Genomic DNA, 72,089 nt, shown 5'->3' on the forward strand with positions numbered 1-72,089 from the left:
TCGGGACACATTGTAGGGTAGAAGGAGTTTATTGTACGGTAACTATTCACTGAATAGGTTCTTGGTATTCTAAGCAGTGAATTCATATTATCCGGATAGTCGCGATATGCTGAGAAGTATCCCTCACGATGTAGAATAAATGTGATTAATTAATTAATCATATTTAATAAATTAGAGAATTTATATAAATAATGATAAAATAGTTTTATTATTATTTATTTCTACTACCGACTTAATATTGAACCTACAGGGTCACACCATAAAAGAGAATGATTTAATGGTGGAGAAATTAATTAATAATGGCTGATAATTATTTATTTATGAAATAAATAATTAATTGGCAAATTTAATAATTGATTAAATGAGATTTAATTGATTATAAATTAATTAAGAAAAGTTCTTAATATTATTAATTAAGGATTTAATTTTTGGAAATTAAATCAAGAGAGAGAATTATTTCTAAAGTGTTTAGAAAAAGGATTAATAATTAAAAGGTGTTTTAATTATTAATGAGAATAATAAATGGGATAATAATAATAATATTTATGGGAAAATTTCAGCTGAAAATTTTGCCTATAAATATACTATTATAGACCCTATTTTTATTTGAACCCCAAAACCCAAAAAGTTTGGAAAACTCAATTCTCTCCACCTCCTTCCTCCTCCTTAACATCGTTTTCTTGGTGGATACCGGTGGAGTGCTTCACACTTGAGGAGCAACTGCTAAGGATCTCTGATCATTGTCTCCGAATTATTTTAAAGGTTAGATTCGATCCCTCGAATTTTTATTCACGATTTATATGCTTTTTATTTGGATTTAGTATGTGTAAAAGTGTTTTACCATGCCTCCGCTGCGATTAAAATCCAACAGAAACATGGTGGATAAATCAAAATTCAAATGTTTCAAATGTGGCTTAGCAGGGCACTTCGCCAGTGAGTGTAGAAAGTCAGATTCCAACAAAAAGAATTTTGAGCCTGTGGATTATAAACAAAAATACTTTGAGTTGCTCAAACAAAAGGAAAGGGCTTTCATTACACAAGAAAATGACTGGGCAGCAGATGATCTGGATGAGGATGAGGATGTCAGCTATGTCAATCTATCCCTCATGGCCAAGTCTGATGAAACAGAGACAAGTTCTTCAAGTAATCAGGTAATCACCACTAACCTTGCATATTTATCTAAAGTTGAGTGTAATGATGCAATAAATGACATGTCTACAGAATTATATCATTTGCGTGTTACACTAAAGTCTCTTACTAAGGAAAATGCTAAAATCAAATAAAACAATTTGTTTTTAAGTGAGAGGAATAATGTGCTAGAGTCTCAATTCTTTGAATTTGAAAAATTAAGAATTGAGTGTAAAATTGCTAAGGATGAATTAATTGAGTTCTTGAAGAAATAAGAGATCTTGAAGAAGCAGCTTGAACGAGACTATTAGGTGATTAAGGCATGGAAAACATCTAGAGATGTTCATGCTCAAATCACCAAAGTTCAAGGTATTAAGTCCTTTTATGATGCAGCCTGGAAGAAATATAAGGAGAAGCTGGAATCCAATTTGGTTGAAGGATTGCTAACAGATGTAGACTCGACGGATGATGAGGGTCATCCATCGGATAACAAAAAGGGTTATCCGTCGAGTGATATAAATCCTCATCCGTCGAATGTGAGCAAACATGTGAGTTAAGCCAAACTTACCAAGTTAAATGAGAAATATGGATCAGTTTCCAAGAATTTTGTTCCAGGAGAATCCAGTCAAGTGAAGAAGGAGAAAAAGGCTAATGTTGGTCATATGACTGTCAAGCAATTGAGTGACATACTGGAAAAGATTGAGGTTAAATCAGAGGCTAAAAAGAAAAATAATAGAAATGGTAAAGTAGGAATTAATAAGCATAACAACTACACACCTGATAAATATGCTCCTAGAAAAATCTATGTCAAGTGTGGTAGTGTAAATCATTTGTCTGTTAATTGCAAAAATGCCATGCCTACTTCCATATCTGTGCCACCTCATTTTCCCAACATAAATGTCATGCCTTCTATGCCTATGAATGCTAAGTCTACATAGAATATAAATGCACAGTTTGCTAATATGTCATTTGCACCTAATCCTTATTATACTGCATTTAGTATGCCACAAATGCCATTTAGCATGCCTTACTGGAATAACATGGTTACTAATAGCATGACATTTCCTGTTAATCAAAATATGCATGATAATTCTGCTATAATGAATGGTTTCAAAGGTCCAACTCAAATGACTAAGGATGAATCTGATATCCCCAAGTCAAATGAGATCAAACCTAAGAAACAGAAAAAGAAAGCTAACAAGGCAGGACCCAAGGAAACTTGGGTACCAAAATTAACTTGATTTGATTTTAATGTGTGCAGGGAAACAGAAAGAATCTATGGTACTTGGATAGTGGTTGTTCAAGACACATGACTGGTGATTCTACCTTGCTCACAGAGTTCAAGGAGAGAGTTGGCCCAAGTATTACTTTTGGAGATGACAGCAAGGGTTATACTGTGGGATATGGCTTGATTTCAAAAGACAATGTCATCATTAAGGAGGTTGCCTTAGTGGATGGTCTCAAGCACAATTTGTTGAGTATCAGGCAGCTTTGTGATAAAGGCAATTCAGTAACCTTCAACTCAGAAGCCTGTGTTGTGACAAACAAGAAAAGCAACAAAGTGGTTCTCACTGGTGTGAGAAAAGGAAATGTGTACCTAGCTGACTTCAACTCATCAAATGCAGAATTTGTTACTTGTCTTCTCAGCAAAGCAAGTCAGGATGAAAGTTGGTTATGGCACAAGAAGCTATCCCATTTAAACTTTAAGACCATGAATGAACTTGTAAAGAAAGAACTGGTTAGAGGTATTCCTCAAGTGGAGTTTTCTAAGGATGGATTGTGTGGTGCTGCCAAAAAGGGAAGCAGATCAAAGTATCATTCAGAAAGAAGCTTGATTCAATAATTGAAGAACCTTTGCAACTGCTACACATGGATTTGTTTGGACCAGTCAATGTGTTGTCCATCTCAAGGAAAAGATTTTGCCTAGTAATTGTAGATGATTTCTCAAAGTTCTCTTAAACATATTTCCTAAAGTCTAAAGATGAGGCTAGTGAAATCATCATCAATCATATAAGGCAAGATAATAATCATCCTGATTTCAAAGTTAGAAGAATCAGGAGTGACAATGGAACTGAGTTAAAGAATTCTATCATGAGAGCATTTTGTGAAGAAAATGGGATTTTGTATGAGTTTTCAGCAGCAAGAACTCCACAACAAAATGAAGTAATAGAAAGGAAGAACATATCACTTATTGAAGCTGCAAGGATAATGCTTGAAATGTCTAAGTTACCAACATATTTCTGGGCTGAAGCTGTAAATACTGCATGCTACACTCAGAATATTTCTCTGGTTAATCAAGCAAAATGCATGACTCCCTATCAATTGTTCAAGAACAAGAAGCCAACTCTAAATTTTCTTCATGTCTTTGGCTGCAAATGTTATATCTTGAGAAATCAAACTGATCAGAATGGGAAGTTTGATGCTAAAGAAGATGAAGGAATTTTTGTTGGATATGTTGTTGGTAAAGCATATAGAGTCTAAAATCTAAGAACCAACATTGTTGTGGAATCAATACATGTTGTATTTGGTGATAAAAAGATTGAAGGACTGCAAGATGGAGATTACCATGAGAGCCTCAAATTTGACAATGTGGCGAAAGGTTAGTGATAACAGTGATGATGAAAGTGATCAAGAAATAATATCAAAGGATAATGCAGAAAAATCAATTACCAATGAAGCACAAAATTCAACATCTGTCGAGTTGCATAATGCTTCATCCGTCGGGAGACAATCTGCTTTATTCGTCAGGAGATAACCAGCTTCATCCGTCGATACTCAAAATTCACAATCTGTTGGGTCATCAAAAGAAGCTGGAGGTCAGAATAGATCACTTACAGAAAGTTCCCATTTCTCAAATCAAAGTTCCATTAACTCAGGGGGAGTTTCTGATAATCTAAACTCAATCACACATCAAGACAACAATGAAGCCTCTTCATCTAGAGCTAATCTACCTCAACAAACGAAATGGACAAAGGATCATCCCTTTGAACTCATCATTGGTAATGTATCCTCTAAAGTTCAAACAAGGAGAGCAACTCAAGAAGAATGTCTATACAACAGCTTTCTTTCTAAGGAAAAACCAAAGAAGGTAGAAGAAGCTTTGTTGGATCATGATTGGATTTTAGCTATGCAGGAGGAGCTAAACCAATTTGAGAGGAATAAGGTATGGAAGCTGGTGTCCAAGCCTAAAGGAAAGAATTTAATAGACACCAAATGGGTATTCAGAAACAAGATGGATGAAAAATAGCATAATAGTCAGGAAAAAAGCTAGATTGGTTGCTAAGGGCTATTGTAAACAAGAAGGAATAGATTTTGATGAAACATTTGCTCCTGTTGCAAGACTTGAAGCCATCATAATCTTCTTAGCCTATGCAGCCCATGCCAATTTCAAATCTATCAAATGGATGTCAAAAGTGCCTTTCTGAATGGAGATTTGGAGGAGGAAGTCTATGTCAGTCAGCCTCCTGGTTTTGAAGATCCAAATTTTCCAGAATATGTTTACTATCTTTTGAAAGCACTTTATGCACTGAAGCAAGCTCCTAGAGCCTGTTATGACACTTTGTCAAAGTTTCATTTAGAGAATCACTTCACTAGAGGTACTGTAGACAAAACTCTTTTCTTTAGAAATGTTAATGGCTCTAGTATACTTGTTCAAATTTATGTAGATGACGTTATTTTTGGCTCTATAGATGAAAAACTTTGCAAAAAGTTTGCCAAATTGATGCAAAGTAAGTATGAAATGAGTATGATGGGAGAACTAACTTACTTTCTTGGTTTGCAAGTTAAGCAAGTTAGTGATGGAATATTCATTAGTCAAACTAAATACATTTATGATCTTTTGAAGAAGTTTGATCTAATGGATTACACATCTGCAAAAACTCCCATGGCCACTGCAACTAATCTTGATTTAAACACTACTAAAAAGTCTGTGGATATTTCAAGTTATAGGGGCATGGTTGCCTCACTTCTGTACTTAACAGCTAGTAGGCCAGATATAATTTTTGCTACATATTTGTGTGCTAGATTTCAGGCTGATCCTAGAGAATCTAACTTAGTAGTTATTAAGAGAATTTTCAGATGTCTCAAGGGAACACCAAAACTTGGCATTTGGTACCCTAGAGATTTTAGTTTTGATCTAACTGGTTATTCAGATACAGATTATGCAGGTTGTAGAATTGATAGAAAAAGTACAACAGGAACCTGTCAATTTCTAGGAAACAAGCTTGTGTCCGGGTTCAGTAAAAAGTAAAATTCAGTTTCTCCTTCTACAGCTGAAGCTGAATATATTGCTGCTGGCAGTTGCTGTGCACATATATTGTGGATGAAAAATCAATTGCTAGACTATGGTATGCAAGTTGAAAGGATTCCTATTTTCTGTGATAACACAAGTGCAATTGCCATCACTGAAAATCCAGTACAGCATTCAAGGATAAAGCACATAGACATCAAGTACCACTTCATAAGGGAACATGTAATTAATGGTAATATGGAACTACATTTTGTTCCAAGTGAAAAGCAGCTTGCAGATATATTTACCAAGCCACTGGATGAATCCACCTTTTCAAGGTTGGTAAGTGAGTTAGGTATGCTAAATTACTCTTGAATCTTTATAGATTTTTTGCAAGTTGTAATGCAGCCAGAAATTTAATTGATTTTTAGGTCATGGATGAAATTTTGGCTAAGTCAAAATTTACATCTCGACGAATAATCACTATCTATCGAATTTGATCATCCATCGGTATACATTTTGTTAATAAAATCAATTATTTTTCTGTAATATTTTATGACTCGACGGATAACTGATTTATCCTCATACGTCGAATTGTCTGAATCCTAGCCGTTAATTCCCTGAACATTATCCATCGAGTATACTTACAGTTTGCAAGTATAACACGACAGATAATTGAAGGAATTTTTACAGTATATTTTTAAATGGCTATTTTGGGCAATTCTTATTGGTTACTTTATTTTACTTTATTATTTTTGACAATTATTTTTGAGATAGAATAAAAGCATAATTCATTTTCATTGCTTTTCTTTTATCATTCTCAAATCATCTGCTCTAAATTCTCTCTTTCTCAAAAGCAATTATCATCTCTATCTCTGCAATTTCCACTCTCTAACAATGACACCAGTCGTCAAGATCATGTCACAAACTGAATTTATCTATGAGAAGAACAACTTCACGGCTCTAGTAAACAAGGGGATTCAACAATCTGTTGACTACCACAAAATGATGGATTTTGTGAAGAACTGCAAACTCAACTATGCCATGCTAGAATCACCCACCATCTTCTGTGAGGTTGTTGAAGAAATGTGGTCAACTGCTGTGTACAACTCAACTGATAAGATCATCACACTCACTATTAAAGGTAAGGAATTCTGTATTAATAGTGATGTTGTTAAAGCATATTTCAAAATTCCTGATAATACTGTAACTTCACCACACACAGACACTGACATTGTTAATATGCTTAACTCCATGAACTATGCACTCTCTACTTCTAAGTTAAGTGAAATTAGGAGGTTGGGTCTTAGAAAGGAATGGAGTTATCTATGTGATGTAGTTACTAAGGTATTCTCTGGTAAAATCAGTAATTTTGATTCTGCCAATATCTCTATGCTTTACATGCTAGATACTGATAAGTACTTTAATTTTAGTGATCTTGTTTTGTTTGAGTTGGGGTTTAAGTTAGGGGAGTTAAATAAAAGGGGTAAAAATGTTTATTATGCTAGATTTTTCATGATGCTTGCTAACCACTTCTCTGAGGAAATTGTGCTTGAGAACCCAACCAACAAATTAGATTGTTGGGTTCAAGAAAGAAGAATTATTGCAGATTTGAACAGGGAAAACCATCACAAAGAGGTGCCACTCTTCTATTTCCCTGTAATGGAAGCACCTCAGGTAAGTGAGGTAATTTCATCTGCCTCTACTCTTCCAACCTCCCAAATTTCTTTGCATTCTAGTGTAACTATGGCAACTGTGTCAATGACCCAACAGTTGCCTACCCAAGCTACTAAACCATACAAAATTTCTAAATCCAAGTCAAAGAAAGCGCCCTCTGGTATCTTTCAAAAGATGCTAGTTATAAAATCCACCAAATCTAAAGAGGGGAGTGTGAAGGTGGGTAAGGTAGGTTAGGGACAGGGTGAACATAAAAAAAACCTAAGGATAAGGTTGGAGAGGTGAGTGTTTCCCAGCCTAGTCACACTGCAGTTTCCCAACAGACTTCAGTGCTTAATAAGGAAATAAGCTCATTGCTAAATGCATCCTCCCAAAAGGATGTGACTATTGAACAAAGCTCTCAGCCAAGAGCACAGGCCAAAAGGGTAAGGGACACAAGCTCACCCCAAACCTATACTAGAAAGAAGAAACCAAAAACCCTTGGGGATGCACAGGGTTCACACACTGTGCAAACTACTGGTAAAGACACAGACACTGCACCTTTTCAAAGTCAGTTTGATGTGGCTCCATTAAATGTGGAGTCACAGCCAAAATCTTTAGTTATAGAAGCACCTCAAACACCAAATTCTTCAAGATTGGTAAAAGAGAGTGTGAGGAGTCCCACCTTAGATGGTGAAGGTGAGGGTGTGAGGGTGAGGAGCCAAGGTGAGACCTTAATGCAATAAAAGAGAGATAATGAGAGAAATGCAGGTACAGGAGATATAAGGGTGGATGTCATTGCAAGTGAGTTAATGAATGTCCAGAATGCAGACAGGGAGGGACTATCTCAGCAACCTCAAGCTGTTATAGATTCTACCTCCCTTGATGCTGAGACATTTAATCACCCTATTCCAGCATATCAACTTCTAGCTGAACAGGGTAATGATAATACAGAAAGGATGCTCAACTTGGTGCACACAACACAGTCAATGCTAAGAGCTAAGGATGTCATCACAGCTTTGCCCTCTACAGCTGGTCATGTTGATTATGAGACTGGTGGTTCAGAAGAATTCTTTGGAGGTGAAGGTGGAGATAGTGAAGAAGAGCCATTGGACATAGGGGGAGAAGTAGGCTCTAGTTCAAGATCAAGCATGCCATCTTGGGCATTTTTCAAAGCACTGTGATGAACACTACTTCAAGACAACCCTGATTCAACTCATAGATCAGACAAATTTTGCTCTCCAAACCACCACAAAAGCTAACACCAAAAAGCTCCTTCAAGCACATCTTGCTTCTATGAAACTACAACAAATCCAAGGCTTTCAACATGCTCGAGATGTCAACACTATCAAAGATGATATTGATGAGATGAAAAAGGCCATTTCTGACAAGATGGACATTAAACTTCCAGAAGCTACAATGCTTGACATTAAGAGACAACTCAGGAAAAATTCTGATCTTACCATAAAGATAGATGCCTTGGATACAAGAATGACAGCAATGGAAGCATCTCTTACAGCAATTCATCTACATCAAGTTTAACAGACAGACTTGCTTCAGAAATTGGTGGATGCACAAACCTCCTCCCCCACTCAGCTTGATGATAACAAAAAAAGGGGAGATAGAGAGTTCTAGGAGTAAGGGGGAGCAAAGAGTGCTCAACATTCAAGTTAGCAAAGTAATTGTGCCTACAATTACTATCTCAAAGCCACCAGCTAAGGACAATATTGATCTGATAAATGAAGCAGCAGCCAATATAAGAGCAGCTGAAAAGGAGCAGTTGAAGCCAATCAACTGGGAGAAAATTGATGAGGATATTCAAAAGAAGTTTGGGCTAGCAAAGAAGCCAGAAAAGTCAGCCATTCATCACTCTCAAGTCAGGCAAATCTCTATGAATGAAATGAGCATGAACTATCTAGAAAGAGGATAACCATCCTGTATTAAATCTCCAAAGGCTGAAGTACTTTTGAAGCTAAGGGTGAACTGTCCAAAATCATCACTAAAGAACCCTTTGGATACAGTGTATGAGACACCAAATCCTGATGAGAAGAAACTGTTGTCAAGATCCATTGTAATCTACAAGGATCCAGCTGATTCAACTTTAAAAAGGAGAATTGCTAAAGTTTTCAGGAATGCTAAAGAAATTTGTGTGGTGGCTGGACATCCTCAATTTGCTGAAGCAAAGAGAGAAGAAAAGGCAAGATTGAAGCAAGAAAAGAAGCAAGCTACTCTAGATGCTAAAAAGGCTAAACAAAAGAAAGAGCAAGCTGCTATCTTGGTCAAGCTACAAGCTGTGAAACCAACACAACAAATTCCTGCTCAGCCATCTGAAATCACTGAATCTCAAGATCCAAAGAAGCAAGTTGAACCACAACAAAAGAAATCTCAAAGATACAAGGAATTGGACAAAAGAACCAAAAGGAAATTAAACTTTGTTGGTAAGGAATTGGAGGATCAGTTTCCCAAGGAATCCACTCCAACTACAATTCAAGCATCAAAACCCTCAGTGGTATTTGAATACATTAAGGTGGTGGATCCTTACAGGAACATTCATGGTGAACCTATTGTGCCTAAGGATGAACTTATAGACTGGGAAAGTCTACCAATTCCTGACTTCAATTTTCCAATCCTTAACAAGCCAAAGAGAACAAAGTCAAGAGCAGTAAAAAAAGTGAAGCTATCACCTCTCAAATCCAAATCTCTCAAATCCAAAGCTCAATCCAAAGTCAACAAGGGAGATTACATGTACTTATGTGACATCAAGGAATTCTCTGATCTAAACCTCTATCTAGATGAACTGGAAGAAGTTAGAGGGATTGATGCCTACAGGACTCTACGTGAAAGGTTAGTTTTCAAGTACAAGGGAGGAAAGGAGATTCAATGGCCACTTCACAGGATCCTTCAAGAAAGCCAATCTGTGCTGATAAAGGTTTATTCATCATTCAAGAATAGCTTTAGATTCAATTTAACTGCAAGAAGACTTGTTCTAATGAAGATTGAAGAACTGAGGAGTATTAGAGCTAAAGATGCACTCCCAAATACTCTAACCATTCCTTACACAGGGAGTAGAGTGCATTTAATGCCCTACTTGCTGATGGAGCTCATGGGTGACAAAGAAGTTAGAAGATTTTTCAGATTAGAAGATCAATTGAGCATCTCTAGCAATGAAACTCTTTTGGAAATGCAAGAAAAGCTAAATCTCTCAGAATCTGATGAACATGAATTCTACAGACAACTCCAAAATCAGATAGAAGAAAACAACCGAAAGCTTGGAAAGAGATCCAGATCTTCAAGGAATTAGATTAATCTGCTCAGGCTAGAGGAGCACCTTGAAAATGACTGTGAGCTAATCTTTGTGCATTTTGTTATTTGAAGCACTTTACAGTTTTATCTACTTACTTTTAAAGTTGTAATTTTAGGGTGTTTTGTTATCATCAAGTTTCTCTTAATTTATGGCTACAATTCCAGAAGACATAAATTGGGGGAGATTGTTGTGGATATGTTGTGAACTTGATGATTTCATTAACAAAACACCTTAGTAGATTTTACTTAGTGAAAAATGTAGCACTCGACGGATAAGGAATATAGTCCCGACGGATGACTCAATATAGTCCCGACGGATGATGATTAATTATCCATCGAGTGAATAGCTTGTGTAATAATGAGTCTGTAGCACATTTCTACATAAACCTTATTTAGATTATGTAGTTGTTAGAGCGGAAAACATGTGCTAATAATACACGCAAGTATACGCGTTCGCAAGTAATATAGAATACTTTCTAGTTCGTTCCCACAGAGACTCAGACTAATTATGTTCAATTAATACTTACTCACCAATGTATGATTACTTCTCAATGTTAAGACAATAACACATAGAAATGATTAACTAATTATTAACTAGAATTAACTACGAGAATTAAACACTTAACAGACACTTGAATTAACAATATTAAACACACATGAGATCATAACTTCATTACTACTTCCTTCAATAGTTACTGTTATTACCCTTAGCATGTAACGGTGATGATATTAATCGAACAACACTAAACTGATAAAACTCAACTTTCATTGTACTAATACCATTCTACCAAGCACCCACAATTAAGATAGAAGTTGAATACTCATCAATTATGTTGAGACCCTATATGTCTACAGAATTTGACAACATAACGATTTAAGCACAAGTTGTTCCTTATGATTACACAGGGCAAGTAAAACGGTTAGAGTTACCCACTAATCATGCATACACATACATGAACCTATGCTAGCATGGCAAGTTCTAAATATCAAGTTCCACCGTCACTTCACAAGAGATTAACACCCTATCTTATATGTTCGTGACGCAAATAAGACTAATAAGCACAACCAATACTAGATATCATACAATCAGCACACACTAAGGTATTAAACAACTAACTAAAGAATTCCATAGCAAATCCGTTACAACTAATAAAAGAATCACAAGAAACTATGCTTCCTCTTCGTTGTGATGTGCTAAAATGGTCTTCTTCCTTATCTCATTGCTCCAAGATTAATAACACAATTCAACACACGTGAAACGTCTCTGAAAACTACTTATATAGAAGCCCCACAAAACCCAGCCATCTAAGCGGCCGCCCAGCAATCCTGAGCGGGCGCCCAGCTTCCTGAGCGGCCGCCCGGCCAGGCTGAGCGGGCGCCCAGCACCTTACTGGAAAATGATCTGTTTTGCTCCCGTTCTCTGCTGTATTCAGCTCCTATCTTCCCACTTGCAATGCCAAACACATACTAAGGCTTATTCTTGATGAAATCTCCCCACAAACACAAGGAACACCCTGGAAAGCACAAACACTACAAAAATGCATCAAATACACAAAATACTTGATTTCAAGACATCAATTCAAGCCATTATAAGACGTTCTAAGTGGTATAAAATGCCACTTATCACACCCCCAAACTTAAATCGATGCTTGTCCTCAAGCGTCACAGACTCAAAAACAAAACAAAAACATGCTTGAATGCAATCTATATGAAATGCAGCGATCCCCCTCACTACGACCAAACCAACCAACTTATGATATCTCAACAAATGCAATTAGGCGAATAAAGATCTATAAAATCATGCAAACTAACATACAACCAGAATCGTGGTGTGTGCTGATGCTTAACAGATATGCTTCGAAACTAGATCAATTATCATAACTCGACTATCCTCAAGGTAATCACATGATTATACGAAGAATAAATTCTAGGCACAAAATGACTTAAACACTTCAAGATTACTGGAGCTTATTGTGGAATCATGCTTTTTATTCAACATAACAACAATGCTTATTTGACCGTGCAATGAGTGAGGTCCACAAAAGACTTATACAATGGCATCCATTTAGCGAGCGTTAGGTTAGCGGATCCCAGACTATAAAAGCCTTAGGTCACTAGGCACAAAGTCCTCTAAGAACTTAATAACTCGAATACCAAAGAGGCCACTCGTGATCAATTATGCATTAACTTTTTAAATTTTTTTTTCTTTTTTTTTCTTTCTTTTTTTCTAATTTTTTCTCTCTTCTTTTTTTTTTAAATTTCTGAGCAAGTGCGTTTCGCTCCATCTTGCTCAACCCTAGACTACTCGCATAAAAATACGAGCCGGCTACTAGCCATTTGACGCCTAGCCATAATTAGCAATGAATTCCAATTTTTACTCCAATATTTTCTTTTCATGCCTTTTATCATTAAGAACCTATTATAAATTCTAAGCATAATCAATAGATTAACCTCATAAACCATCAAACCATGACAACAATCTAGTCCTTAAGCATACTCTAAGACTTAGTGAAATTATAAGTGTTTCTAGCATGCATGTCATCCTACAAGACTCAACATCACTCTAACGCTATCACTACACTCGCATCAATATCACAAATCAATTGGTAAAGCAATGCAAAAGGGATCATGGTAAATGCATGAGCTAAATGACATGATAACTAAAGCTATAAAATAAAAAAACAAAAAAACTATATGGCAAAAATATGCAATTATATAAACTAAACTATCATGAATATGCAACTATATGACACACACACAAAAATATTCCTTAACTACCACCCCCAAACTTAAAATCTTCACTGTCCCCAGTGAAAGTAGTAGAAAGGAACACATGGTATACCTACTCGGAGAAATCATCATCATCACCCTCAGAGGGTGGAGTATCAAGAGGCGGATAAGCAGAGTCCTCACCAAAAACGGGCCACTGGATGTCAGCTCCAAGGCCTCTAAAAGCAGTCCCAAGTGCAAGGGTGAGCTCCTGAGCAAACCTACTATGCGTCTCGTACATATCGTCCATCCTCCTCGACAGCCTCCAATACTGGGCATCAGCCATCCCAACACCCTCCTGAGCTCTAGAAGATCCACCACCAAAATAAAGAGCCTTGAATACTAGAAGAAAAGCACCTATACCTAACAAGCATATTGCTTCGAATATAGGAGTTGCCTCATCACGGCCTAGCCATGGTAGCACCAGCTGCTGGACGTCCTCCTGGAAGATGATAACCCAGCCCATGCTCCTCGGGCTCTCCACCCGTTCACTCATGCATCGCATTCAGAGTCCCTGAATCAATGGGAGCGACCAGCATCTACAACTGCTCGTGAGAAGGCCAATGAACTACCACTGCTCGGCATAGCTTCGTGACATTAGATGCATAAGGGATGTTCATGTGCTTCGCTCCCCTCAAAAACTTCAGAATTCCTTGGTAGATGAACTCACCAAGGTCCACATAATACTCCTCATTCAAAATACCCCATAACAACCTTGCTCCCTCAACTGTAACCTCATGTGCATGTGAAGTAGGCAGAATATTAGCAAAAATAAAGGCATTCCATGCACGGGCATACCTATTCATCGCAATCGCCGAAAAAGAACGATACTCATTAGTCCCAGTCTTGAACTTCCAAACCATGCCCGGTTGACAGAGAGTAGCATAAATCAAATCCAAATCAAACTCCTCGGAGGGCTTCTCATTCCAATTCTCCTCCGTGGGCTTCCTCTGTTGCTGCCCAATCACACGACGAATCGCCTCAGGATGATAATCCACCGTAAGCCCATGAACAACAGTAAACCCATTCTTTTCAGCCTTTGCGTTCGCATAAAACTCGCGAACCACGCTCATCGGAACCACCTCCGGCGACTCACAAAAAGAAATCCAACCCTTTTCAGCAATCATCGGCAACAACTCACCATCCCTCCCCGATGGTAAGAATCCCCTCTCCTTCAAAATTGGCTTTCCCAGAAGCCTAGTATACTCCTCCTCAGCAGCCCTATCAAACAAATGAGGTCTCGCAGCAGTACCCCTCGAAGAATCAGCAATAGGAACAGTGCTGCTACTATCAATAGTCCTGGATCTCTTGGGTACCATTGAAACTGAGAAAAAGTGTTTAAGATTTGTCTTTTTGAATATGGGATAGAGTTTTAAGGTTGAAAGTGTATGGGGGAGTATATGGAATAGTTGTATGTATATATAGGGTAGAGATTAGGGTTAAAATTTGGTTAGGAGTGGGGTTGAGGGTTAAAAACGTGGGTTTATGGGAAAAGGATTCGTGGGTAGTGGGTTGTGTTTTTATTTTTTTTGTGTTTTCTGATTTTTTTGGATTTTTATTAGGCTTAAAAAAAATTCAGGCAGACGGGTCCTGAGCGGCCGCCCAGCTGAGCTGAGTGGGCGCCCAGCATCCTGAGCAGCCGCCCAGCAAGGCTGAGCGGGCGCTCAGGTGGTCTCTGGAAAAATATTTTTTTCTTGCCCTTTTTTCTGATATTTTTTTATGTTTTTTGGATAGGTTACTGACCTTTAAGGGTTCCTATAACAACAAATCTCGGGTTGCCTCCTAAGAAGCGCTTCTTAGGAGGCATTAACTTGACGTAATGTACCTTGCTCAAGTTGACAATACAATGGCACTAACCACTTCCCGGTTTGCCGTGTCCCCATAGTAATGCTTCAAACGCTAACTATTAACCTTGAATACTTGGCCCGGATCATTCTCAAAAATCTCCACCGCTCCATTTGGAAACACAGTTTTGACAATAAAAGGTCTAGACCACCTTGATTTCAACTTTCCAGGAAAAAGTCGGAGACGAGAGTTGAATAAAAGAACTTGCTGCCCCGGCATAAATGACTTATGATATAGCTTCCTGACCTTTTCACTTTTTCCTTGTACATTTTGTTGTTCTCGTACGCTTGGAGTCAAAATTCATCAAGTTCATTTAACTGAAGCATTCGCTTCTTCCCAGCTGCATCTAGATCAAGGTTCAACTTCTTCAATACCCAATAAGCCTTATGTTCAAGCTCCACAGGTAAATGACATCACTTACCATAAATAAGTTGAAACGGGGACATCCCAAGTGGAGTCTTGTATGCTGTTCTATAAGCCCAAACAGCTTCATCGAGCTTTAAAGACCAATCCTTCATTTATGGACAAATAACTTTCTATAGAATGCGCTTGATCTCTCTATTAGACACTTCCACTTGACCATTCGTTTGTGGATGATAGGCAGCAGCAACACGATGATTCACATTGTAGCGCTGCATCATAGAAGTGAACTTACGATTGCAAAAATGCGACCCCTCATCACTTATGACTACTCGTGGCGTTCCAAACCTTGTGAAAATCTGCTTATGAAGAAAATTCAACACTACCTTTACATCATTCATCGGTAGAGCCTTGACTTCTACCCATTTTGAGACATAATCGACTGCCAGCAAGATGTACTAATTATTACAGGATGAGACAAATGGTCCCATGAAATCGATTCCCCAAACATCAAAGACCTCGACTTCAAGCATCACATTTAACGGCATCTCATCCTTCCTCGTAAGATTCCCCACTCTTTGGCAACGATCATACCTTAAAACAAATTGATGTGCATCCTTAAACAAAGTAGGCCAGAAAAAACCTGCTTGCAGAATACGAGCTGTTGTCTTTTCACCACCATAATGTCCACCATAAACTGTGGAGTGGAAGTCTCGTAATATCCCCCCCAGTCTCACATAATGGGATACATCTCCTGATGATCTGGTCAGCTCCTTGTCTAAACAAATACGGTTCATCCCACATGTACCACTTCACTTCATGCGGAAACTTCTTCTTTTGAGCTGTATTCATATTATGAGGCATTATATTGCTGACAAGATAGTTCACAATATCTGCGAACCATGGCTCTTCCTCCTGAACTGCGAATAACTGCTCATCCGGAAAAGATTCGTTGATCAATGTCTTATCATGTGAAGTAGAATCGGTATTCTCCAATCTAGAGAGATGGTCAGCTACTTGATTCTCAGTACCTTTTCGATCCTTGATCTCTAAATCAAATTCTTGTAGCAAGAGCACCTAACGAATAAGTCTAGGCTTCGAATCCTTCTTAGAAACCAAATAGTGAATGGCCGCATGATCAGTGAATACTGTCACCTTTGTCCCAAGCAGATAAGATCGAAATTTTTCGAAACCAAAGACTATAGCAAAGAGCTCCTTCTCAGTAGTGGTGTAGTTCATTTGAGCTCCATTTAGAGTCTTACTAGCATAGTAGAATACATGAAAAAGATTATTCTTGCGCTGCCCAAGAACTGCTCCCACTGCATAATCACTCGCATCACACATTATCTCAAAAGGCTCTGTCCAATCAGGTGCCGTAATAACCGGTGCTGTTATCAAACTCTTCTTGAGAGTCTCGAATGCTGCCAAGCATTCATCATCAAATTTGAAAGGCACATACTTCTCGAGCAAGTTGCACAACGGCTTAGATATTTTCGAGAAGTCCTTAATGAAATGCCGATAAAAACCCGCATGACCAAGAAAACTACGGATTCCTTTCACAGAAATAGGTGGTGGAAGATTTTCAATGACTCCCATCTTGGCTTTGTCCACCTCAAGACCCTTGCTAGAGACCTTATGCCCAAGAATAATGCCTTCATGCACCATAAAGTGACATTTTTCCCAATTGAGCACCAAATTAGTTTCCACACACCTTTTGAGCACCGCACGAAGATTATTCAAACATTCATACGAATGTCCAAAGACGGAGAAGTCGTCCATGAACACTTCGACATTATTTCCAATCATATCAGAGAATATAGTCATCATACATCTCTGAAAAGTGGCAGGTGCGCCACATAAGCCAAATGAAACTCTGCGAAAAGCGAACGTGCCAAATGGACAAGTGAAGGTAGTCTTTTCTTGATCCTCTGGTGCAATGTAAATCTGATTATACCCCGAATAGCCATCCAGAAGACAATAATACTCATGACCGGCCAACCTATCAAGCATCTGATCAATAAATGGAAGAGACAAGTGATCCTTTCTCGTGGCCTTGTTCAATTTTCTGTAATCCATGCATACCCTCCATCCTGTGACTGTTCGAGTGGGGATGAGCTCGTTCTTCTCATTTGCTACCACAGTAATACCTCCTTTCTTAGGTACACATTGCACGAGGCTCACCCAAGAACTGTCAGAAATAGGATATATGATTCCTGCATCCAGCCACTTCAGAATTTCTTTCTTCACCACTTCTTTAATGATAGGATTAAGTCGTCGTTGTTGCTCAACAGTTGGCTTACTACCTTCTTCTAGCAGAATTTTATGCATGCAGTATGAAGGGCTGATGCCTTTGATATCTGCTATAGTCCATCCAATAGCCGATTTAAATTCTCTCAAAATCCTCAAGAGCTTGTCCTCCTCACTACCTGAAAGGTCAGATGCAATAATAACAGGTAAAGTAGATGCATCACCTAAAAAGGCATACCTCAAGTGTTCAGGCAATGGTTTAAGCTCTAAAGTAGGTGCTTCCTCAATAGATGGTTTGAGCTTTCCTTCAGCATTCTTGAGATTAGAAGTACCAAGAGATTCAAATGGCATGTCTAGCTTTCGCCTCCAAGGAGAAGCATTTAGATATTGTAGTTCCTCATTGTCATCCTCATCATCACTGTCAAACTCCCCCACTAAGGCTTTCTCTAATGCGTCAGACATTAGCATATGATCAAGTTCTGAAGTTACCGCAGAATCAATCAAATCCACCTTTAAGCACTCCTCGTCTTCTGTAGGGAATTTCATTGCTTTGAATACATTGAATGTCACATCCTGATCATGCACCCTCATAGTAAGTTCTCCTTTCTGCACATCTATCAAGGTACGGCCTGTAGCCAAGAAAGGTCTTCCCAAGATTATGGGGATCTTCTTATCTTCCTCGAAATCCAAAATGACAAAGTCTGCAGGGAAGAAGAGCTTATCTACCTTTACTAACATGTCCTCCACTATGCCTTGTGGATATGTAATAGAACGATCAGCCAATTGTAGAGACATGTAGGTGGGCTTTGGATCAGGCAAATTCAACTTTTTGAAGATAGACAGCGGAATCAGATTGATGCTTACTCCCAAATCGCACAAGCATTTATCAAAAGATAACTTGCCAATGGTGCAAGGAATGGTGAAGCTACACTACACCATATATGGCCTCTCCCAACACTTTTTTTGGTGTTACAAGCAAAAATGTTACCATACATCCCCCAAAATTGATCTAAGCTAACATATTTTTTTAACGTTGCAGTAGAGATTAGAAAGTGTTACCATAGGCAGGAGGAAATTGCTATTGTAACATAAAAAAAATGTTAGCATTGATATCAAAAAATGTGTTACCATAGAACTGAAATTTTAGGCGGTTCTTTTTTTTCTCTATGGACAACATTTAGGCGGTTCTTTTTTGGACCAATTTTTTGGGCGGCCCAAATTTAACTAATATCCCGCTCATTTGTTCTGTCCTAAATATCAGAAACACATCTCAAAAACATACACAAACACTCTCTTCAAACAGTTGGTTCAGAGCTATTGCAGAAGATGAATTAGGGAATCAGAGTCTTCTCAGTTGGGTTATAGTTGTTAGGTTTGAGCTGGGCTTGAGGTGAATTAGGGTTCAAAAATTGGGGCTTTTCTCAGTCCGATATAGGGTTTGAGTAATTAGGGCTTTCTTTTCAATCGAGCTTTTCTCAATCAGGTTTAGGGTTTGAGTAATTGGGGTTTTCAATCGTGACTGAATCGCCGAATTTTTCTCATTCTGATGTAGGTTCCTCTCTCTCTCTCTCTCTCTCTCTCTCTCCCTCTCCGTCTCTCAATTTTCATGGCTCTTACTGAAGCTGTTGCTTCCCAAATTAAAATGCCCACAAAATTAAGAGTTAATGTTGTTGGGACTGACAATTGGGGGAATGTGGCTGCTAAACTTATTGTTTCCCACACTTTAAAGTTCGATTCTTTTCATGGTTTGTTGCTTTATTAATTTATCTAACTTTCCAAAGTTTGTATTTATTTGCTATAATTGTTTGATTTTATATCTATTATTGTGTTTAATGCATGATTTTTGTGATGTAACTATTTTTTAATATGATTATAAGAATACCTTTTTAGAATCTTATGTTGATTTAGCCAAAATGTTCTTGCAGTTCCAGACCTTGAAAATGTAGGTACTGATTTGGTACTATGATTGAAATATATCTTTAATTGTGAGCGTATATGTTTAAGTAGATAATAAGACTGTTGGTAAACTAGTTTTGGGGTAATTATGCGGTGAAAGATGCAACCATGTTGGTATGTGTTACCCTACATTAGTTTATGGAGGATTAGCTGTTACGTGTTTATGGGGGCCAATATTGCTGATAAAGTAATGTGAACCGTTTTTTGTTACAGATGTTCTGTTTGAGTATTTAGACGAAGCTGTTGAAAATGTAGATTAATTAACTATGGAATGTTGGCTATGCAGATTGCTATCGAGAAATTTAGAGAAGCAACAGTTGGGTATAGAGACAATAAAGAGATTGCGGAGAAATGAGTTCAACATTTCAACACTAAATACTTCATGGTCTCAGCTGAGTACAATAAACTTGAGCCAATATTGTAAGAACTTATAATCTCACATTATAACCTATTCTTATGGCAATTGATAATCTACTTAATGTGCTTAAAAGTTTCGTGGTAACTACTTGGGTTTTGTACTAATCACATTACATGATTTTCTTCTTTATATAACTCAGTCTCACTTTTATAGATATCTATACCCCTTTTCCAAAGAATGGGGTATGTCATCAAGGCAAGTTGGAATACGCCACTGGCTATAGAAAACTAGGCACAATATGTGTTGAATATGGAGATATCAATGAAACTGCTAAGAAACTTGTGCTTAAGTAATATGTGATTACTATTTTTCTCATCTGATGAATGATATGAATTGAAACTTTTTTGCATTTTTAGTTTCTCATATGTTACTGTTACATAACTTAATATCAGTTGGGACCGGTGGAAGCTCATGTATGCAAGGCATATGCACAAAATCTATGTTATGGGACTTGTAGTTGTTGGTAGAATATGGGCAGTGCCAGAAATTAAAGGAATATCAAGGTCAACTAGGTCCGAAGATGAAAAGCTAAAGTTAGCTGTAGGGAATTACGATTCAAGAATGGTAAGTGCCTTAAAATTACAAAGAAGAACTCTATACATACTAAAAAATATGATGCACATTGAATATCGGGATAATCTCTTCTTCATTTTGCTTTGTCTGTTCAGTTGATCAATCAGAATTTCCTCAGCTACTTCAGTCACGATATAATCCTTCTACTTGGATCAGGATAAGGCAAAGTACTGAAATTTTTCGCCCAAACACACACACGTATATGTTTCAAATCATACCAAATATGCATCTCGTATAGAATATGTCATCAGTGCTACACCATGTGGTATTCTCGATAGAGCTATCGAAGTAGAGGAGAAAAAACAAGGAGATTTCTTGAGGCTGGTATGCTCTTCTCTTCCTATATATTTTCTCATATTTCTATTTTTTTCACATGAAAAAGGATCAGTTCCACACCCTTATCTCCTTTGTCGATGCATGAATCACTTGGGATAAAGATGACTAATATTTTTTTTTTAATTAAATCTGAGCAGGATGAATTTTTTAGTTCGCTGGTATATGGTCTTGCATGCTGCAGATGATGAATTATAGAATAGCTTAGAGAAATTGAAAGTGATGGAGCATTATGGTTTAAATACTTAACCACAAAATATTAAAGAAATTGCATAAGTTTGAAGTTTTAGAACAGATTTAGTACCTAAGAATGTCGTGTATTGAATAGTAGACATATGTTTAGACTATAAACCAGTTATTAATTATCTACAGCTTCTTTTTACAATCTTATCAACTTGTACCTCACAATTTTGTATAAAAATTGTTATTAATTGTTTCAGCAGAAATTTTTTGTAACAAAATTCTACTTTTTCGAGCTCTAAAAGTGTTAGCACATATGCTTTTCTCTTGTTATTTTTTAACATTTTATGTATTATGTATAAATATTATATAGGAACAGATGATGGAGCTAGAACAAGGGAGGGGAAAGCTGATATTTGAAAACCTTTAAATGTCCGGGTGAAAGTTACAAATAGGAGTAAATTCTCAAAGTCTACTTCTCAAGAAGAACCTGCATCAAAAGCTGTTTTATTTTTGTTGAGTTGGAACTTTGTATTTGTTGAATTTGAACTTTGAATAACGATATTAAGTTAAATATGTATTTAAGATTTTAAGTTTTCAAAGTGTCATTTAATGAAATTTTTATGTTGGAAAAACAATAAAAAATATTATAATATATACAAGAGTGTTACACTAGAGACAAGACTAGAGTGTTTATAAAAAAAGGTGTTACAATAAACGATAAATATGTAACCAAAAAAATTTAATTATTTTATAGTATTGTGTTACAATAGCAAAAATAATATTGTAAAAGAGTTTATTGTAACATGTTTTTTGGTGTTACTAAAGGTTTAAGGGTGTTGTAATAGAATTATGGTTACACCTGTTTGGTGTTACCATAGTTACTCAAAGTGTAACCATAGGGGGTCTTTGGTTACACTTTTATCTATGTTATTAAAGGTTCTAAAAGTGTTACTATAGACCCCTATTGTAGCACGAGCAAATCCAACACCATCAAATTTTCAAAAAAGTGTAACCATAGCCCAATTTTTTGCTTTAGGTAACACTTTTTGGCCATTTTTACACTTTTTTTTGGGTGTTGCTAGAGGCCATATATGGTGTAGTGCTACCTGGATCTTTAAGCTTTGGAGGTAATTTCTGTTGCAGCACATCACTGCACTCTTCCGTTAGAGCAACGGTCTCAAGGTCATCCAGTTTCACCTTCCTTGAAAGAATACTCTTCATGAATTTCGCATAACTAGGCATTTGCTCCAGAGCCTCAGCGAAAGGTATGTTGATGTGAAGTTTCTTGAACACCTCCAGAAACTTACCGAACTGCTTATCCAATTTTTGTTGTTGCAATCTCTTAGGGAAAAGTGGTGGAGGATAGAGCTGTTTCTCCCCTGTATTACCCTCAGGAAGACTGTGTTTAACAATAGTCTTTCTTGGTTCCGCCGCTTTCTCCTTTTGCTTCTCTTCTTCATCACCAACTTCAGCTTCTCTGTCTTTTGCTTTTTTAGCATCAGCAATTTTTCCAGACCTTAAGGTAATAGCCTTGACTTGCTCTTTATCTTCCTTCCTGCCTGGAACTTCAGTATCACTGGGAAGCGTGCCAGGTTGACGATTGAGCACTGCATTGGCTATCTGACCGATTTGATTTTCCAAGGTTTTGATAGAAACAGCCTGACTTTTGCACAACAGCTTGAGTTCCTCGAAATCAGCACTAGAAGGTGGAGTAGCACCTTCTTGTTGAGGATATGATTGCCTTTGAGCATACTGTTGTGGGTGCTGGAATCCAGGTGGATTAAACTGTTTACTTACGCCTTGCTGATATGGTTGCTGAATAGCATTCTGAGTATTACTCCAACTGAAATTGGGATGATTTCTGTTGTTAGGATGATAAGTAGCTGGCACAGGCTACTGCAGTCCCTGATAATTGTTCAAATACTGAACATATTCATTAACAAGAGAACACTGATCCGTAGCATGAGAACCTGCACAAAGCTCACAGACCATAGCTATCTGATTGACTCCATAGGTGGCTAAAGAATCGACCTTCATAGACAGCACTTGGAGCTGCGCTGCAATAGCTGTAGCTGCATCAACTTCCAGAATACCTGCTACCATCCCAGACATCATCCTTTGAGTTGGGTTTTGATGCTCATTTGCAGCCATAGTTTCAATAAGATTATAAGCCTCAGTATAGCTTTTGTCCCACAAGGCGCCTCCAGCTGCTGCATCGAGCAAGGGTCGAGATTGGGCCCCCAAACCATTATAGAAACCAGTGATCACCATCCAGTCAGGCATACCATGATGTGGACACTTTCTCAACATCTCCTTGTAGCGCTCCCAAGCTTCGCACATAGATTCTTTTGGTTGCTGCGCAAACTGAGTAAGAGCACTCCTCATAGCTGCAGTCTTCGCCATTGGATAGAACTTTACCAGAAACTTTTGCGCAAGATCTTGCCAAGTAGTGATGGACCCAGCTGGTTCATAATGTAACCAGTCCTTAGCTTTATCCCTCAGAGAGAATGGGAAGAGCCTCAGATTGATAGCCTCATCAGTCACACCATTATATTTGAAAGTACTACAGATCTCGAAAAAATTCATGATGTGCATGTTGGGGTCTTCAGTTGCAGCACCTCCGAAAGAAACAGAATTCTGCACCATCTGAATAGTTCCCGGCTTGATTTCAAAAGTGTTAGCCTGAATAGCCGGATGAAGGATGCTTGACTGAATGTCATCAATTTTAGGCCGAGAAAAGTCCATAAGAGCTGGATCTGCCGGAACTATACGATCACCCATGAGTACTGGTTCTTTCTGCTCACTCTTTTTATCCGAATCTTCAAAATCTATCTTCTCCGAAATATCAAGAACTGAGTCTGTCTCCTCATCCGTATCTAAAGTCCTCTTGCGAATACGAGAATGTGTTTGCATAAACGCTCGCTAAAGTACCTGAAACATAACTAGAAACGATAAGTAACACGTCTTAATCAATGAGTCCTAATGACCACTGATGGTAAGTACATAAACTAAACAAATACGCCGAGTCCCCGGCAGCGACGCCAAAAACTTGTTAGGGTGGAAAACACGCGCTAATAATACACATAAGTATACGTGTTCGTAAGTAATATAGAATACTTTCTAGTTCGTTCCCACAGAGACTCGGACTAATTATGTTCAATTAACACTTACTCACCAATATATGATTACTTCTCAATATTAAGACAATAACACATAGAAATGATTAACTAATTATTAACTAGAATTAACTACGAGAATTAAACACTTAACAGATACTTGAATTAACAATATTAAACACACATGAGATCATAACTTCATTTTTACTTCCTTCAATAGTTATTGTTATTACCCTTAGCATGTAACGGTGATGATATTAATCGAACAACACTAAACTGATAAAACTCAACTTTCGTTGTACTAATACCATTCTACCAAGCACCCACAATTAAGATAGAAGTTGAATACTCATCAATTATGTTGAGACCCTATATGTCTACAGAATTTGACATCATAACGATTTAAGCACAAGTTGTTCCTTATGATTACACAGGGCAAGTAAAACGGTTAGAGTTACCCACTAATCATGCATACACATACATGAACCTATGCTAGCATGACAAGTTCTAAATATCAAGTTCCACCGTCACTTCACAAGAGATTAACACCCTATCTTATATGTTCGCGACGCAAATAAGACTAATAAGCACAACCAATACTAGATATCATACAATCAGCACACACTAAGGTATTAAACAACTAACTAAAGAATTCCATAGCAAATCCGTTACGACCCCATGATCACGATTAGCCCATGATTGAACTCATCGTCACCATGGGTTCATATGAAAACATGATAATAACACACAAGAATAATTAATAAAACTACTTATATTAAACCAGAGTACGTCACAAGAGTAAATAGGTTCAAGGTAAAGAAAACTAGCATCCACTGTTACAACGAATAAAAGAATCACAAGAAACTATGCTTCCTCTTCGTTGCGATGTGCTAAAACGGTCTTCTTCCTTATCTCCTTGCTCCTCGATTAATACCACGATTTAACACACGTGAAACGTCTCTGAAAACTACTTATATAGAAGCCCCACAAAACCCAACCATCTAAGAAGTCAGAAGTCCAGCAGAACAAGAACTCTAAAAATCAGATTTTTAATTCGCGCCCTTATTCGCGCCCTTGAGCGGCCGCCCAGCCAGGCTGAGCGGGCGCCCAGCACCTTACTGGAAAATACTCTGTTCTGCTCCCGTTTTCTGCTGCATTCTGCTCCTATATTCCCACTTGCAATGCCAAACACATACTAAGACTTATTCTTGATAAAATCTCCCCACAAACACAAGGAACACCCTGGAATGCACAAACACTAGAAAAACGCATCAAATATACAAGATACTTGATTTCAGGACATCAATTCAAGCCATTATAAGACGTTCGAAGTGGTATAAAATACCACTTATCAGTAGTAGCACTCAAGTCATGTTGACTTTGATTAGATATGCAGAATAACTTGATTAATTGTACATAGATGATGTCTTGTAATCCTGCATAAATGAAATGATTCAAGTGCCAGATAGCTACCCGACGGATAAACAACAATGCCAATCGACGGATGATCAACAAGGCAACCCGACGGATGATCATGTACCCGATGAATAATCAATTCAAACATCTGTTGACAGTGACAACACAGTCACATGCATCGAGTGTATGCAAAAAGAATGTGGAAGCCTATTTAACTGAGTTTTAGAGAACAAAGAAGCATTGTCATTTTCATGTTATTATGAAGATATTCAAAAATGCTGGAATAGAGTAATGAAGCAGCATAGTATTAGACTTGATAGGTTTTGTTTTATTATCTTGTCTTATTACTTTGTAATCTTGGTGATATATAAACCAAGAAGTAGCAAATAGAACAACAAGAACACCAAGCAAGAACATTATCTCAGAGAAACAATTGTAAGCTGCATCCTTAGCATTTCTCTGTAAACTTAGTTGTTCATATTTGTAAGCAGCTGTGAGCTAATCTTGCTACACAGAGTTCTCTTGATATAATATATATCTCTGATGGATACATTCAAATCTACTAGAAAGTTTTGAAAGACTTGTGTTTTTAATTACTTGTGTTTTGATTTTACTAATTTCTTATTCCGCACTTTGCAAATCAAACACTTATATATTATTAAGATAGAACATTTTATAATTTGTGAAAAAGGTTCAAGAATTCCATTCAACCCCCCTTCTGTAATTCTTGTTGCATTGTTAGGGACTAACAAAGATCATATATTGGTGAGAGGACATTGGTAATAACCTCTTGTTCACAATCTTTTTTCTCCCCGATCTAAGCCTCACACAGAAAGTTTCAACACTTTCATGATTTGTGCTACATCCCTTGAAATCTTTTATTCGACAATGGATTCTTGTTCAGAGTTTGATTATCTTCTTATTTTCTTTTCTCTGAATGCTTCCTGATGATGTCTCTAAGTCATCATCCTTGATCATGATAGACAGTTCTAGAACATCCATATCTAAAACCGGAAACTGGGCTTCTACCTCATTGTTCATCATAGTTGATCGAGTACTTTCAAGATCTTTAAACCTTCTGTATGTTGAAAGTTTGCTCTGATATCAATTGTTATTCAATACCAATCAACTATGTTAATTTGTATAAGGGGGGATACAAATTAAAAATTTCAAGTTAATTTGTTCATGGAAAGGAAATATGAACACATATGTTTATAATTTCAGGTGGGTTGTTTAAGTTGTAAAAAATACATTCGGTTATATATTATTTGCTGATTGTATAATGTGTCCAAGGTTTATAATAAATTAATGATCTCTGTAAAATTTAAGTATAAAAAAGTATAACATACAATATTATTTTTATGTATCGTCATGTTATTTATATGACAACGACTATATTATTTCATTTTATAATCACCGATTATTGTTTTCACAAATTAGATTATGATCATATTGCAAATTTCAAGTTAGTGAGTAAAACACCAATTCAATTAATTGTACATGTCACGATGGATTTATCCAAGTCAAATCATCAAATTTAATCTGATTTTCGTCAAATTTTTAACGAAATGTAATGAATAGTGACCTAAATGAAATTTTATAATAATATAATGATGTGACTGAAAGTTTTTTTATTCAATAAATTAATGAGTTTTTTTCAAAAATACATTTTTTTATTTTTTTACAAAAATAAGATTTTACAATTTTTTTTTGCAAAAATACGATTTTGCAACTTGCAGCAACCGAATGCAATCCGATAAAACCTTAATTGCAACAAAAAAATCCAGTACTTTTTCAGTTCAATTGCATATTTGGTTTCTTTTTTATTGCAAACCGTATTTTTTACAATTTTTTAAAAAGATCGTATTTTTACAAAAAAAAAACTTACCAAAAATAGTTTGGTAATTTTTCTAAAGTAATTACAATTTTTCTGTTAATTGAGTAATCAAAACGTCATATAAACCGTTAAAATGAAAAAATAAAGCAGGAATTAGTTGGAACTGAAAGAGGGTGCCACGTAGATCGAGGGGAAGGAGAGAAAGGGTCGACGGAAGCAGAGAGAAAGTAGGACGAGGTTTTCGTATTAGCAATCAATTTTTCTGTTAATTTGTTGTGTATTTTCATCATTATCATTATTATTATTAGTTTTACAGGAACACAACACAAGCCCTAGCACAAGGAGTGGTAATTATACTAAATACATATGGGCAACTATTTTGTTAAAGAACCACCACCACCCATGGTTTTGGTGCCGCCTCTCTTCGATTTCCCTCCTCTCGCTGCTCGTACCAGGTTAGAATTTGTATGCTGTCTTTGGAGGATTTTATAATTTTAAGTTACAAGCGCCATATTTGCAACTAATAATATGTTACAAGCACAGTAAATATGTCGCAACAATCATCCCGAGTTTTGATAATATGTTACGAGCGCTGTAAATATGTTGCAACAATGGTCTGCCTAAACGGGGAAACTGGTGCATTGCTGCCTAATTCAACATACAAGTGAACATTGTATCTGTCTAATAAATTATGATTTTTTTTATTACTCTGGGACCACGCAGTTAGTAGGATACCAAGTTGTTGGTTTTAATTAATGTGTTGAACTAATGAGATACCCTTGGTGCTCATGCAGGATGTTGGAGCCGTCATATAATTTGTTGTTTGGGAAGCTTGCTCTAAGATGTCTTTTCGATGATTACTTTGATGAAGCTAGGCACTTTAGCTCAAGAATCATGCTTAAACCGATCGATGATCCTCATGTGGATATGGTTGCCACTGTATCCTCCTCTATTCGCTACTACTATTACTACTTCATTACTTGATTTTATTGATGCTTACCTTACTATACACATAATTAATTGTTTTGAATCTACTAGAAGAAAAACTATTTAATTTTGTAATGCTATATTTAACCAATTATGTACTTATTTGCTAATTTTAGTTTTTATTATAGCTTTATCGGAGAGCTTTAATGTTTATTTGGTGTTTATACTTGACTAAACCCCATTACCAGACATATTGGCTAAGAAGTAAATTAAATTACCCTCTTTTCTTAAGAAAATCCATTGCTTTTTATGTACTACACAACAAAGTTGAACTTTTTTTTTTGTGTCTTGGATATACACAGAGATTCTAAATTCTAAATACTTCAAACTGTTGATGATATCACATATGAAAATAAATTTTAAATAGCGGTAAGTTACCATATCATATGTGAAAGTTCTCTAAAAATTCTTTCTGAATTGATCCTAACTATCACAAATTTAGACTACTTCATTCTACTTCGAAAAGCATAGATTTGAATAATAATGAGGTCATACATAAGGAATATATATGTGTATATATATACATATCTCTGGGCGGTAGTATGACTTAATTCATAAAATCTTGTGCTTGATTTGGTTTGGCTTTGAGTGATTGCCACAATAAAAAAGTAGGGAATGCTTTCCTTAGCCAACTTAGGTTTCAGGTCCTCTTGACCAGAAGCCTGATGACAATATTGTTGGAAATGCAGAGTTCCGCTGGCAAAGGTATTCTAGGATTTCTCATATTGGCCCCATTCGTTGTCTTCTGCTGTTGGAAGTTTTTAATTATTCAGCTAAATGCCAAATGGTATTTGTACCTTCTTTTGCAGTGATGTTGATGATCCTCATACATTTATGGACCTTTTTGTATCAAACTCTGATCCGTAAGGACCTTCGTCACCACGAAATTTACAATTGCTTTTGATTTTTTTAAAATATCCTTATCCCGCATGCTTATAATATTTCATGTTCAAGGATTTTACGAATGAGGTCATGTACTTACTACCCTAAATATGGATTTGGAGCATTTGGCATCTTCCCATTGCTTCTAAAGAGCAGGTGCATTTCTTATAGAAAAATATGTTCAGTTCACAGGTTAGTTGTTTAAAACTTATATATGGGACATCACTTTACAAAAGCCTAGAATATTTTGCAGAGAATCTTCTAAAAATGAGGGTCTGATGGGATTGCGATATGGGTCGACAAATCTTTCATTTGGAACTACATTCATGCCTTCGCTTTGTATGTCCCAGCATCTCAATTTCATTGTTGAAAGCTGTCTATGTATTAATTTGGGAACCGTCCTTTGTGCTTTATATTTGTTGTCATTGCCTTCTATCAATGTAATAATGTTAAGGTTCAAACTTTTAACTGCACTTTAATCTTTATCTCGCAAATGCCTTGTGTTATATGCAATGCGAAATGATTTCATATGTTCCAATTATCAACCATATATTCCTAGACATGTACTGTCCGCCAATATATTTGTAAGGTTCATTATGGATATATTTAATATTATTTGATTGCGCAAAATATCAACTAAGTTTGATTTGTACATATGATTGTCTTCTTCCTTCTGTTCATATAGTACGAGATGATATACCCAAAAGTGCATGGTTGGTAAGCAAAATTGGAAGATTAACAGCTGGACTGCAGTATGAGCCACTGAGTAAGTTCTTCGCACTCTTATTAATCTGGTAATAAATATTTGATATGAACGAACTAAATGCTAATTAATATTGCCTTTGATTGAAAATCAGTTCTTAAATTGATCTAGACCGCTTCTTGTCATCATCTTGTATTCCTGTGATTTATATTGGAGTTCCTAGAGTTCTTATAATACTTGGTTTTCCACTAAATTCTACTCAATTTATATCCTTATTAATAAAGTTTCTTCTTTTGCATGTTGGTGTTTTTGTGTAGTGTTAAATCTTGTTTCAATAATTAGTATTATTACTTTTATTATAAGTAATGAGCGCGATTCATATGAAGGACATATACTTTCTTAAAGAGTAGATGAAACATATTTTTTTAGCTACATTTTATAGTTTGTTGTTGGAGGGGTTTTTACAAAAGTCCTTTTGTTCCACGTGTTTAATTCAAAAAGTTTTCTCGTTAATTGTTTGAACTTCACAGTGATACTTTTTTTTGCCTTTTTAATAGATTGTGTTGAGGGTAATTATATTACCAAGGTGTTGAAGATAACTCGATCATGTATGACACCTCCCAGAAGTTTGCGACTGTAAATTATTCTAATATCTCTGTTGATGCTGATTGCGCAGTTGGAACAAAGGATGGAGCAAAATTTTATAATTTAAATAATTGGAGTTGTGCTGTTGGCTATGGAGTTGGATCAGGCAGCCCCTTGAGCCCATCGTTTAATTTTTGCCTTGAATTGGCTAAGAATTCTGAGGTTTGTAGTAGTCTACAGTTTACAAAGTGGCTGTGAATGAGTTTTGACGTTGCTTGCTTTGTGGTCACACTATTGTTTTTACTATGCATTTTCAGATACTAGATCAAATATGATATTTCGACGACAAGATTGAATAGATTTGTAGCATACCTTAAACAATTACTTTTCCACCTTTGTTTTATGCAGGCATGACATCACTAAAATCTACCTTTTTTAACGTATCTATAGAAGCAATTTTTCAAATTTTTATCATTTCAGTACATGCGTGTTCCACATATAATCATCTAAGTCATTTTGACTATAAAAGGAATCTTTTGAAGTGTACTCTTCCACATCCATAATATGCAAGCATGTCATCACTTAAATGTACCTTGTCAATTGCTTCAGCCCTCGATAATTAAACGGAATTTGAACTAAGCTCAAAAAGTATCAAATATCAACCATTGAGGGTTCCAAATGCTGTAGTTTTGGCTTAATGTTTATAATGAGTGAAATGCCTTGAATTTATTATCTATGTAACCTTTGAGCTAGATAATCTATTTAACAATTGAGGTCTCCAAGTTTTATACTTTTCTCTTAACATATATAATCTTTTAGTTAAATAAATTGCATAGATTGCACTAATTAACTTATGTAAAGTCTGACTTCTGTAATTAAAAGTATTATATATGCACCGGAAGACTTAGAGTATTGAACTTTGTATTGCAGTTTATTGCTTCATTTTATCAGCATGTGGTTGTCCAAAGACGGGTACGCCCCTTATTTTTCTCTTCCCACATATATCAAGTGATAATTGACAAACCCTGTTGATATTTTAACATTACCATCTTTATCTTTATTTGTAAAAGCTTAAGGCTTGCTATGTTGCAATATATGTATAGGGTTGAGTTATATGGAGACCAAAGGCCATATATGTTCTGCTTGCTAAACAGATGTAGTCTCCAATTAAAAAGTGGTCTCCATATAACATTTCGTTGTTCATATATAAATGTCATGGTATACGTTGTCCCATGTATTAGAAAGACAACAAAAGAAAGGTATATATCAAAATCACAAAGCATATCTTCCAAAGATGTGTTAAAAATTTCAGACAACTAAGTAACTACTATCTTAGTAAGAAACAAGAATGAGGAACCATTTAAAATATCTCTTTATTAATAGTGAGAGGGAATATTGAATTATGATGTCAATTTTGTAATCCTGTGAACCCTGGTCATTGTTTCACCTTGGTATTTTCTTTAGTGACGGGTAAAGTAAGTGAATATGTGGAGCTAATAGTTTATAAATTATGTAGGTTATTATAAATAAGCCCAATTTAAGTATGTTCAGTTTCAACACCATGGTGTGAGAGTTTTTGCCGTTAACTAACTTAAAGGGGAATATTATATTCAGGAGTTTTGCTGGTAACTAACTTAGAGAGAAATACTATATTCATTAATTAATCGTGTAACCCAAAAACTAAATAACTGACATCAGAGATACATCTGATGTGTTAGATATTGCAGACACTCAAATTTAGTTAAATGAACCGTGAAATTGTTATATGGAAAAGATGACAAATGTCTTCTCATAGTATGTGGTGCTTTCCCTCGCGTTGTTTCTTGTCACGGGCCGTCGGGCAGACTTGTTTTTGTGACAAGTTCATATGTTGCTAACACGTATATCTTATAGATTTTTTTTTGGGGCATATATCTTATGGAATTTCAAAGGTCAAGAATCCCATGGAAGAAAGTGAAGTAGTTGGAATCACTAATTATATTGACGTCGGTTTTGAGCTGAAAACAAGGTACCTTTCACTGATCCTTGTGAAAACTATCTTATTAGGAATTATACGTGAGAAATGTATTGTTTGTACAGAGTTGACAATGACAGAGCTAAGAGCAGTATGCATGATTCAACCTTTCAAGTTGCTGCATCTTGGCAAGCCAATAAAAACTTTCTACTAAAGGTGGTACTTCAAATTTATATTTTTTTTTTATTATATCTGGATCATGCTTGGTTCGGTCGTGATTCATACATTATGTTGTGCAGGGAAAGGTGGGGCCTGTCGGCTCTTCTTTGGCTTTAGCATTCAAATCGTGGTGGAAGCCTGCCTTCACTTTTAGCTTGTCAGGTATTATCTATTCTGTTCAAGGTTCTCCTCCAAGTGTATGGAAATCCTTTATTATAACACAAACTGATTATATTGTTATATATCATTCCGGTAAGTTTTTTTAAAAAAAAATATTAGGAACACTGGCAATCATATTCTATTCTCTGTTTATGTGGAGTTCTACTTCAAGAATTTATAGTTTGCGTAATAAAATTCTAGCAATATGAAGGAAAAAATAATTTTACTATATTCTCTACTCTATATTCCGTGCTTTCCAACATCGCAGTTGATTTATACCTGTGAATCACATGTAGACTAGGCATAATGGTAAAAGTATTATTAATGTTGTTTTTCTGGCAGCAAGTAGTATATTATTATTAGAAAGTAGAACCAGTAAAATTTTTGGAAAGCATGAAATTTGTGTAATTTCACAGGGACGTAGTGTTTCATCAAGGACCGTAAAACTATGAATATGGCTGAATATATTTTACAAGTGGAGTAAATATAGTCAAGGATGATAGAAAACATGATCAACATGACGAATACAGCAAAGACTATTGAGATCCTTTTTATATATAATAATCACCAAAAAAAGAAGCCTTCAAAGTGGGTGGGAAGGTAGCATCTCCACGACAGCATAAATTTTGACCAAGCTTGGTTAATATTTGCATGTCTCTCTCTTCCTCAATGGATTGTAGACCTATGTTGATTAGGTTAACAGTTATTACAAGTTTGTATACCTTAGTGATGGTTGAACCGGAGCTGCAACTAACTCGCTTGATGATTAGCTTTTTGTCATTTACAAAACTTTATCAGACTGAAAAGAATTCACTAATTCAGTAAGTTCCTTAGACGTAAAATAAAAACAACTAACAAATTTTTTTTGTTGATTTACAGCTAACAGGGATCGCTCTGATGGGAAAGCTGCCTTTGGATTTGGTTTCCGTGTCGACAATGTTAGAGAAGCTAGGTTTGTGATTCTTTACCCATGTCCTCTTTCCTCGAGGCCAGATATCCTGGTAATGCAAATAAAACCGGAGGATTGACCTAGTTATTGTTTTCCGTGTATGCAGTTACCAGAGGGCTGATCCAAATTTTGTAATGCTGACGCCAAACAAGGAGCATCTAGCTGAGGGCATCCAGTGGAAAATGGGGGAAAGACCAATGTTCGAATCGGATGTCAGTTCTGGGAATTTTGCTGGCATACCAAGAGAATTAAGACCCTTGGCTAAAATCTTGTAATCTGGTCTGATTCTACTTATGGTTTGTAGGCTGTAGAATTGGACTCTTAGAAATGTTGGATTTTTATAGCCCATTGTCTCTTTCTCACTTGGTTGATAACTATGACCTATATTTCTTAGTGTGATGGTATGATGCAGGTATAACTTCTATAATGATCTTGTGCAATCCATAAACTTGAATATGGGACACTGGAGGGGGTATTTCAATCCCCTTGGCATGAGAGTGTATGAACAATTTTTGAGGAAAAGATGGCACATCAGAAAGTACCCAATCATATTATTTGCTAGTAAGTTGTTTATTTAATACATTGTTTTTAAGATGGAGAGTCCGAGGCAAAAAAGAGTCACCCGAGTGCTGACAACTGAATAGAAATATTGAGTTTTACATTGACAGAGATAAAAATAGAAGTTAAACAAGCAATTTTCATAGATGCTGGTTATTGTTTAGCATGACCCAGGTTTCTTCTCAACTTCATACGTGAACCAATTGCTATGCTTTCCCTTGGGGTCCCTATTTTTTTTCATCCACCACCTTTTTACATGAGTGTCCAAAATATATGAATCTATGATCAAGCTTTATATATCGAATTTGCTCTATATTTGTTCTTGGATTTTTCTTCGTCTTTTTCTAGTGAATGTGACTCTGGTGGAAGCGATAGCGAACACAGAAGCCTGCTACATAGATTGCTTCTCCATTGACGGATAAATTGTAACTTTTTTTCGTAAATAGCTTGCTAAAGGACTTAAACATGTGGTCGAATTTCCACAATTGAGGTTACCCCTGGAGAAATTGTAGCCAATGCCCCAAGGATTAAGGACTGGCGTACTGGCTTTTTAATTTTATTGAAGAAAATCTGGCAGTAAAACAAATTAATTTTTTGAAAAGAAAAAGGCCTTGACTAGATTGATCTTACCATGCAGGTGAATTTGGAAGTGCTAGGAGTTGATCTCATCTAGAAAATGATTGCGGTTATCTATAAACCAAAGAGATGTGAAGTGTAACAGCGTTTTTTTAGAATTGTACATATTATCATAGGGTATACAAGTTTTTTAGCATTACTATCCGAGCAATGTAAGAACGCTGGGGGAGAGAAAATACTCCCTTCTTCCCTCTTTAAATTATATTATATCCTATATATAATTAGAACAAATGAGTTTTGATGATAATGTATGTGGATAAATAAATAATTTACTTAGAAAAAAAATAAATGTGTGAGTGAATCATGACAGCAGTTGGGAGAGGAGTATACGTCAGACACTCTGCATACCTACATCAGTAAAAATGGTTGGTAAAATTAAGTATGATAAAATATGTAAAGTAATACAAATATAATATCTATATATTTCTAGACATTAAATTTATTTAGAAATAAGTAATAATTATTAAAAGTATTCTTTAAAAATATTAATTTGAAAATCACTTTGAAAAACAAAAATAATACAATATTCAAAAATTTCATAAAAAATTAAAAATTGGTGTAAAAGATTTACTATGGTATAATTTGATTTTCCTTTTAAAAGTATAATTAAATATTATTCCTTATAATTGTATTAAAAAGTGATAGGGGATAAAAATAATCTTGACCGCATAATAAATGAGCACATTTATTAGGCCCGATTCGGTCCACATACGAAACCCGCTTATTAAGGCCCAGTGATTAATATGTCATTAATTGGGCTCAAGCGACCCACAGACCAAAGATTTATTATTAAATTCGTAGGCCATAAATCAGAAAGCAAATCCCTACATTCCAGGACTCCAAACTTTATTCCAAATCTGAGACTTTCCCACCAAATCTCCTAACTCTAATCCAATTCAAGACATCCTATACTTATATAAAGGGCCTATCCCCACAATTCAGAACTACGTTTTTTGACTTGATCATTGGCACAAAGTAAGGTACGTAGGCATCTTGTGAAAGCAGATTGAGTCACAAAATACGAGAGCAGTCAAATAGAGTCTTGGAGCTCACGAACCGTAGCATTAAATACGCCATAATTTTTTACCCATAACATTTGGCGCCGTATGTGGGAAGACAACAACAACCATAATACTCACACGAAACAGAAACAACATTCCTGAAAGGACACCGGCTGAGACTACCCAGACAATTTCATCTGCCGGTGAGATTCTCCATCACTTAACTTACTCCCAAGGGACAGCATATCCTTTGATTCCCCGATCTGAATCCCACCCACCCCCAGCCTTAGGGGCGAATCCTCAAAATTTAAATCTGAATGCTCCTTTGGGGACATAATTCGCGGGTTTCGAGATGTCAACCATAGTGAATCACATGCTCATAAATCCCACTTATCGGATGCCCATCTACTCGGAGGCTGGAGGGAGTAGGCCACCCCTACCACCTCGATCCCAGCCTTGGGACGACCCTAATTACCTTAGAGGTCTGCAATCAATCAACAATGAAAGAGATGTATCAGAACCCTATACAAATGAGGAGAGTGGAGAGTCAACTGATAAATACGCCATCACAGGGGAGATGAAGGGACAAAGAGCCCGTTGGAGGTAGGCTCCTTGAGCCTGTTGGAAGTAGGCAACCCGAATTTTAAGAAGTTCGAGGAGTGGCATCCCAGAATTTCAAAGACTGGATCCGTGCTCATGAGGCAAAAATCCTAAAGCTAAGGAGGGATATGGAAAAAAGTCAAGCTAGACAGCCAAAAAAGGGCAACCGAGCTAGAGGAACTACCCAAATCATCGATTTGGAGGAAACTCTTGGCAGAAAATGAATAGATGTCCCTCGGGGAAACCCGTTTGAGTTGCTCCCCCTTGGAGACCCAGACGATCCAACCCCGCCTTTCATGGAGAAAATCATGAACACCCATCTCACAAGAAAGTTCAAGATGCCGACAATAAAGGCCTATGATGAAATGGGATATCCAGCTAATCATGTCAGGACCTTCTCCAATGCACTGTTGTTGTAACCCGTGAATGATGCGATCAAATGTCGGGCATTTCCTCAAACCCTATCAGGCATGGCTCAAAGGTGGTACATCCGCTTGCCACCAAATTCAATTGAATCTTTTAGAGATTTAAGCCAAACTTTCATCAAGCAGTTTATCAGCGGAAGGTGCATGAGTAAAGCTTTGCTTCTCTCATGAGTATAGTGCAAGGGGCAAATGAGTTTCTTAGGGACTACTTGAATCGATTCACAAAGGAGGCATTTTAAGTCCCTAATCTTGATGATAAGGTAGCTATGATAGCTCTACAGCAAGGAACCAATGATGAGTTCTTCAAAATATCATTAGCCAAGCGGCCACTAGAAAATATGTTGCAACTCCAAAGTAGAGCATGAAAGTATATCCAAGTTAGAGAAAGTATGAAGAAAACAATGATGAACAACGAGCCACTGGTGGTAAGAAGCGGAAAACAGACCAAGAATACAACGCAAGGGACAAATATCCTAGGGTTGGAAAATAAGCTGATTCACCACTCAAGAAAGGAAGACCTGGACAAAAGTTTACCGAGTATGGTAGACTGAATGCTCATAGGAGTTAGATCTTGATGGAAATCGTGAGAGATAGAGATGTTCGCTGGCCAAAACCCCTGAAGGCTGATCCTTCCAAGCTAGATAAAATCAAATACTGCCGATTTCATAAGGATGCTGGTCACGACACGAATAAGTGCCGACAACTGAAAGACAAAATTGAATTCTTTATTCGAAAAGGAAACTTGAGTAAATATACTAGAGATGGAGAGAGAGGAGAAAGAAACAATACTGGAAGAAGGAACTTTGATGATCATATAATGGATCAGGATGATCAAGGGAGAAATCCCCAACCCCGAGGACCAGTGATAAATATAATTTTTGGAGGACCGGCTACAACTGGCTAGTCTAAAAACTCAAGAAAATCTTATGCTAGAGAAGTCATGCACACAGTTGGAGAAGCTCCGAAGAGGGCCAAGACAGAAGTAACAATGGCATTCGATGACTTTGACTTGGAAGGGATCAAGTTTCCCCATGACGATCCCCTAGTCATAACACCTATCATAAGAAACAGTCCGGTAAAGAGAGTCCTTGTAGACAATGAATCATCAGTAGACATCTTACTCCATGATACCTTCACAAGGATGGGATACAACAATTCTCAACTAACCCCAACTGATATGCCGATATACGGGTTCGCTAAAGTCGAATGCCCCGTTGAAGGGATAATTAAGCTACCTTTAACTATGGGTTAGGAGCCAAAACATGCCACACAAATGCTGAACTTTATGGTGGTTAAGGCTTGATCAACATATAATGCGATCATGGGAAGGACATGCATATATGCCTTTAAGGCAGTCCCCTCATACTACCATTCAGTGATCAAGTTCTCAACCAGAGACAAAATAGGAGAAGAAAGAGGAGACCAGAAGATGGCCAGAAGCTGTTATGTAGCCTCGCTAAGGGCAGATGAAGTTGGGGGAAGGTCTTGCCTATTGAGGATAAGGATATTCGTGAGAATGATGAAAAACAAGGAAAATCGGTTGAGGATTTGATCCCGATTCCTTTGATTCTCGAAGATCCTGAGAAAGTAAATTTTGTTGGAGCATCACTAGAGGAGCCCCTTAGAGGGAAATTAATAAGGTTCTTGCAGGAGAATAATGATGTGTTTGCATGGTCGGCTGCAGATATGCCCGAAATTGACCCTAAACTGATCACCCACAAACTAAACGTAGATCATAATCGGAAGATTGTAAAGAAAAATAAAAGAATCTTCGCCCATGAAAGGCAGAAAGCCATCAAATAAGAAGTAGAAAATCTCTTGGAGGCTGGTTTTATTGAGGAAATACAGTTTCTCGAGTGGTTGGAAAATCTTGTGATGGTAAAGAAGGCTAACGGAAAATGGAGAATGTGTGTTGACTTTACTGATCTAAACGATGCATGCCCAAATGGATTGTTTTCCGCTGCCAAGGATAGATACTCTGATAGACGCAACTGCGGGTCATGAGATGCTAAACTTTATGGAAGGGTTCAGCGGTTACAATCAGATCAAGATGCATAAAGATGACATTCCAAAGGTATCATTCATCACTGAATTTGGAGTTTTTTGTTATCTTGTTATGGCATTTGGTCTCAAGAATGCAGGAGCTACCTATCAAAGGTTGGTAAATAATATCTTTAAAGATTTTATTGGGAAAACTATGAAATTCTATGTAGATGATATGTTAGTCAAGAGTCTTGTAAAGAGTGATCATATATCCCATTTGAGGGAAGCTTTTGAAGTCCTGAGATATTACAAAATGATGTTGAATCCTGCCAAGTGTGCTTTTAGAGTTGGATCTGGAAAGTTTTTAGGATTGATGGTCTTCAAGAGTGAAATTGAGTCCAATCCATACAAGATAAGGGCCATCTTAGACATGGAACCTCCACGTTCCGTAAAGGATGTATAAAAACTTACCGGAAGGGTTGCAGCTTTGAGACGTTTCATCTCTAAGTTCGTGGACAAGTGCTTACCATTCTTCAAATCTTTGAGGAAAGTAAAAGACTTTGCATGGACTGATGAAAGTCAGATAACGTTCGAGAAATTGAAGAAATACATGGATCAAGCCCCTCTATTGGCTAAGCTAGTCTTTGATGAAACCCCCTACTTATATTTGGCCATTTCTGAAAATGCCCCGAGTGCCGTGTTGGTAAAGGAGGAACTTAAATTCCAGAAACCTATATATTATATCAGCAAGATTCTACATAGGGCTGAGTTAAACTATTCAACTATAGAAAAGATCGCTTTAGCATTGGTTATGGCCTCAAGGAAGTTGCGTCCCTACTTCCAAGCTCATAAGGTTGAGGTATTAACAAACCAGCATTTGAGAAACATCATTCACAGTCCTAAAGCTAGTGGAAGGCTGATCAAATGGGCCATAGAGCTGGGGGAATTTGATATTAAGTACAAACCCCAAACTACGATCAAATCCTAGACCTTGGATGACTTCGCGGATGAATGTACCATCGCCAACCAAAAAATCGGGGGGCAAATATGTGATATCCCATATTTTTCAGAAGTATTATTATTATTATTTGAATATGTTTAGGTGATTTTCTGATTATGAAGGAATAAAATTGTGGATATTTTATTCTTATTTGACGAGTTGGTGTTATTAAATGGTAATGTGCTAATTGTTAAAAGCGGGTATAAATTTCGTTTCAAAAATTGTCCTAAAATTTCGAAATTTATGTTTTATTAAAATTCGGGATATTTATAACATTTTAAAAATTATTTTGGGATCATTCCGATTAATGTTTATTTGCAAATTATATCGTTAAAAGATTAAAATGATATAAAGTTAGGCCTGCACTCGGGAAAGGGGACACATGTTTAATCCTAGAGAACCAGGCAGAGGCGTGGCATGCTAATACAGGTTGTTTTATTTCTTTTATTTTCATTATTTCCTTCCTCCAATGGCAGCAACATCGATCCCCTGTTTTTCTCTGGAATCTCTCTTCTTCTTCGATTTCTTCCCTTCTTACAATCTCTTCCGTTTCTCTCTCTTTTACTCCCTTTTTCTTTCTTTCATTTTCCTTGATTTTCTCCCCCCGACTTCGGGTAAGTTCCGGCTGCCTTCCTTTTTGTTTTCCGGCCACGTTGGTTTCACTTCCGTTTTGGTTGATTAACGTATGTATATATGCATATACGTGTAGTATATATGCGTGTTCTGTAATGAATTGTTGCCTGGTCGGTGTTGATTTTCATTGATGCCAGTTCTCTGTTGGTTGCCGCCGGTATTTTCCGGAGAGGCGACCCAGCTGTGCGGCGCGTGCATAGTTTTGTTCGACTAGTTTTATGTATTCTTTTATATATAAAATCCTGTAAGGATTATTTGATTACAAATTTCGTGAAATAAATAATTTCGTGCAGGTGGAATTTTATTTATTCGGTAAAATTCGTCGTGGACACCCGAAATAATCGGGCACCGATGAATTTTGCCGCCGTCAACAGTGATTCTCGATGAGTTGACGGTGGACTATGATGATTCGATCTGAGTCCTACGATTTAAAACACAAAATACGATTTTAAAATACAAAATACGATTTAAAAATACAAATGACGAATAAAATAGTAAAATACAGAGTAAAACATAAAAATACGGATGATAACGATTAATAATTATATTTAATTGGTATAGGTGAAATTGCGAAGTGACGTTGTTGACTGAAGTGGGTGATTGGATTTTGGATTGCGAATGACTGTGTTGTTATTGATTTGACGTCGGGATGTTCGACGGGTAGGCTGATAAACAAAGGAGACGCTGCCCGATTTTCGGCAAATTAATTCCGAAAATACGGGAACGTAACCTACGATTATCGGAGACGTCGAATGAGGTTATATAATTAAATTTTTACGAAACCTAATTACGTGTTGAGACAAGATATTTTTATAAATAAACCGTTCGTCCGTTTAATATGAAACGAACGCCTCTAGACTCAGAAAAATATTCCGATTTCAATAAAAGTACTTTTGAAACCTAATATTAAAGGACTGCTTGATTTTTTTATATCATTCTGAGTCAATTTTGATCGATAAATCATATTTTTTACCCGACTTCAGTTTTAAACGTACCGAGTTGACCCTTTTGACGAACCGAGTCATATGTGATATGAATTATGTGATACGTGAGTTATGTGTTTACGTGTTATATGGATTACATGTGTATGTGGATCAAGAGTCCTGTATTTTTCTGTTATATTGATGTGTGGGCTATTGTATGGGTAGACGATAGGCTTTTGACGCGTAGTTCGTCGAGTGACTATCGATTAGACGATTAAAGTGTGATCTTATAATTATAGATGCGAGTCTTTCAAGACGATCAGGACCAGATGAAATGGATAAAGACTAGAGTTGAATAGTATGGAATATTGGGTTGCAGCACTGCATGAGCAGCAGGCCAAAGAATTAGTAGAATAAAGACGGTGATGTTTTGAGACAGAATGTCAGAATAGATGCGTCATTGCGAGTATGACTAACTGCTAAAAACCCAAAGGCAAGTATCCCTGACTTGACTTATCGTTCAAGTGATGTTTATTTTAAATCATATTATGCAAGTATCCCTATCATCACTCATTATTCAAGTGATATTTATTTTAAATCTTGTAATGCAAGTATTGTTTTCCGTATTCTCAGCTTAGAATCAATAAATGTTTTATATATCGCTGAATTAAATAATTCTGTTTATGCAAATACTCATATGCTATTCTATATTCAGAATAGTCAAATGATTTTAATTATCCAATTATCGGATTTATAAATGCTTTGGATTTTGAGAAAGATGATTTAGTTGCGAATATTCCTACCCAAGAAATGGGGGAATAAAATTATTTTGGGTGTCAATTATTATGACCCCTTCTAAATAAAAGGTTTTAAGATTGGATCATAATTGCGTAAGTGACCGGGATGGACGGTCCAGCGGAGGGCTATTTCTAACTGCCATATGGAATATTATGACACAATTTTGCCACAGACAGGTATATTGCCTTTTTGTTTGAGTACTCGTGTTTTTTTGGGTCACGTTTCTATGAATCATGACCTTGTGCTATCACACGGGCTGATCAGCATGTGATAGTACATCCGTCGGAGGATGATCCTAATCTAAATTATCATATTGTTTTTGATATTCATAGAATAAATGTAACACCCCCAAATCTGGGGTCGGGGATCCGGGTTGTCACGAGTTCCATTTCCCTTAATAACACCCAATCTTAATAAACAATCAACTACTCTGTACTGTGACCCCACAATATACACACACACACCACAAGTTATAGTCTCAGAGATGAATACCAAAAATAACATAAGTCATGTTATTCCACAATTATAAGTCATTACACGTCAAAAGGGTTTCTGAATAAATTTACATTTCTTTGCCATTATTACAATTCATATTATACATAAGTCTGGTTTATCAATAGTTGAAAACCTAGCCTATTGGTAGCTCCTACCTCAGCTACGGCGGCATCAACGCTTCCAGAAAACTGCGGAACATTTTCTAACCGCTTGCGAATTGGAAGCTTGGTCCTGTTCATCTTTTATATCTGTTGTTGTGTGATGAAAGAAGAAAGCAAGGGTGAGCAGCAAGCCCACCAAAATAATATGTATAATGATTTACAATATGCGAGCCTTCTCATAGTACTCATGAAAGTCTTGGTCAAAAGAAATGAACCAAGTTTGATATCTTAATGCGACGAAGTCGCAAAATATTCAGTATATATACATATATACTTTTCAAAATCTTGGAAGTCCTCTTCCATGTATAATATACACAAAGTTCCAGTTTATAACTGTATAAAAATATCGCTGCAAGGTGATCTCATATATCTAACCTTGTCTCAACGTTTTTCTGAAAGTCTTTGATATGCATAAGATAATCATTTACTAGATATAAGTTTAAAAGATGAAGTTACAAGATACTCCAATATACTTATATCTTTTCCGAATACTACTTGAACTACCACCGTTCAAGTTATAATTAGTTTTAAAAGTTCATCACACTGATGAGACTACAAGATAAGACTTGAATAGATTCAATCTTTGAAATATTTTGAAGGAAATGAAGTTATGATATACTTCATTAAGTCCTGATATATATATACACCTATATATATACATACGTTTCCTGAAAACCTCTGTCATGTAAAGTATGAACAGAATTGCAATATCCAATAAATTTGGAAAGGAAAGAATTTTGGCATAAACCTGATATCTTGCTGATCAGGCAAAGATACCAATAAGTAACCTTTTCTACTAGTAGATGGACGAATTCCCCACTGGTCATCACCCTGGTCGCAATAGGAACTTATGCTGGACTGCCACTCAGCCACTTATGCATTTGATGGACTCCCACTGAGCCACTTACACTATCATGGACGCCCACTGAGCCCATGTTGCTTATGCCGACTCGATAGATGGACTTACTTCCCGAACGTTGGGTAAGTAATCAATTCATTTACCAAAACTGCAACCTTGTTGCGAATATAAAATACACCACAGAGCCGGATCCCTCTGGTTTTGAGCGAGTATTTAAATCCCCTTTAAAAAGGAAGATCATAAATATAAAAATGAGTTTTGGGATCCGCTCTAACTTTTAAAAATCATTTTGAAGACTCGAAAACACTTTAAGGAGTGGTTGGAGCAATGCTGATTTAATAAAATAAATCAGTCCCAATGTATTTAGAAAATATCTGAATATTATTATTTAAATAATATTCCCATAAAGAATAATTGAGGTAGAAGTTGGAAAACTTATACTTGAAATGAATAGTAAATAATCAAAGATATACTTATACGAAAGTAATATCTTTATTTGAATAATCAAAAGTAAGTTTGATTATCGAACATTATTCTTTAATAAAATAAAGAATATTAAATAATACGCGGAGTCATAATACCTCGAATGAATAGTATAAATAATATTCATTAAATAAATAAAGGAGTCATACATCCTCAAATGAATATCCAAATAATAATCATTAAATAATATAAACTGAGTCTTAAGCCCTCGAATGAATATTCGAAATAATATTCAATTAATACAATCAAAGGAGTCATAAGTCCTCGGATGAATATTCGAAATAATATTCAATAAATCAAGAACACAAAGTTAGGCTTTAAAGTTTCTAAAAGTCCGATTGAAAGAACTGTAAAAATGAGGCTCTTACCATGCTTATTTGGACGGGACTTGTGAACAAGAGTTGTAGGCCATCTCAATACCTTTCCAACGAGCTATAGAACACAACATTTGAGTGAGTATTGAAGGAGATATGGCAGTTTGAAGTTGCTGTGTTTATTTTAGCCGAGAGCTTGATGAAGAAAAGGGAAGAGCTTTTGTGTTTTTTGAGATTTGTTTTGATTTGCCTTGGTTGGTTGACTTTGTTTTGTTTTAATCATTTTTAACCATGAAAAATTGTGTGGTTATAAATCAACCACACTTCTTTCCCTTATGTCATGCTTTGGTCATCATGTGATGTCACCCTCCACACTTGTCCTCTTCTTGTTGGTTTGATGACATCATCATCCCTAACCTCCTTGACTAACTCTTAATTGCTTGCCTAATGACCGCTGATCTGTTATACGGTTCGCTTAACTTTCGTTTTCGTTTATCGTTTGAGGGATCATACCCGAGATCTTATTACTTAGGTTTCTTTAACCTTTCTCAATACATTATGTTCCTTTCATGATCCTCTCTTTTAATCCTTGAATTTAAATCCTTTTTATTCTGTTACCTTATACTCAATTCTTTCTGTATCTGGTAGATTTTCGGGAAAAATCAAAGTGTTCGAATTTGGATTCTGACGATCTTTACATACACTTATTTATCATATAGAGTACTAATAATATCTCAGAATATCCATAAAAGAACCCCTACCTAATGTTGCATGAAAAGTTTTCTCATTCAGCAAAAACACTATTCATAAGGGTTTCAAAAATTTCCCAAAAATTGGGGTTATTACAGTCTCCCCTCCTTAAAAGGATTCCGTCCCGGAATCAGATAGAAAATAAATAGGGATACTTTCTTAACATTGCACTTTCTAACTCTCGAGTAAATTTTCCCACATTGTGGTTCTTCCATCAAACTCTGACTAGTTTGATAACCCTTCTCCTAAGCACTTGTTCCTTTTCGATCTATAACCCTTTCTGGTTGCTCCCTATAGGTTATGTCTGGTCGCATGCCTATGCGCTCATATGCCCCTATTTATCTGGCATCCGAATTACACTTCCTTAACATTGATACGTGAAACACGTTATGAACTTGCTACATGTTCGGGGGTAGGGCTAGCTCATATGCTAACTTCCCAAACGTCTTGATATATCCAAGGGTCCAACAAATTGTAGACTTAGCTTTCCTTTCTTTCCGAACCTCATCAATCCTTTCCAAGGGATACCTATAACATTACTAGGTCCCCTATTTAATACTCTTTGTCCTTTCGTGTCAAATCAACATACTTATCATGTCCATCTTGGGCTACTACCAGCCGTCCTCTGATTAGATCTATCATATCCTTGGTCCTATGGACCACTGCTGGTCCGAGCATCTTGCGCTCTACAACTTCATCCTAACATAAGGGAGATCGACATTGTCTTCCCTCAAGGATCTCATAAGGCGATATCTCAATACTGATATATGATCTATTGTCGTAAGAAAACTCAATCCGTGTTAAGTGATCATTCCAATTTCTTTCAAGTCTATTGCACAGACTCTTATTATAGCTTTTAGCATTAGAGCTTTTGCTTCTTAATACCCATTCTTTTCCAGTTCGTAATCGCTACTACCTTCCGTTCCTAATATTATACTGGTTATACTTTTGCTCGTTAGCGTTCTATAACCTTGTAATAACCACATCAACCTTAGTATCACGAATGTATTTCCATTCCGAATACTACCACAACTTTATTACTCCTTTTTCAGCTATTTCTATTTCCCAAAGTTTGATCAATCATATAGAAGTAAAGGAATTTATTGAGAGATCACTATGATCATGAACACTTGTTTTATTGCATAGTTAGTACAGAAGGTGGCGGGCCTTTAGTACTTGACAAGCAATTAAACAACAGGTGATATCCTACTAGGCTTCTATCACACAGATAGATAGTCATTCGGCAATACCTCCCCTTCTGGAAGGGTTGTTCTTCTCAGCTTACATGAAATGAAAAGAAGAGAAAAGGACGAACTGAAGATAATTGTATATATAAAATATACTACCACAAAATATCTGGCTTGGAATCTACCTCTGAACTATAGAGGTTTGTCATAGGAGAACAAAACATATATGTATTTATATCAATATCAAGTATTATAGCATCGTATTTCACATGCCTAAATATTTTTGCTATTCCGTCCATCATTCTATGGACCCATGCTCTTCCTCGAGCTTATACACAATCACCTTTGAAACTCCCTCGATATCAAAAATCGAATCTGGGATCTCATTCTAGACATCATCGTTACTAGAATTCTATGCTTGCACCGCAACCTTTCTTATATAGTAATACGACTCTCTTTTCATAAGAAGGAATAAATATTCAATAGGTAGATACTCTACTTAATTAGTCTATCAATGATAACTTATACATTACCACGACCCGATTAGTGGTACTCAATCTCAACATCCATTCCAATACAACTCTCACGGTTGTAATCAGCTCATTACTCGCAGAATCATTGCTGCATTACTATGGTCCACCACTGACCTACTATCGTCATTCACTTTCCATGAAATCTTAATATCAAACCATACGGAGTCCATACATGTCATATCAAATCCTTCTAAGGAGGTAACATATTCACCATTCATGACTCATGAAGAACACTCCTGATCCTGCCATACATACATGACATGAAGCAGATAAAATTGCAGAAGAGTTTCAATCAAAGCAACGATAGCAGGTTAATACCATTCTTAATCATATGCCTTCGATAGAAGACTTAACTCAAAGGTTTGTTTAGTCCTTTTGAAACATGGTCCAGGCTCATTCTCAAGATAGTACTTTCTAAGATAGATAGCCCGCTCATGGCGATTACACGAATTAAACCTTTACCAACTACTATTACGGTTGGGTATTGCACAGTCATCAGAAGGAATGTCAATCTTCCAAACCATAATACAACCTTCACAGCTTTAACCATCATCACTGTATTCTTTTGGCACAAGCGCTTATAATTATCCTCTTACCTTTAAAGTATCGGCCACCTCTTTGGCCTTTCCTAATAGTAAAATTTCCTTACAGTCAATGTCATTTTAACCACCTCCAAATAATTTTCTACCTCATTTCAATCACAACTGATGTGAAGATGTTTTCCTTAAAATCTAATGAGTAAAAAAAAAATATCACCATCTTTTTCCATAAGTTATTGCCTCAGTCTTTAGAGGTTAATCACTGTCACGACTGACTTTCAATCATACTTAGAACATCTTTTATCTTAGGCTCTAATTGCCCTGAACAATTTCGACCTTTACTGGTTCGATCCATACTCTCTCGTGGTTTAACACGTGCCCCACTTGGCATCATTATAATTACGTCATATTCCCTTTATCAACATTTCTATTCTTGAGAATTTTGAATATTACCTTTCTCCTTTTAAAACCTCTAAGGTTATCCTTGAATCGTTCCTCCTGTATTCCCTAGATACAGGGCATATCAAGATACCATTTATTAATACCAGAATCATTGTCTATATACTTCTGAAAAATTCCTCCACTGATCCTTAAAGGTTGTTATTACCTTAATCCTTTCCAATTCATACTGTCAAAACTCATACTATCCCTATTAAGGATGAAATGCCAAACTTTATGCATTCCCCTAGGATTCGTTTTAAGTTACCGATGTTCTATCCTTAATTCCACCTTTAAAAAGGGTACATGCATCCTTCCATGGATAAATCAAGTCATACATCCCTGATAGGGGTGTCTTATTCAATCATTCCCACCTCGATAGTATATGCCTAATTTTCACAATAACATTTGTATTCAAAATGAGGTCAATCAATATGGCCTCCAAAAGATAACAACGGTTATCCGCTTTTCTTGCCTAATTTGGTAACGATAACAAGGATGTTCTGGAAGATATTGGTCGTGTTCAATGTGAACCTCTTCTTAATAATTCCTTATTTACTTTTGTTGTTTAATTCAACAGTCATCTCAATGTTGGGATATCTCTCATTCCTGGTGTCTCCCTTCCTGGGTATCATGCCACCGGTCTTACATATACTTCACATTCTTGAAGGTCACTTCCTTCATCCAATTTTCCTAATTTCTTACTTCCTTGTCTCCTCAGTCTATCCGCGTCTCAATATTTATCCTTCGAACTATCTCAAGGTTTCCTCAAATCCTCCCAACTTACAGGGGATAAAATATTTGTATCTCTTATTCCTTCAATCATCAACTTTAACTCATGATGAATCACCCTCATCCTGACAATTACATACTTTTCTATTTCTATTGCTACGAGTCTTTAGGGTTTCCTCATACCCAACTCCCTTATCATTCCTCAAACTCTATTGCCTTTATATTCCTTTCCACTTCAGTTTCTTTTTATTTTCCTTTCTCTTATCATTATTTCATGAACCCACTAATCATTGACTTCAAGCATCACATCGTTCTGGGATTCTTGTCATCAGAACGAATCTTGACAACTTTTACAACTTAGCTTCATATTTCATCATACTCGTCCGCCTTTGTTCTGACTCTAAAGCTTTTACACTATCTCCATAACCTTGGAAATTACTTTCCCGAAAACAATTGACTGAACTTTAATCATTTTATTCTAACCTCTGGCTCCGTGCCTTTCTTGGTCTTTCACCAGTGGTGGCCCTTCTCTTAGGAGGGTAAGTGACAAAAACAGTCTTTTGTGATTCGTCCATCACTTAGAATCTCAAATGATTCATATATTTCCTTTAGCAAGGTTCTTGCCTCGACTGGTTCAGCTTGTTCCTTGGAACTCTAAGGGCTTAGCGACTTAAAGGCCCTGAAAGAATTTTTCACCGCATTGTTTCCTCAAGGTGGTGGTTGGGGATAGTAGTCTAAGTTCTTTTTAGACAGGTCCATGAATTGCCATATAGGAGTACCGTCTCGGGTCTCCTTTCCTTACTCGTCTTTTTGTTTCCTTAGTATGAAATGTTTCATCCTTCTCCCATACTTGGGGTTATCTTATACGTTAAAATCCTCATTTTCCACTTCATTATGTTATGGGTTCCTTCTATCTTGATGGCGTCCTCCCTGACTATCACATTCAGGGTTTGCCCTAAATCTTATTCCTCAAACTAGCTTTCATCTAAGATCTCATCTTTAAGCTCTTGAACATTTGGAACCCAAATTCTGTAGGAATACCTCATTATTCCCTTATCATCTTTCTCGGTATTAATCTTTTATCTAATTATTAGCTCTCTGCCTTCATTCATCACTTTTTCTGGCACAATATGTTCTCTTCCGATAATTCGGACTATATTGCAAACTCAAACATCTTTTCGGTACCGGCTCCGGTTACCTTCACTTCTATTTCCATTTTCTCAAAATCTCTTATAAACTCTCTCAAAGACATGATCATCTTGAGTCTCTCCTTTTTACAAATGGCATCAGCCACCACATGGGCTTTCCCCGAATGATACAGAATCTCCCAATCATAATTCTTGATTAGCTCTAACCGCCTCCTCGGGCGTATGTTGAGCTCTTTCTACGTAAAAATGTACTAGAGCTCCTATGGTTTGTGAATCTCACACTTCTCTCCATACAAGTAGTGCCTCAAATCTTTAGGGCAAAACTATTGCCATGAGCCCAAGCTCATGGGTGGGGATATCGAATTTTAAATTCCCTTAATTGTCTTGACGCGTACGCGATTACCTTGTTGTGCTGTATAAGAAGCACCCTAATTCCTTATGCGAAGCGTCAATACAAATCACAAAATCTCCTTTTTCCATCCGACAATGCCAACATAGGGGCCGTCACCAACCTTTGCTTTAGTTGTTAAAAGCTTTTCTCGTATTTCTCTGTCCATTCAAACTTCTCAGTATTACGAGTAAGCCGCGTTAAAGGGCTACTATCTTTACAAACTTGAACGAACCTCCGGTAGTGACCGGCCAATCCTACCTCTGGTAGTTTCCCTAACCATGGTCATCAATTCCTCAATGGTCCTTTATTCATTCTTGTTAGGATCTTCCACGAGATCCTCCTCAGCAACAAACCCATCTAGGACAACATCCTCAACCATTACATCCTCAATATGAACATCATCCGGTCCTGCGTTAGGACGCTCTATCGGATCCACAATCCGATCTCCAATTAGTAATAAAACATCATCGCGCTGTCACTTCTCAACCTCAGGGTTCGGAGTCCCGTTACCATATACGATAACGAACTACGCTACTATCACGATATTTATAAGGGTTCCCATAAGGGTTTTAACTGTCAGTACTACGTTAGGTAGTCCGACTATGAACTTGGCAAGAGTTCTTATTATCTTAGTGAACTTATTATCTTAACGTCACATCATCTCTGAGGTTTATAACGCTTAGCTCTGATACCACTTCTGTAACACCCCCAAATCTGGGGTCGGGGATCCGGGTTGTCACAAGTTCCATTTCCCTTAATAACACCCAATCTTAATAAACAATCAACTACTCTGTACTGTGACCCCACAATACACACACACACACCACAAGTTATAGTCTCAGAGATGAATACCAAAAATAACATAAGTCATGTTATTCCACAATTATAAGTCATTACACCTCAAAAGGGTTTCTGAATAAATTTACATTTCTTTTCCATTATTACAATTCATATTATACATAAGTCTGGTTTATCAATAGTTGAAAACCTAGCCTATTGGTAGCTCCTACCTCAGCTACGGCGGCATCAACGCTTCCAGAAAACTGCGGAACATTTTCTAACCGCTTGCGAATTGGAAGCTTGGTCCTGTTCATCTTTTCTACCTGTTGTTGTGTGATGAAAGAAGAAAGCAAGGGTGAGCAGCAAGCCCACCAAAATAATATGTATAATGATTTACAATATGCGAGCCTTCTCATAGTACTCATGAAAGTCTTGGTCAAAAGAAATGAACCAAGTTTGATATCTTAATGCGATGAAGTCGCAAAATATTCAGTATATATACATATATACTTTTCAAAATCTTGGAAGTCCTCTTCCATGTATAATATACACAAAGTTCCAGTTTATAACTGTATAAAAATATCGTTGCAAGGTGATCTCATATATCTAACCTTGTCTCAACGTTTTTCTGAAAGTCTTTGATATGCATAAGATAATCATTTACTAGATATAAGTTTAAAAGATGAAGTTACAAGATACTCCAATATACTTATATCTTTTCCGAATACTACTTGAACTACCACCGTTCAAGTTATAATTAGTTTCAAAAGTTCATCACACTGATGAGACTACAAGATAAGACTTGAATAGATTCAATCTTAGAAATATTTTGAAGGAAATGAAGTTATGATATACTTCATTAAGTCCTGATATATATATACACCTATATATATACATACGTTTCCTGAAAACCTCTGTCATGTAAAGTATGAACATAATTGCAATATCCAATAAATTTGGAAAGGAAAGAATTTTGGCATAAACCTGATATCTTGCTGATCAGGCAAAGATACCAATAAGTAACCTTTTTCAACTAGTAGATGGACGAATTCCCCACTGGTCATCACCCTGGTCGCAATAGGACCTTATGCTGGACTGCCACTCAGCCACTTATGCATTTGATGGACTCCCACTGAGCCACTTCACTATCATGGACGCCCACTGAGCCCATGTTGCTTATGCCGACTCGATAGATGGACTTACTTCCCGAACGTTGGGTAAGTAATCAATTCATTTACCAAAACTGCAACCTTGTTGCGAATATAAAATACACCACAGAGCCGGATCCCTCTGGTTTTGAGCGAGTATTTAAATCCCCTTTAAAAAGGAAGATCATAAATATAAAAATGAGTTTTGGGATCCACTCTAACTTTTAAAAATCATTTTGAAGACTCGAAAACACTTTAAGGAGTGGTTGGAGCAATGCTGACTTAATAAAATAAATCAGTCCCAATGTATTTAGAAAATATCCGAATATTATTATTTAAATAATATTCCCATAAAGAATAATTGAGGTAGAAGTTGGAAAACTTATACTTGAAATGAATAGTAAATAATCAAAGATATACTTATACGAAAGTAATATCTTTATTTGAATAATCAAAAGTAAGTTTGATTATCGAACATTATTCTTTAATAAAATAAAGAATATTAAATAATACGCGGAGTCATAATACCTCGAATGAATAGTATAAATAATATTCATTAAATAAATAAAGGAGTCATACATCCTCAAATGAATATCCAAATAATAATCATTAAATAATATAAACTGAGTCTTAAGCCCTCGAATGAATATTCGAAATAATATTCAATTAATACAATCAAAGGAGTCATAAGTCATCGGATGAATATTCGAAATAATATTCAATAAATAAAATAAAGTTAAAGTTATCGAATAAACCTTATTCGATTAATAGTTTTGAAAACTATAACCATATATATATAAAATATATATAATATTCTCGGGAACATCGACTCTCGGTTTAGAAATATGTTCACCTTTTTATCCCCTATACTAAGGGTAAACTCAAATACCGCTTATCTCTAGCATAGGTATTATGCAACTATAAGCATTTGAACCAACAGATATATAAATCAAGAATATGAAACAGGCATGCATATATACCATATCACATGCTACAATATATCACAAAAATTTGCTAATAACAAATATGCATTTATCACAAGATCATGCATATACAGATATACATCACAACAACAGTATAACGGGTAGAAAACTTGCCTGAGTGCTCCCGGATAGACTTAAGCTTAGAGAGGGTCCGATAACCTATGAACAACAATATAAGTCGGAATTAAATCTCGGTCGCTTAAGAAACTAGACTTTAACCATTTAGAGTCCTAACGTTCGCTTTCGCGCTAAACGATTCACTTAAGTCGCTCGAGTACTCTCGGCTCCACCATTTTTAATAAATTAATCATTAAGGGTTTTAAGGAGATTCTTTCGCGAGTACCTTACCAACTGCCTAATCCACTTAACATAATTGTTTTATACCCCAATTAGTCCTTTAAGGTCCTTAACCAAGGTTTCAAAGTAAGGCGAGGGGTAATGGTTCGGTCGCGAAACGCCGTTACTTAAAACTGTCGTTTCTCCTAAACCGTACATCGGAATCAAACGAACTACATATCAAAACGAAGCTCGTAACATGAACTATCTAATCATGGCAATGGTCAAAACCTAACAGGGAGTTCTCGGGTCCTGATGTTAAGAGCAAAAACAGTCTAAAGTAAATCGGACATTACGACGGCTATGTTTACGCGATTTCCCAAATTTTTACCATTCCAAATCATATCAATCCAACTACCAATCAACAACAACTAAAGATACACATCAATGCTACTGATTTCAGTCATAATAAGCTCAAGGATATCAATCCAATCATATATTATAACATCTCCAAATTCAACTAAACTACTTAACAATTAAGCTCGAATCATGCTTATCATTCAAATTACTACTCATCCATCCAAACCATCTCCAAACTTCAACATTCAAACTTATTACTAAAGGGTGTGAAGATTTATACCTTTCTTGGAGGGTGGAAAGTTACTAGGAAGCCTTATGGAGCCTCCTACAAGCTTGATCTTTCCAAAGAAATCAAGAACACAAAGTTAGGCTTTAAAGTTTCTAAAAGTCCGATTGAAAGAACTGTAAAAATGAGGCTCTTATACATATTTGGAAGAGACTTGTGAACAAGAGTTATAGGCCATCTCAATACCTTTCCAACGAGCTATAGAACACAATATTTGAGTGAGTATTGAAGGAGATATGGCAGTTTGAAGTTGTTGTGTTTATTTTGGCCGAGAGCTTGATGAAGAAAAGGGAAGAGCTTTTGTGTTTTTTGAGATTTGTTTTGATTTGCCTTGGTTGGTTGACTTTGTTTTGTTTTAATCATTTTTAACCATGAAAAATTGTGTGGTTATAAATCAACCACACTTCTTTCCCTTATGTCATGCTTTGGTCATCATGTGATGTCACCCTCCACACTTGTCCTCTTCTTGTTGGTTTGATGACATCATCATCCCTAACCTCCTTGATTAACTCTTAATTGCTTGCCTAATGACCGCTGATCTGTTATACGGTTCGCTTAACTTTCGTTTTCGTTTATCGTTTGAGGGATCATACCCGGGATCTTATTACTTAGGTTTCTTTAACCTTTCTCAATATATTATGTTCCTTTCATGATCCTCTCTTTTAATCCTTGAATTTAAATCCTTTTTATTCTGTTACCTTATACTCAATTCTTTCTGTATCTGGTAGATTTTCGGGAAAAATTAAAGTGTTCGAATTTGGATTCTGACGATCTTTACATACACTTATTTATCATATAGAGTACTAATAATATCTCAGAATATCCATAAAAGAACCCCTACCTAGTGTGACATGAAAAATTTTCTCATTCAGCAAAAACACTATTCATAAGGGTTTCAAAAATTTTCCAAAAATTGGGGTTATTACAATAAATGATTTATCAACTGTTTCTGTTTTGGAATAATGGTGAAATGCAGTTTTGATTCAGATTCTAATTTATGCTGATACTTACGTTGTTGTTAAATATCAAAGGTGATATTAGTATAGATGATTGATGTTGCCTTCAGTATGGATGTTGTGCGCATCAAAGTTCGTATTGATATCTAATTTGATATGACAACAAAATATGTATTAATTTGAAGAGTTCGGTTTTGAATGAGTTTATGATTCAATCCATAATCATTGTTTCATGTTATTATTGTTTACGATATTTCCGTAAACACTGTTTTACGAGTTCTATTCTCGTCAAGATTTAAAGTATTGCTGAAGCATTTCGCTCAAAAATATCAAAATGGTTTTGAATATAATTAAGGAATCAAATCTGGGATTCCTCCACTAATAATTTTATGATTCAGCAATTATGATTTTAAATGTTCTGTGCTGACGCAGATGTCAGTTTTATATCAAAATGACCCTATATATATTACAATGAAATTGCTGAGCATTTCTTCCGCTCATACTTGCCTGTTTTCATATTTAACCACCAGTGAGGATTAGCTTGCGCTGTTTAGCCGCGTAATTCGAGGAAGCAAAAAAGAAGCTCTTGGAAGGTGGTTAGTTCAGGGTTTGCGAACTAGTGTAAGTTCTATTGTGTAAAGTTATTTATATTATATTATATTATAATTGTGTTATTTTATAGCTGGGCCTAGTCTACTTCTTTTCGAAGTTATACTAGCGGGTTAGTTTAGAATTGAAAATTTATTGAACAGAGTTTTAAAAGAAAGTGAAAAATTATTTACGGAATTTGGAATTCTTGTTTTTAGAACTGTAACCTTAAAAGATCTTGGATTAGTTGGGGTCTTTTATGCTAAATATCTTTCGCTGGCATTTATTTATCGATTAAACATGTTGATTTGGATTGAGGTTTCACAGTGACGACCAAATCCTCTGACCTTGGATTTGGGGGCGTTACAGGTTGGTATCAGAGCTGAGGTTATAGTAAACTAGAAACGAGAGTGTGTAGGAGTGTGTATAGCTATGTGAGGACGTTTGAGCACATATCGAGTTCCTGTTGGACTATCGGATATAGTGCCAACGAGTAAGTTAAGATAGGCGCATTCGTTCGAGATGGTTGTGTTGAGCTGGATGGAACTCCGGGAAGTTCCAAACTTCTATTGTGGAACCTTTCGAGGCTACTACGATTCGACGACGATGAAGATTATCGATATTCTTGGAACATGAAGGAGTGTCTACAATCAGATGGCGAGTTAACTAGAAGAATTCCAAATAGAAGACAAGTATTAAGATCTTGGAAATACCTTCTCTTTCTATAACTTCTTTTGACCTCTCTCAAAAAGAGGTATCTGTTAGATGATATATTCCCTAACACCCGTTTAGTCATTTTATTTCAGAATCTTATTTTCTGGATTTCATTTTTTCTCCATAAATATCAGCTTTGAAATCTTTTTAGTTTTATTCATTTGATTTTGAATTCCTTTGATATTCTTTTATTTTGACTGAGATGAACAACCCTAACTATAGGGGACACAAGGTATACCTATCTGTGTGATAGGAGTTGGATGGGACGCCATCACTTGTGTGTATTGTGAATACATGAAGGTTAACAACCTTTAGTAGTGTCTTAATTTGGACACGCAATACCAAGTTCATTTGATCATATTGATCTCTCAGTTATTCTCTTATTTCAACAATATTTTTTTTCAAATTCAGATTTTGGTTTCGTTATAGTATCGAATTCTTTTCTTTTTAAAATTCCATGATTTTATCATTCCAAATATTCGAAGGTATGCCAATCAAGTTAAGCCGAGTTATCCTGGTCAAGTGAAAGCAAGGTTATGTGATGGGATTACCAAGGGCAACAGTGGAATGCAATGTGATTAAAATATCAGTGGCATATACCAAAGTCAGTCTATTTCTTTTTTTTTCTCTATATTTATCTCTATCTCTTTTTCTTTTTCTTTCTCTCTATTTTCTCTCTATTCTTTTTTTCTCGCGATCAGTAAAAGCGATTCTATTGAGGAATTGGTCAAAAGATGTGAAAGGAACAATGGTGCGGAGTGAAGCTCCCGTGATAATTGTGTGGTATAAGGAATTGCCGTGTTATTGAAAATTTTGAGAAAAGTTCCATATGTAAGATTGGAAATTTGAAAAGAAAACCCCTAGTGTTCTCTTCTGCTGATTCCGAGGACGGAATCCTTATAAGGGGGGTAGATTGTGATATCCCATATTTTTCAGAATTATTATTATTATTTGAATATGTTTAGGTGATTTTCTGATTAGGAAGGAATAAAATTGTGGATATTTTATTCTTATTTGACGAGTTGGTGTTATTAAATGGTAATGTACTAATTGTTAAAAGCGAGTATAAATTTCGTTTCAAAAATTGTCCTAAAATTTCGAAATTTATGTTTTATTAAAATTCAGGATATTTATAACATTTTAAAAATTATTTTGGGATCATTCCGATTAATGTTTATTTGCAAATTATATCGTTAAAAGATTAAAACGATATAAAGTTGGGCCTGCACTCGGGAAAGGGGACACGTATTTAATCCTAGAGAACCAGGCAGAGGCGTGGCATGCTAATACAGGTTGTTTTATTTCTTTTATTTTTGTTATTTCCTTCCTCCAATGGCAGCAACATCGATCCCCTATTTTTCTCTGGAATCTCTCTTCTTCTTCGATTTCTTCCCTTCTTACAATCTCTTTCGTTTCTCTCTCTTTTACTCCCTTTTTCTTTCTTTCCTTTTCCCTGATTTTCTCCCCCCGACTTCGGGTAAGTTCCGGCTGCCTTCCTTTTTGTTTTCCGGCCACGTTGGTTTCAGTTCCGTTTTGGTTGATTAACGTATGTATATATGCATATACGTGTAGTATATATGTGTGTTCTGTAATGAATTGTTGCCTGGTCGGTGTTGATTTTCATCTCCGCATGTTCTCTATTGGCTGCCGCCGGTATTTTCCGGCGAGGCGACCCAGCTGTGCGGCGCGTGCATAGTTTTGTTCCTGTGGTTTTGTTCGACTAGTTTTATGTATTCTTTTATATATAAAATCCCTCAAGGATTATTTGATTACAAATTTCGTGAAATAAATAATTTCGTGCGGGTGGAATTTTATTTATTCGGTAAAATTCGTAGTGGACACCCGAAATAATCGGGCACCGACGAATTTTGCCGCCGTCAACAGTGATTCTCGATGAGTTGACGGTGGACTATGATGATTCGATCTGAGTCCTACGATTTAAAACACAAAATATGATTTTAAAATATAAAATACGATTTAAAAATACAAATGACGAATAAAATAGTAAAATACAGAGTAAAACATAAAAATACGGATGATAACGATTAATAATTATATTTAATTGGTATAGGTGAAATTGCGAAGTGACGTTGACTGAAGTGGGTGATTGGATTTTGGATTGCGAATGACTGTGTTGTGATTGATTTGACGTCGGGATGTTCGACGGGTAGACTGATAAACAAAGGAGACGCTGCCCGATTTTCGGCAAATTAATTCCGAAAATACGGGAACGTAACCTACGATTATCGGAGACGTCGAACGAGGTTATATAATTAAATTTTTACGAAACCTAATTACTTGTTGAGACAAGATATTTTTATAAATAAACCGTTCGTCCGTTTAATATGAAACGGACGCCTCTAGACTCAGAAAAATATTCCGATTTCAATAAAAGTACTTTTGAAACCTAATTTCTTTTGTATTAAAGGACTGTTTGATTTTTTTATATCATTCTGAGTCAATCTTGATCAATAAATCATATTTTTTACCCAACTTCAGTTTTAAACATACCGAGTCGACCCTTTTGACGAACCGAGTCATTTGTGATATGAATTATGTGATACGTGAGTTATGTGTTTACGTGTTATGTGGATTACATGTGTATGTGGATCAAGAGTCCTGTATTTTTCTGTTATATTGATGTGTGGGCTATCGTATGGGTAGACGATAGGCTTTTGACGCGTAGTTCGTCGAGTGACTATCGATTAGACGATTAAAGTGTGATCTTTTAATTATAGATGCGAGTCTTTCAAGACGATCAGGACTAGATGAAATGGATAAAGACTAGAGTTGAATAGTATGGAATATTGGGTTGCAGCACTGCATGAGCACCAGACCAAAGAATTAGTAGAATAAAGACGGTGATGTTTTGAGACAGAATGTCAGAATAGTTGCGTCATTGCAAGTATGACTAACTGCTAAAAACCCAAAGGCAAGTACCCCTGACTTCACTTATCGTTCAAGTGATGTTTATTTCGAATCATATTATGCAAGTATCCCTATCATCACTTATTATTTAAGTGATATTTATTTTAAATCTTGTGATGCAAGTATTGCTTTCCCTATTCTCAGCTTAGAATCGATAAATGTTTTACATATCGCTGAATTAAATAATTCTGTTTATGCAAATACTAATCTGCTATTCTATGTTCAGAATAGTCAAGTGATTTTACTTATTTAATTATCAGATTTATAAATGCTTTGGATTTTGAGAAAGATGATTTGGTTGCGAATATTCCTACCCAAAAAATGGGGGAATAAAATTATTTTGGGTGTCAATTATTATGACCCCTTCTCAATAAAAGGTTTTAAGATTGGATCATAATTGCGTAAGTGACCGGGACGGACGGTCCAACGGAGGGCTATTTCTAAGTGCCATATGGAATATTATGACACAATTTTGCCACAGACAGGTATATTGCCTTTTTGTTTAAGTACTCGTGTTTTTTGGGGTCACGTTTCTATGAATCATGACCTTGTGCTATCACACGGGCTAATCAGCATGTGATAGTACGTCCGTCGGAGGATGATCTTAATCTAAATTATCATATTGTTTTTGATATTCATAGAATAAATGATTTATCAACTGTTTCTGTTTTGGAATAATGGTGAAATGCAGTTTTGATTCAGATTCTAATTTATGTTGATACTTACGTTGTTGTTAAATATCAAAGGTGGTATTAGTATAGATGATTGATGTTGACTTCAGTATGGGTGTTGTGTGCATCAAAGTTCGTATTGATATCTAATTTGATATGACAACAAAATAAGTATTAATTTGAAGAGTTCGGTTTTGAATGAGTTTATGATTCAATCCATAATCATTGTTTCATGTTATTGTTGTTTACGATATTTCCGTAAACACTGTTTTATGAGTTCTATTCTCGTCAAGATTTAAAGTATTGCTGAAGCATTTCGCTCAAAAATATCAAAATGGTTTTGAATATAATTAAGGAATCAAATCTAGGATTCCTCCACTAATAATTTTATGATTCAGCAATTATGATTTTAATTGTTCTGCGCTGACGCAGATGTCGGTTTTATATCAAAACGATCCTATATATATTACAATGAACTTGCTGAGCATTTCTTCCGCTCATACTTGCCTGTTTTCAAATTTAACGTCCAGGGTTTGCGAACTAGTGTAAGTTCTATTGTGTAAAGTTATTTATATTATATTATATTATAATTGTGTTATTTTACAGCTGGGCCTAGTATACTTCTTTTCGAAGTTATACTAGTGGGTTAGTTTAGAATTGGAAATTTATTGAACAGAGTTTTAAAAGAAAGTGAAAAATTATTTACGAAATTTGGAATTCTTGTTTCTAGAACTGTAACCTTAAAAGATCTTGGATTATTTGGGGTCATTTATGCTAAATATCTTCCGCTGGCATTTATTTATCGATTAAACAGGTTGATTTGGATTGAGGTTTCATAGTGACGACCAAATCCTCTGACCTCGGATTTGGGGGCGTTACAGGTTGGTATCAGAGCTGAGGTTATAGTAAACTAGAAACGAGAGTGTGTAGGAGTGTGTATAGCTATGTGAGGATGTTTGAGCTCATATCGAGTTCCTGTTGGACTATCGGATATAGTGCCAACGAGTAAGTTAAGATAGGCGCATTCGTTCGAGATGGTTGTGTTGAGCTGGATGGAACTCCGGGAAGCTCCAAACTTCTATTGTGGAACCTTTCGAGGCTACTACGATTCGACGACGATGAAGATTATCGATATCCTTGGAACATGAAGGAGTGTCTACAATCGAATGGCGAGTTAACAGAAGAATTCCAAATAGAAGACAAGTATTAAGATCTTGGCAATACCTTCTCTTTCTATAAATTCTTTTGACCTCTCTCAAAAAGTGGTATCTATTAGAGGATATATTCCCTAACACCCGTTTAGTCATTTTATGTTAGAATCTTATTTTACGGATTTCATTTTTTCTCCATAAATATCAGCTTTGAAATCTTTTCAGTTTTATTCATTTGATTTTGAATTCCTTTGATTTTCTTTTATTCTGACTGAGATGAACAACCCTAACTATAGGGGACACAAGGAATACCTATCTGTGTGATAGGAGTTGGATGGGACGCCATCACTTGTGTGTATTGTGAATACATGAAGGTTAACAACCTTTAGTAGTGTCTTAATTTGGACACTTAATACCAAGTTCATTTGATCATATTGATCTCTCAGTTATTCTCTTATTTCAACAATATTTTTTTTCAAATTCAGATTTTGGTTTCGTTATGGTATCAAATTCTTTTCTTTTTAAGATTCCATGATTTTATCATTCCAAATATTCGAAGGTATGCCAATCAAGTTAAGCTGAGTTATCCTGGTCAAGTCAAAGCAAGGTTATGTGATGGGATTACCAAGGGCAACAATGGAATGTAATGTGATTAAAATATCAGTGGAGATTTTGTGGCTAGAGATGAAACCATGGCCAAATATGTATGGCTTGTAAAACCTGTAATGACTCAGTTTGTTGAGTGTCATGTCGAATACATCCCGAGAGAAAAGAATTATAAGGCACATGCGTTATCCAAATTCGCCTATTCTGAGACCGAGAACAATTCTGGAAGCGTATACTTCCTTATTTTGAAGAAAATGAGCATTGATGTTAAGCTGGTTGCCCCTATCGGGCTTGGAGAATCTTGGATTGATCGCACTAAGGCTCATTTGCAAACCGTATAACTTCCTAGTGATGCATTGGAGGCACAAAAATTATCTGTACGAGCCTTGAGATATCCTTTGATTGATGGGATTCTTTATAAAAGATCCTTTATGATTCCTTATCTAAGGTGCCTCAGGCCTGATGTGGCCCGACTTTCTTTGGAAAAAGTTCATGAAGGCATATGTGGCCAACACTTGGGGGCAGGGCCTTAGCTCACAAGATTACTCGTTTAGGCTTTTATTGGCCATAGATTATGGTTGATGCCAAAGATTATGTGAAGAGATGTGATCGCTGTCAGAAATAAGCCCTAGTAGTAAGGCAGCCACCAAAAATGATGACTTCCATAAACATCCCTATCCCATTTTCTATATGAGGGATGGATATTCTTGGACCATTCCCAATGGCTACATCCCAAAGGAAGTTTTTAATTGTAGCAATTGATTACTTTACTAAGTGGATCGAAGCCAAGCCTTTGGCCAAGATTACAACCAAACAAATTGCCCAATTCCCGTGGGAAAATATATTGTGTAGATATGGAATTCCTCATATCTTGGTCACCAATAACGGAATGCAGTTCAATAATGGGGGAATTCAAGAAGTATTGTGATGAGAATGAAATCGAGCTGCGGTTTACTTCTATCGCTCACCCTCAGGCCAATGCCCACACAAAAGTTGTAAACCAGATTATTTTATATGGATTGAAGAAGTGGATTGAAAAGTCAAGGAGTAATTAGGTAGAAGTGATACTCCCGATACTTTGGGCCTACATGACCACATGTAGGGTTACAACTGGAGCAACCCCATTCATGTTGGCATATGGAGCTGAAGCTGTTATTCCTCTAAAAATATCACATTCATCCCGAGGATTCGAGCTTATAACGTAGAAGAAAATGAGGAAAGGCAGAGACTGGCTTGGGACTTGATAGATGAAGTTCGAGATCAAGCTCATGCTAAGATCGTGGAATATCAGAAAAATCTTTTTTTTTTATTATAATTTGAGGGTGAAGGAAAGGTTCTTTAAGCAATGAGACCTAGTTCTAAGGAAGGTTGAAGCATCATGAGTTGGACAAAAAGGAAAGCTAGCTCCAAATTGGGAAGGGTCGTACAAAGTTAAAAGCGTTCAAGGACGAGGATCTTACAAGTTAGAGAGGATGGAAGGAGAAAAGGTTTAAGGACTTGACATGCCCAGAACTTGAAGGTTTACTACGTATAGTCGCTATAATCAAGGAAGATATTGCTTTTAATATGATCTACATTCCAGTTTATTAAGTTGTTAGGTCACACAACAATATAGAAGGGGGTTGAATACAGTGTAGAATACAATCAAATTGATTTCGAACACAAGTAACAGTAAATAGATATATTCGATATAATAAACTCTGTTATAATGGAACTGTTCTCTCTCAGTGATGAACAAATATCACGAGAGCTGCTAGGTTACAATGTATGATCTTCTCGATAATGATAACACATATAGTGTAAACCTATGTCTGTGTTTATATAGTACACAGTTACAAGATAACTTCTAATTGATATGCAATATAATTCTGTATCCTAAAATATATCAATCAGATATCTTATACAAGTCTTCTTATCTTCTAACTGTTTCCATGCATATCTTCTTTTGTATTAGTTTTAATCTTCTTTCCTGTAAATCAGCTTCCTTCCTTAACTGTTAGTCCTCCCGTACTTAAGTTCTGATATCCATCTTCTAATATTTATCTTCTGATAATCTAAGTTATGATATCCTTAAGTTCTGACTTCCAGTAAGTACCGATTCCAGTAAGTACTGATATTTCCTGTTTGTTAAGATCTGAAAACTAAACATGAAACATATTAGACATAACATCTCAAATATATCTAACAATCTCCCCTAACTTGTAAATTGTACAAAAATATACAAGTTAATAGATTTGATGATGTCAAAAACATTTAAGTTCAAATGCAATGAGAGTTTAATAAGACTATTAACTACAACTTACAGTCCTTGTAGCTTTACCAACTTCACTGGATCAATCTGAATCCATAATGATTCTTAACAAAATCTCTTACCAGCTTGTCTTTAGCTTTCCTCAGAACTTCAACTAACTGTGCTTTGACCTGCATCAGTTCTTCATCTTTACTATCACCAATTTGATAAATGGATGTTCTGAGAGCTTGAATTGATGTTCTTTCAAGTCCATCACCAAGTCTGATAACTCTAGGATGTGAAGAGTTTTCATTATAATATAAGCATTTTCCTTTTAGAATAACTTCCACCTTAGCAGAATTCTTCAGCATAGGAATTTCTCTTCCATCACTTTCAGTAATCATTGGTATATACTGAGAAGTCTTTGTACCAGAGTTTCTAAATAGATCTCTTATAGCCTTCAAAATATATTCTGACCATCTTCTTGTAACATCAGATTTTACTTCCAGAAGATAGTGAATATGTTGAAGTTCTCTGACAGACTTCTTTAGCACATCAGTATCAGCTAGTCTGTAAGTTAATCCATCATAGAGAAATAAAATGAATTTCTCCTTTCGATTATCCTTATCATGAGCATCTATCACAATTTGAGCAAACAACACTTTGTCAAGGTGCTTTTGTTTGATTTGTTCATATGGTTTATCTGTCAACATGAAAGGATATCTTAGAGTAACTTCTACTCCTGTTTGTATCTTCTCTTTATCAGAACCTAATCCAGCTTTATCTCTAGGTTGCTTGGATCTCAACCCAAATGTTGCGAGTTGATTCATCATAAGATTGGATTTTGGTTCAACTGGAGTAGGTTTCTTCCATAACAGCTTCTTCTTATCAGCTGTAATAACCCCAATTTTTGGAATTTTTGAAACCCTTATGAATAATGATTTTGCAGACTATGCTGAAGAAGAAACTCTTCATGTCACACTATGTAGGGGTTCTGTTATGGATATTCTGGGATTTTATTAGTACTCTATATTGGATATAAGTGTATGTAAAGATCGTCAGAATCCAAATTCCGAACACTTTGATTTTCCCGGAAATCCACTAGATACGGAAAGAATTGAGTATAAGGTAACAGGATAAAAAGGATTTAAATTAAAGGATTATAAGAGAGGATCATAAACGGAATATAATATATTGAGAAAGGTTAAGGGAACCTAAGTAATAAGATCCCAGGTATGATCCCTCAAACGATAAACGAAAATGAAAGTTAAGCGAACCGTATAACAGATCAGCGGTCATTAGGCAAACAATTAGGAAGTTAATCAAAGGGATTAGAGAGGATGATGTCACCCAACCAATGAGGAGAGGACAAAGAGGGAAAGATGACATCATAGCATGACATAAGCATGACATGGGAAGGAAGGAGGTGTGGTTGAATGAGAACCACACAAAGTCCAAGGTTAAATAGGTAATTAACTAAAACAAAAGCAAAACCAAATCAACCAAGCCAAACAAATCATTTTCATCAAAACACAAAATCATTTCTTTCTCTTCAACAAAAGGTTGCTCTCGGCTTTTTACTATTTCAAAGGCAAGAAAATTCAAAACTCAAGATCAAGGCTTCCTAAATTGGTAAGATAATTCCATAATCATCCTTATGCATATTTATGGCTATATCATGAGTTTAAGCACCCCATTCATTCTCAATCTTCTTCAATTAATCAATGAAGAAGACAATGAATAGTGATTTCAAAGTTTTTAACTTTTATTTTTCTTGTTTTCCTTTAAGATCCAAGAATCCCTAAGACTTCTCAAAGCTTCTTAAGGCTTCCTAGCTACTCCCACCACTTCAAGGAAGGTATATCATCTCCAAACCCTAGATTCCTATGTATAATAAGATGATTTTGATTATTATGGTGATAGAGTAGCTTGAAACTTGTTTGTTTAAGAGTTTGGGTTGGAATGGTGGTGGTTGATTTGTTGAAATCTTAAGAGTTGGTTAAAGAATGTAGTATAGTTTAAATACAAGTTTTGGGGTTAAGTAAATTGATTACAATGAGTTGAGTTGGGGCTGTTGTAATGTAGTTTAGATGGAGGTTTGATTGGGTTGTGAATAGGAGTTGAAATTGTGGTTGTTTGAATTGGTTTGAATTTGGGAAATCGCGTAAACATAGCCGTCGTAATGTCCGATTTACTTTAGACTGCTTTTGTTCATAACATTAGGACCCGAGAACCCCCTGCCAGATTTTGACCATTGCCATGTTTAGATAGTTCATTTTACGAGCTTCGTTTTGATATGTTCGTTTGATTCCGATATATGGTTTAGGAGAAACGACCGTTTCAAGTAACGGCGTTTCGCGAACGAAACTTTTCCCCTCGCCTTACTTTGAAACATAGGTTAAAGACCAAAAAGGGTTAATTAATGCATGAAACAATTATGGTAAGAGTGTTAGGCAGTTGGTAAGACACTCGCGAAGGAATCGCCTTAAAACTCGTAATGGTTAATTTATTAAAAATAGTGGAGCCGAGGGTACTCGAGTGACTTAAGAGAATCAGTGAGCGCAAAATGAGCGTTAGAGTCTAAGTTGGTTAAAGTATAGATTTACAAGTGACTTTGGTTTAATTCCAACTTACTTGTTGTTTATAGGTTACCAGACTCGTCCCGAGCCTTTTATCACCCCCAGTCGTTCAGGCAAGTTTTCTATCCGTTATGCTGTTGTTGTGATGTATACACTTGTATATGCATTATCTTGTAATAGATGCATGATGGTTATATTAGCAAATTCTTGCGATATATTGTAGCATGTGATATGGTACATATGCATGCTTATTTCGTATTCTTGCCATATATATCTGTTGGTTCAGTTGATAATACCTATGCTAGTGAATAGCGGTAATTTGCATATACCTTTAGTATAGGGACCCCAAGGTGAAAACATTTCCTAAAATCGGGAGTCGAGGATCCCGAGTAGATTTTATATATATATTTATATATATATGGTTATAGTTTTCAAAACTATTAATCGAATAAGGTTTATTCGATAACTTTATTTTATTAATGAATATTATCTTGAATATTCATTTGAGGATGTATGACTCCGTTATTTTATTTAATGAATATTATTTATAATATTCATTCGAGGTATTATGACTCCCCTTATTATTTAATAATATTCTTTAATTTATTAAAGAATAATGTTTCGATAATCAAACTTATTTTCGATTATTCAAATAAAGATAGTACTTTTGTATAAGTATATCTTTAATTATTTAATTTTCATTCAAGTAAGAGTTTTAAAACTTCTACTTCAATTATTTTTATAAAGATTATTCTTTATGGAAATATTATTTAAATAATAATATCCAGATATTTCTTTTTATTGAGACTGATTTACTTTATTAAATCAGTATTATTCCAAACACTCTATAAAGTGTTTTCGAGTCTTTAAAATGATTTTTAAAAGTTAGAGCGGATCCCAAAACTCATTTTTATATTTAAGATCCTCCTTTCGAAGGGGATTTAAATACTCGCTCAAAACCTGAGGTATCCGGCTCTGTGGTGTGTTTTATATTAGCAACAAGGTTGCTGTCTTGATAAAAGAGTTTTTGATTACTTACCCAATACTCGGGAAGTAAAATTCTTGGAACAAGTTAATCCATTAACAGGCATCGCCTGGGAAATATCGGTGAGTTTTCCTTTCCAACTAGATACGACTTCTTGGTGGAGCCGTATCAATAAGTTTCTACTTGGGGAAAGTGGGGACGAGCTTTAAGTTTCAGAGTCAAGGATTTCATCTGAACGAGGAGTGGCGTAAGTGGCCGAGTAGCGCCGGCCCAGCCGTATTATTATATTGGCCCAAATGGCCTGGAAGTTCCGCTAAGGCGGTCCATTCCTTAGGAGTTCAGTGTTCGGTTGACAAGTAAATCCGACAAGTTCTCCTCTACATGTAGAAAGTGGTGGGGTTGTACTACTACGACTGATCATCGTAAGTGGTCTTCCTGGCGCGGCAAACTCCCGTAATGAGTTCATCATCCATTTGGATAATTCTGCAACCCTACCCGTAGCATTTCGATCGAAAGGCTACTAATGGGTGGTTGCCGAAGCATTGACAGGGTCAAACAGTTTTATTGGTGTATCCATTGAATGAAGTATCTCGTAACTTCATTTCTTTTCAAAATATTTCAAAGATCAAATATTTTCAAGTTTTATTTGTGGTCTCATCTATGTGATGACCTCGTGAATCTTATTATACTTTGAACAGTAGTAGTTCAAGTAGATTTCTAAAAATGGTATAAGTATAGTGAAGTAATTGGTAACTTCATCTTCTTTTAAAACTTATATCTAGTAAGTAATTATCTTACACATGATAAAAGATTCTAGTAAGTATCCATTTAGATACTTGTATTATTGTTATCGCTATATATTATCTTGCGAGCTGTAAGGCTCACTCTTGCTTTATTTCTTCATCACACAACAACAGTTAGGAAAGATGGCCAGACTCCAGCAGACCCAGCGCAAGCGCGTGGGAAGCGTCCCGCGTCTTCCCGTTGATGTTGTAACTGCTATAGCTGCAGAGGTAGATCTATTGGTAGATCAGGCATTCTACTTTTGAGAATTAATTATGTATAATTATAACTTGTGGCAGATAATGGCAATTAACTGTAATTTATCAAGTAATCATTTTGGGTTGTAATAACTTTTAATTGTGGATTCAAGGACTTGTACTTATTTCAATTTCATCTCTGAGACTATAACAGGTTGTGGTGTGTGTTAGTGTGGGGTCACAGCATAAGGTTATTTATTAATTAAGTGAAGTGATATTGTGGAAAGAAAGACCGTGACGACCCGGATCCCTGACCCCGGATCTGGGGGTGTTACAGAAGTGGTATCAGAGCTAAGCGTTATAAACCTCAGAGATGATGTGACGTTAAGATAATAAGTTCACTAAGATAATAAGAACTCTTGCCAAGTTCATAGTCGGACTACCTAACGTAGTACTGACAGTTAAAACCCTTATGGGAACCCTTATAAATATCATGATAGAAGCGTAGTTCGTTATCGTAGATGGTAGCGGGACTCCGAACCCTGAGGTTGAGGAGCAACAGCGCGATGATGTTTTATTACTAATTGGAGATCGGATTGTGGATCCGATAGAGTGTCCTAACGCAGGACCGGATGATGTTCATATTGAGGATGTAGTGGTTGAGGATGTTGTCCTAGATGGGATTGTTGCTGAGGAGGATCTCGTGGAGGATCCTAACAAGAATGAATAAAGGACCATTGAGGAATTGATGACCATGGTTAGGGAAACTACCGGAGGTTCGTTCAAGTTTGTAAAGATAGTAGCCCCTTTAACGCGGCTTACTCGTAAGACTAAGAAGTTTGAATGGACAGAGAAATGCGGGAACAGCTTTCAAGAACTGAAGCAAAGATTGGTGATGGCCCCTATGTTGGCGTTGCCGGATGGAAAAAGGAGATTTTGTGATTTGTAGTGACGCTTCGCATAAGGAATTTGGGTGCTTCTTATACAGCACAGCAAGATAATCGCGTCCGTGTCAAGACAATTAAGGGAATATAAAATTCGATATCCCCGCCCATGAGCTTAGGCTCGTGGCAATAGTTTTACCCTAAAGATTGGAGGCACTACTTGTATGGAGAGAAGTGCGGGATTTACACAAACCATAGGAGCTTTAGTACATTTTTACGTAGAAAGAGCTCAACATACGCCAAAGGAGGCGGTTAGAGCTAATCAAGAATTATGATTGGGAGATTCTTTATCATTCGGGGAAAGCCAATATGGTGGCTGATGCCCTTAGTAAAAAGGAGAGACTCAAGATGATAATGTCTTTTGGAGAGTTTATAAGAGATTTTGGAGAAAATGGAAATAGAAGTGAAGGTAACCAGAGCCGGTACCGAAAAGCTGTTTGAGATTGCAATACAGTTCAAATTATTGGAAAAGAACATATTGTGCCAGAAAAAGTGATGAACGAAGGCAGAGAGCCAACAATTAGATAAAAGATTAATATCGAGAAAGATGATAAGGGAATAATGAGGTATTCCTACAGAATTTGGGTTCCAAATGTTCAAGAGCTTAAAGATGAGAACTTAGATGAAAGCTAGTTTGAGGAATAAGATTTAGAGCAAACCCTGAACGTGATAGTCAGGGAGGTCGCCATCAAGATAGAAAGAACCCATAACATAATGAAGTGGAAAATGAGGATTTAAAACATGAAGGATGACCCCGATTACGGGGAGGAGGAGGAAACGTTCAGACTAAGGAAATAGAAGTCGAGTAAGGAAAGGAGAACCGAGACGGTACTCCTATATGATAAATTATGGACCTTTCTAGACAGAACTTAGACTATTATCCCCAACCACCATCCTGAGGAAACAATGCGGTGAGAAATTCTTTCAAGACCTTTAAGTTGCTAAGCTCTCAGAGTTCCAAGAAACAAGCTGACCCAGTCGAGGCAAGAGCCTGGCTAAAGGAAATACAGGAATCATTTGAGATTCTAAATGATTGACGAATCACAAAAGAGTGTTTTTGTCACTTACCCTCCTAAGAGTGAGACCACCCGCTGGTAAAAGGCCAAGGAAGGCACGAAGCCAGAGGTTATGATAAACTGATTTAAGTTCAGTAAGTTGTTTTCGGGAAAGTACTTCCCAAGGTTATGGAAATAATGTAAAAGCTTTAGAGCCAGAACAAAGGCAGACGAGTATGATGAATTATGAACCTAAGTTGTAAAAGTTATCAAGATTCGTTCTGAGGACACGAATCCAGAATGACGGGATGTATGAAATCAATGCTTATGTTGTGTTGGTTCATGAAATAATGATAAGAGAAAGGAAAATAAAAAGAAACTGAAGTGGAAAGGAATATAAAGGCAATAGAGTTTGAGGAATGATAAGGGAGTTGGGTATGAGGAAACCCTAAAGACTCGTAGTAATAGAAATAGAAAAGTATGTAATCGTCAGGATGAGGGTGATTCACCATGAGTTAAATTGATGGTTGAAGGTATAAGAGATACATATATATATTTTATCCCCTGTAAGTTGGGAGGATTCGAGGAAACCTTGAGATAGTTCGAAGGATAAATAATGAGACGCAGATAGACTGAGGAGACAAGGAAGTAAGAAATTAGAAAAAATTGGATGAAGGAAGTGACCTTCAAGAATGTGAAGTGTAAGACCAGGGGCATGATACCCAGAAAGGGAGACGCCAGGTATGAAAGATATCCCAACATTGAGATGACTGTTGAGATAAACAACAAAAGTAAATAAGGATTTATTAAGAAGAAGTTCACGTTGAACACGACCAATATCTTCCAGAACATCCATGTGATCATTACCAAATCAGGAGAGAAAAGCGGATGACCATTGTTATCTTTTGGATGCCATGTGGATTGACCTCAGTTTGAATAAGGATGCTATTGTGAAATTGGTATAGACTATCGAGGTGGGAATGATTGAATAAGATAATCTATCAAGGATATATGACTTGATTTATCCATGGAAGGATGCATGTACCCTTTTTAAGGTGGAATTAAGGATAAAACCTCGGTAACTTAAAATGAATCCTAGGGGAATGCATAAAGGTTGGCATTTCACCCTTAATAGGGATAGTATGAGTTTTGACAGTATGAATTGGAAAGAATTAAGGTAATAACAACCTTTAAGGACCAGTGGAGAAATTTTTCAGAAGTATATAGACAATGATTCTGGTATTAGTAAATGGTATTTTGATATGCCCTGTATCTAGGGAATACAGGAGGAACGATTCAAGGATAACCCTAGAGGTTTTACAAGGAGAAAGGTAATATTCAAAATTTTCAAGAATAGAAATTATGATAAAGGAAATGTGACGTAATTATAATGATGCCAAGTGGGGCACGTGTTAAACCACGAGAAAGTATGGATCGAACCAGTAATGGTCGAAATTGTTCAGGGCAATTAGGACTTAAGATAAAAGATGTTTTAATTATGATTAAGAGTGGTATTCACCTGCTATCGTTGCTTTG

At 36.2% G+C, this 72,089-nt stretch overlaps 1 protein-coding gene, 1 long non-coding RNA gene and 1 other non-coding gene across 7 annotated transcripts; all 3 read left to right on the forward strand.

Annotated features, from left to right (window-relative positions):
* Nucleotides 1-18,813: 18,813 nt before the first annotated feature.
* On the forward strand, nt 18,814-21,515 carry LOC141716782 (uncharacterized). Its single transcript, XR_012573353.1, has 5 exons — nt 18,814-19,084; nt 19,779-19,912; nt 20,303-20,474; nt 20,579-20,807; nt 21,370-21,515. It is a non-coding gene; the product is annotated as an uncharacterized LOC141716782 (long non-coding RNA).
* A 1,765-nt stretch (nt 21,516-23,280) lies between these two features.
* Nucleotides 23,281-23,387, forward strand: LOC141722544 (small nucleolar RNA R71). The gene has a single exon (XR_012575560.1). It is a non-coding gene; the product is annotated as a small nucleolar RNA R71 (small nucleolar RNA).
* Nucleotides 23,388-27,515: 4,128 nt separating this feature from the next.
* Nucleotides 27,516-35,231, forward strand: LOC141718083 (uncharacterized). 5 transcript variants are annotated; one of them, XR_012573904.1, is made up of 17 exons: nt 27,516-27,595; nt 27,677-27,823; nt 28,163-28,307; nt 28,993-29,060; nt 29,165-29,218; nt 29,310-29,393; nt 29,491-29,576; nt 29,923-30,003; nt 30,617-30,747; nt 31,456-31,497; nt 32,457-32,533; nt 32,605-32,695; nt 32,779-32,860; nt 33,737-33,809; nt 33,913-34,085; nt 34,219-34,367; nt 35,002-35,231. XR_012573904.1 is itself a non-coding variant. In XM_074520445.1 (15 exons), exons 2-15 carry the CDS (start codon nt 27,735-27,737, stop codon nt 34,079-34,081), a joined length of 1,272 nt encoding a protein of 423 aa, XP_074376546.1. In that variant the 5' UTR covers nt 27,516-27,595; nt 27,677-27,734; the 3' UTR covers nt 34,082-34,347. The 5 variants fall into 5 exon arrangements, 4 of the variants coding, with proteins under 4 accessions (XP_074376546.1, XP_074376547.1, XP_074376548.1 ...); XM_074520445.1 differs by lacking the exon at nt 35,002-35,231 and having other exon boundaries at nt 33,913-34,347; XM_074520446.1 differs by lacking the exon at nt 35,002-35,231 and having other exon boundaries at nt 27,518-27,605; nt 27,685-27,823; nt 33,913-34,347.
* The last annotated feature ends 36,858 nt before the right edge of the window (nt 35,232-72,089 follow it).

This window comes from Apium graveolens, chromosome 4, assembly GCF_009905375.1.
Source record: "Apium graveolens cultivar Ventura chromosome 4, ASM990537v1, whole genome shotgun sequence".
In the NCBI taxonomy this organism is placed as follows: Eukaryota; Viridiplantae; Streptophyta; class Magnoliopsida; order Apiales; family Apiaceae; genus Apium; species Apium graveolens.

Bases quoted from the DNA above. Each gene is read 5' to 3' on its own strand.
- LOC141718083 (XM_074520445.1), top strand. From the start codon at position 27,735: ATGGGCAACTATTTTGTTAAAGAACCACCACCACCCATGGTTTTGGTG. The intron at 30,748-31,455 runs GTTTGTAGTAGT...TTTGTATTGCAG, and splicing joins AATTGGCTAAGAATTCTGAG to TTTATTGCTTCATTTTATCA. The intron at 32,534-32,604 runs GTACCTTTCACT...TTGTTTGTACAG, and splicing joins GGTTTTGAGCTGAAAACAAG to AGTTGACAATGACAGAGCTA.